We start from the raw sequence: 72089 nt of genomic DNA on the forward strand, positions 1-72089 counted from the left end.
ACTAATTAAGTTAGGTATACGTACAAGCATCTTGATGGAGACTTGTTCATATTTTTGGATTCTAGGCTAGTAAAACTACCCAGGAAAGATAAATAACTAGAAAAGCTAGTATCAGATAAAATGTTGAATGAATCCATGATCCTAGGTCTTTATACATTTCTTACCTCAATATATTTAGTTATTTAGTGTTGATTTTTAAACTTTGTCTTTGCTTAATTTTTCAATATTCGGTGAGCTTAAATAAGATTGATTCGTTCTATAATTTTAGTACTTAGTGAAACTTAGAAACAAATCCTTGTAGGAATAATAATCTAGAATTACTATCTATATTACTTGTTCGATACGTATACTTGCGTGTGAAAATTTGACAGCAGTGCAACCTTGAGTCTTTCAAGGCCACGGCATTGCTTGCCTATGCTGCCTTGGTGAGACACTATTGCAGTACCTCATCCTACAACCTAATTTTCTCCTACGTTAGGGAAAATTTGGGCAAAATGGTAAACATGAATGTTGTAGGTCTACCACATTGATTTTCTATATTCCGGTAATTCCATTGATTGAATCTCTATATCTTGAGTTATGTCGAAATTACCTCAACATGTTTAATGGAAATCTACACTTGGTATTCATTACATAGTTCATCACCATTTAACTTTATGCATTTGAAAACCTACAAAAACAAAGACAAAATCATTATTAGCTTACATTAGGACTTTCAACATGAAAATGAACTAGAATTACTTGAATTGAAATAAGTTAACCTACTTTAAACTAATTAACTAAAACCATAAAAACTATCTAAAATTAACCTAAAAGACAAGGACTTAGCTATTTTAACATCCAAAATGCATCTAAGTAACTCTATTTAATAGAGTTATCACACCCATAAACTTAACATTTTGCTAGTCCTCAAGAAAAATTAAAAAAAAATTGAGCTAACATAGTTGAAAACATCAAGCTAGGAAAATGCAACAATCATTAATCACCTTTAATTTCCTCATAAATTGTCTTGTTTTCCCAACTCACAGCAACAAATAAATCTTGTTTAAGTTTCCATTTCATTACAATGCAAGCATATGTTCGGATGAATTTTCTATGTGTGTGGGAAATCTCTTACAAAGAGTATCATGCAATTCAGATAAGTTTATGCTCATACAAAATTCAAACTAGCTGAGGATTTCATAAGTTTTCTTTTCTCCTATCTCTCCACTAATGTAGGCTAACACTTAACTATGGATCTTTAGGACTTTATTCAGCTTGTAATATATGGCTAGGGTGAGGCTTTGATATAGGATATAATAAAGCTCAAATTACTCGAAGCATATAAGTATTCTAAGACCTACATAGCCTTACTTCTCTTCACCACGTACACCTTTATTTTTCCCTTCACTATTCATTCATCAAGCATTTTTTTTATATTTTCAAATCCACACCCTAAAACTTAATTCTTTCAATGAAATGGGATGAACGCTTTACATTGAATTTAGAATTTAGCTCCACTTCATCTTTTCCATCTATTCATTGAATAATTCAACATATATTTCCCAAAAACAATGTGTATGCTTAAAAGTGAGGGTTGTAGGATTGGAAAATTATTTAAAAGCTAGGCTAACTTATATGGTTGACAAAGAAAAATGGAATTTTTCTTTGCTTTTGGCTTAAAAGGGGTTTACTAAGGATAACATTTAATTAGGTTAGCTCAAAAGGCTTAATTGATCTTAAGGTGGCTTAAGTCATTTTCCTAACTAAGTGTAGCTTAGGATTTCACCTTAAGAAAAGATTAAACAAATTGTAAAACTCCAAACATAGCTTAAAAATTTGCATTCACTTAATTGTTCTCTAAATGTATACAATGACTTAATATAAGAGATATAATGCTCAATAGTGCAACTTTCATCCTACAATAATGCTACACATCAAAATTCTACATGCTACTTCAACTATATTTATGTTTTGCCAGAAGTGACAAGAATACTGGACAACTAGGTTGCATCATTGGATAGGTAAATCAATTTCACAGTGCATTAACACTACCTTCAATTTTGAACACACTCCTAACTTAACTTGCAAACTGACTAGCTTAAAATATAAATTCAATATACTAAAAAGAAGCATAAAAATTACCCCCTTTCAAACTTACAGTGAACATTATTCCTAATGTTCCTTAAAGTAAAGAAAGAGAATACTCCCCTAGGCTTGCAGACGACATCACACATCATCCTCCTCCTCCTCATCATCATGGTCATCTAGTGTGGGATCAATTGGCAATGTGAGGAAGGTAGCCATGTCCATGCTAATGTTCTCAACATCTATCATCATCATCTCTTCAATGGCTTGAAAACATGCTGCTTGATGGTCCATGCAGCGCTTAAGTCGTTCCATTCATTTAGACATTGAAAGATTTTGGTTACGTAACTGGGGCTGAGGTGCAGCGGATGAACTTCCTCCAATGGTAGTTTGCTCTCACATGCGAAACCGGTGAATGATTCCATCATCAAATGGAATTTTTGGATGTTACAACTCCTCATTGGGTGACCAAACAACTCTCGGTTGACAACACAAGGCAATGATCAATGAGGGGTACCACAGTCTATCACGTGGTGAATGGGCTAATATGATAATATTGTTGAAGATCAATTGCCCAATATCAATGGATTTTCCTATCACAAGTGCGTACAGCAGGACTACTCGATCCTTTGTCGCGTCACTTAAATGTTTCACTAGGAGCTTTTTTACAGCTAATAAATGATACTAAACCTTGCAATCGCTATCCATGGTATCAGCTTTAAAAGATATTAGAACACTTTTGTGCAATTTTCATTCTATACCCACGATGCTAATTGATCCAAGAACCTTATCCAGATTGATATCACCTATCACGACCCAAACTCGAGGCCATGACTAATGCAAGGGTATCAATGGGAGTTGTTCCCTTAACCCATACAAGCCTAAAATGAACAAATAAATCAAATATTTAGAATTACCTCATGGGACTCATCATCATGGAACAATACATCAAACATGCTTGAACATATTATATCACATAAGACTATGTCATATTAGTTTGCATGTTCACGTGCTCAATACACGGAAGCAACATATAGCAAAATATCATATATAGGCCATCTTGTGGCATTTACAAAGTGTAGCCATCTCGTGGCACATCTTAACATACATGTCATTTAATATGAGACATAGCAAAATATTATCCATGACAGTCAACATAAATGACCTAACCCAATAAGACTAGCGATATATGACTTGAAATAAAAGGACTGACGCCTACTGGATGCCATACGTTCACTTACCCGAGATTGACTAAAGTATTGGCTCTCCCCAAGGACAGCGAGCCAAGCAACTACTAATATGCAAAACAAGTGCATCTTATATGTGTGAGTTATAAATAACTTCATGAGTAGATACGGGGAGGGGAAACAAGCTAAATGGGAGAGTGTTTGTCATAAATACTTTTAAAATAAATGCATGCAATCCATTTTAAACAGTATCAAAGTTTCCCCTTCAAACATATCAATATTCAAAGTGCTTGGGAATTCAATCCTTGAACAAGATCAAACATCACCAAGTGCAACTTATGTGACAAGCATAAGCAAGTATTAAAAAAGAATTCAATACCATCGTCTTGACGGGTACAAACTCATTTAAACGGATTTTATAAGTTTTTGTTGAAAACCCATTTTAAACCTTTGAAATAAAAATCATGGTTTGTAAAACATTCAAGTATTTCGAAGAAAACAATTTATAAGTATTAGGTTTAAAAGTTTTTCTAAAATATGTTAAGGGAAATCAAAGGTTTATTTTCAAAAAGAGATAATGTCATTTCCTTTAAAAAACCCTTGAAGAAAACTAACAGATATGAAAATATTATAATTCATAGTAAATTAAATATGCCAAGTTGAAATACAAAGTTTAGGGCAAGTATCCAATCCAAAAATCAAGATCTAGACAAATATCAAATCCAAACGTCAACATTAACCAAATACGAAACTCAAGCACCAAGGTCGAAACCAATGTTAAAACAAAGATCGGAGTCTAATCAAATAACAAATCCAAAGTCCAATGCTCAAAATAAATATCAAGTTGCAATTTCATAGTGTCACATATAATTTCAAATAGATCGTGGAGAGCTAAAAAGCATGCACAATAAAATTAGAGTGTGCTTAGCACCAGAGTGGTCGGATACATGATAGTCATTGACCGTATATCAGATAAGGTAGGGTTGTATCAACTACCAATTGAAACCAAATTAGAGGGGTAGAACTCTATTAACTACCCAATTAGAACTAAGCATTGAGCACAATGGGTAGTGTCTACTGTCACTCGCTACAAGTCCATAACTCAAGTAAGCTCTACTAAAACATTTTTGTGTCATGTTCTAAATATCCATTTCCAAATGAAAAGGTGATTCCATTCACCATCCAAGAGTAAAGGTTTCAAAACAGGTTGAAGTCATTGTTTAACATCCATTTCTAAACAAATGATGAATTTAAACATCAATACAATTGAAGTTCAAAGTAAAGACTAAATCAAAGTCATTAGTCTCAAAGTCGAATTGACTCGATGCTAGGGTCTATGCAAAACTAATCATTTTTCATTCCAAATTCTCAAATCATCAATCAAGTAATTATCCATAAACAAATATCAATTTTGAGGCATCAAACAATTGAAAAACTTGTTTCCTATGCTCACCCTAAATACATACTAGCATATTTTCATAGTATATATAGATTTCATAAAAAAAGCTTGAAACTGTTGTTCACATCACAAAGTTCATCAAAACACATTTTAATGTGGGTTGTGGAATAGGTATGCTTAATTATATTAAAATAATTAAAAAAATATTGTATCTACCCACCTCTTGAAGTGTGCCTTGTCCTTTTAGCACACTTCGTCGAAAACTTGACTTCTCCAACAACTCAAACTACTCTAATAGCACCTATAAATGATATTCAATGATGAATACTCTCAAACTCCCTATAAAATGATATTTAATCATCAATATTCTCAAAAACTCCTAATAATTTTGGAATACTTGAATACCCATTTCAAACCTTATTTAATCTTCCCTTATTTCCAATTATTTCGGCAAAACTTTCATCCAAACCTCATACCCATTATGTAAACAACTTATTTTACCTACCTTTTGTCTTTGGTGAGCTTCAAATGAAAGATCTAGCCAAATCTTGAAAACCTAGAAAAATTCCTAGCTTTTAGAGAAGGAAAACAAAAATCACTAAAACTAAGTTTTTGGAAGTAAAAATCCTTACTTTTATCACTTAAAATCCAAGATTTTCTTATGGAGTTTGATGGTTTTGAAAGGTATGAAATTTGAGAGAAAAATGAGCTAATTTTGAGTTTTAAGGCTTTTAACCCCGTTTTAGGCTGAATAGGCAGTCTAGGACCAACTATAGAGGGTCTAGAGTAGACATCGGACCCGAAGGTTTTGCGTTTCACCCATTTTCCCTTCACAAGATCGACTATAAAGGGCCTATAGTCAATCTTAGACTAGAATGTCCACTTTTTCACTCATTTTTCCTTCATAGGATCGACTATATAGGATCTATAGTAAATCAAGGACCAGAATGCCTATATTTCTTTCATTCTCCCTTGATAAAATCTATTATAGAGGGCCTGTAGTCGATCTTGGACCAAAATGCATGACTTCTTTTTCTTTTTACTTCATAAGATCAACCCTTTATGCACTAGGGTTGACTTCTTAGGTCTAAATTTGTAGAAATTGTTCCTTTTAAGGCTTAATCCCATTCTAAATCCCTTCCACAACTTCCAAAACTCTTAGTTGTGAATTCTCAAGGATGAAATTAAGGTTTTCAAGTTAGTAAAAGCATTTCCTAAGCTCACCAAGTTAATTGTCTAATCTATCCAAGTAACAAAAACTATGGGTGTCACATTCTTCCCCGTTAAGAAAAATTCATCCTTGAATTTAAATCAAGAGTTATAAACCTTAGTTTTGAAATAGGTGGGGGTACTTTATGTGCATCTTGTCCTTGGCTTCCTAAGTCACCTCCTCTAAAGAGTTGTTATGCCAAAGGTCTTTCACCAAAGCTATTTCCCTAGTGCGTGACCATTTTACTTATCTATCCAAAATCTCCACTAGCACCTCCTTATATGACAAGTCATCACCCAAGTGGGTTTCCTCATAATGAATCACATGAGACTGGTCGAGGTTCTACTTGTGAAGCATAGACACATGATACACTAGAGGAATACTAGAGAGATCCGAGGGTAGCTCTAATCTATAAGCTTCTACACTAATCCTTTATAGGATCTCAAAGGGTCTAATATATCTCTAGCTCAACTTGCCCTTCTTGCCGAACCCCATGATCCCTTTAGTAGGTGAAACCTTCAAGAATACATGTTCACCCACCTCAAACTCTAAGTCTCGATGTCTATGATCGGCGTATGATTTTTATTGATTGTGAGCTGTGAACAACCTATCTCGAAATAATCAAATCTTGTCGGTGGCTTCTTGAACTATCACCATTCCAAGTAGCTTCCTTTCACGAACCTAAAACCAAGCGATAGGTGATCTACATTTACACTTGTATAATGCCTCATAAGGCATCGTCTCAATACTAGCCTGGTAACTATTGTTGTAGACGTATTCTATCAAAGGCAAATGCTGATCCCAAGTAACTTCAAAATCAACAACCCAAGCTTGTAACATATCTTCCAAGGTCTGTATTGTCACAGCCCAATTTCTGGGCCATGATCGGCGTAAGGGCCTAATGGGCTCAGCCCACTAAGCCCAAGCAAGCCTACTTAATTGATCTAATACATTAATCCCTATTCCTTTAGAATCCAAAGCTCGAAATGTTCAAATACCATTTCTTTGAAAACGATTCATAAAACCCAATCATACATTCATAATGGCATCATCCACCAATATATTTCTAAATAGATTAACAAATGATTCTTAATGTTTCACATTAAATATTCATATGCACATAATTAGACCTTGACCATCAGCGGAGTGACTCTAGGCACGATTGATAACACTTATTGTCACGTTAAACCTACCGAGAATTGTATAAGGTGGAGCACCTCGTCCTAGGATCCAATCACCTTTAACTTAGGAAACCTAAAACATGAATTTTAAAAATGTGAGAACAAACTCAGTGAGTGAACATAGGAAGGGAACAAGCATCAACACAGGAAGTTTTAAAAAAACATGATGCACTTATGTTGAAAACAATGCAATTTAGCTCAATTTCTTGTCACAAAGAAAATCCGTTTTTGCTGCAATGAAAATCAGGTGGAAAAATCGATGCAACCACAATATAATTTCCAAAACCTCTATATATACATAAAATATATAAACATACATACGATCTCCGGCCTCACCCCAACTCTTTCTCAGCTTATGTGCACTCCCACACCGCACATAGCTAGGTCATCATCAGCTCATGTGCACTCCCAACTCGCACATAGCTAGGTCATCATCATCTCATGTGTACTCCTCCACACATGGCTGGGTCATCATCAGCTCATGTGCACTCTTACACCGCACATGACTGGGTCATAATTATCACACAAAAGTATCATTTAATGTATAATATACACATTAACATAATGTAAAAGCTCATGAATTCATCACATTCATATTTCACAATATCAAAACATTTCATCAAGGGCTTGTTCCCATGCAATTTTTAAAGAAAAACCAATAAAATATTTCAAGTGGCTCAATCAAGCATATAATCATTTTTTCCAAAACATTTTAATGCAAGTTCAGTTACCTAGCAACAACGAGATATTAAATCGCTATTTGTTCAGAGGTGTCTCTAACTATTTTCACTGGCTGGTCACTCGTTATTTACTCCGGCACGCCACCACAGTACTCTAACCGTATCTTTGCACTTCCTAGCAATAATACAAACTCAATATATTTAATTACATATGTATACGGGCAGCACTTCAATCAATTAATCCTTACTCAAATTTATATTTTTCATCCTATCATGAAACCATCTTCAATTAACTCTTAATACATTTTGACTAAAATTACTTATATCCATTGCTTACATAATTCCTTAGATTATATCACTGGCAACTTATTTATGATGTCACGTGCCTACTTCAACCTTTCTAAATAATTTCCGCCCAAATCCATCTTATATTTCCACACATAATCCACATATATGGCAGCAATAATCATTCTCACTTTCACTCGATTATTTCCTAGTTTACATGCATCGTTATCTATCTAACTTTCAATACTTTGTTTCTCAATCCTCTATCCACATTATTCCTTTTCATTTCTTTCAAACAACATGCCATACAATCTTAATAATTTTCAACTAGCTTAGGCAAATAGATCCTTTCAACAATCGTAATTCCTCACAATATTCAATTATCCGTAGGCTTTAAAACATAGTGTTAAGCTTACCGTTTTCTTTTTCCACTTTGAGTCCTTCATGTACCCATGGGTTTATTGGCTTACATGTTACCAATTTTTCTCCAATCAAGCCAATCTTTGCTGCCACAAGACATTTCTCTAAGTCACTAACTCATTTTCAAAGACTACTTAAGCCAAAAATAAGAATTCTTACCGTTCCTTGCTTGAATCACCAAAACTAAACTTTTTCTTCCTTTCTCTCTTTTTCTTTCTTCTCCTCCTAGGGTTTAAATGTGCTAGAAATTGGGGTTAAAGGCTGTAAATTTAGTGCTCAAGAAGTTTGGAGAATAAAGGAAAAGAAAACATGGAAAGGAAAATGAAGAAAACTTGGTTTCATGGTGGACAAAGAGAAAATGGCATGGAAGTTTCAAGAATGGTATGGAGCATGAAGGAGAAGAGGAAAAAATCTTGCTGAAGGAGATAAGAACGGTTTTGGGCTGAAAAAAATCAAAGTCAAAGCTTCCCTTGGAAGCTTTGACCAAGCTTCACATAAAATTACCGTTTTACCCTTTTTGTTTCTTTCCATTTTAATTTAGTCCTCCCAACACTCATTTATCTCCAACTTTCTTCTATTATCTTCTTCCACACATGTACAAACAAAGTACGAAGTTTGTACTCCAACGCTGTGTCCCCGTAATATTTAAAATATTTATTTACTCTCGTTATATTTACTTAATAAAAACACGCGGTCCCATTAACATCATTTTTTCTCCAAAATTTTCTCATTCTTCTTCTCCCCCACTTAGATTGACCATATACTTCTCCTTCATGAAAAATTCTGACACTGAATAAAATATTAATATTTTAATATTATTTTATTTCAAAAATTTCCTCTTGTCTCCTTTTGTCTCCTTGGTACCCAAAATACCTTATTATGCCTCAATTCACTTCCGAATCACATTTTACTTAGTAAATTTTTTTTCGATAAAATATTATTATTTTATTATTATTTCCTCGCATGCGAAATATTTTATTCCAACTGTTCCTTTCATCTTTCATCACTTTTAAACATTATAATTAACCTCAATTGTCATCCAATAAGCTTTATTAGTCACCACATCAAGTACAAGGTATTACATGTATAGTCTTCTCAGATTGTCCATTGGTCTGATGATGAAAGACAATGTTGAAATTTAGCTTGGTTCCCATAACCTTTTGAAATTTAACCAAAAAATCGACTAGTGAATTGGGTACCTCTATGTGGACTATGGTAACTGGAATCTCGTGCAATCGCACTAGCTCCTTAATATACAGCCTCGCATATTAGGCCATCTCATAGCTAACCTTCACCGGTAGGAATTGTGCAAACCTAGTCAATCCATCTATGATGACCCAAATGGAATCATACCAATTACTAGTGCAAGGTAACCCCATCACAAAATCCATAGATATGTTCTCCCACTTTCACTCAAGAATGGGTAAGGCCTACAGCAAACTTGTGGGCTTTTAATGCTTCGCGTTAACCTACTGTCATACTAAACACTTAGCCACAAACTCAGCTAAATCTTTCTTCATACCTTCCCACTAGTATACCTCTCTTAAAATCATGATACATCTTAGTGGATCTAGGATGTACTATACAAGCCAACAAATGTGCCTTCTCTAGAATCTACCTCTTGAGACCATTCAAATTCAGCATATGCAGTCTTGTTCCATAGCGAAGTAATTTGTTGGTATTTTTGACTAAATGTTGCCTTTTACTCCTTTGGGCACCATTTAAGGCCTTTGCCACCCACTCATCCTTAACTTAGGCTTCCTTAGTACAATCAAGTATCATAAGCCTAACTTGAAAATGTGCTAATGTAGCATCGGTATCACTATCTTCAAGATGTACTCCTATGTCTCCCAAACCATGGACGTCTCTCACCAAGGGTCTCTTAGCAATGGTGACATAGGCTAAACTCCCAATGGACTTTCGACTCTAAGCATTGACCACCACATTGGCCTTGTTGAAATGGTATAGGATAGTGCAATCATAGTCCTTAAACAACTCCATCCATCGACGTTGCCTAAGATTGATATCCTTCTACTTAAAGATGTATTTGAGACTTTATGATCTGTGTAGATCTCACATGTTTCTCCATAAAGGTAATGTATCCAAATTTTAGGTGTAAACACAATGGCGACCATCTCTAAGTCATGAGTAGGATAGTTTTGCTCATGTTTTTTCAACTATATAGAGGCATAAGCTATGACCTTGCCATGTTGCATCAACACACATCCTAAACCAACACGTGAGGAATCATAACAAACCATATATCCAGCTACTCCCTATGGTAGGCTAAGTACGAGAGTTGAAGTAAGATAACTCTTGAGCTTTCCAAAGCTCTCCTTACAAACATCATTCCATTGGAACTTCACATTCTATAGAGTCAATTTGGTCATTGGTACTATAAGTTTAGAGAAATCCTTGACAAACTGTCTGTATTATCCCACCAAACCTAAAAAGCTACTAATCTTCATCCTAAAGGTTGGCCTTTGTCATTTCTCCACCATCTTTATTTTTTTTAGGTCTACCATAACTCTTTCTTTTGAAATCACATAACCTAAGAAATTAACATTATTTAGCCAAAACTCGCGCTTGGAGAACTTGGGATATAATTGATGATCTCTCAACATCTAAAGCATAATCCTAAGATGTTTTTCGTGTTCTTGCTTATTCATTGAGTGTACCAAAATGTCATCAATGAATACCATCACGAAATTGTCCAAAGATGGTTTAAACACCTGATTCATCATGTCCATAAAAATTGTGGGGGCATTCGTAAGACCAATGGACATAACCAAAAACTCATAATGTCCATACCTAGTACGAAATGTAGTCTTAGGTACATCCTTTTGCATAATTTTGAGTTGGTGGTAACCAAAACGAAGATCAATCTTGGAGAAACATTATGCTCTTTGCAATTGATCAAACAAATCATCAATTTAAGGAAGTGGATAATTGATGGATAGCCTCAATGATCGAGCCTTCTTCCTTATAAATAATACTGCTGCATCGCATGCTAACACACTAGGACATACAAAACCCATATCCAACAACTCTTCCAACTAATCCTTGAGTTCTTTAAGTTTTAGTGGTGCCATTCTGTATGGTGGAATGGATATTGGTCTCGTATCATTAATTAAATCCATACAAAACCCAAATGTAGTACCTTGTATTTTGATACGGTAGCTAATAAAGTTTACAGATGCCAATTGAGGTTTATTTCTAAGTTAAAAGGGTAATCCATAAGTGAACTTGTGAAATATCAGTCTCCATAGGCACATAACTAGAAATAGACGCGATAATGCAAACTAGGGGAAATTTCGTAGTTTCTCTTAGTGAGCTCCTAAGGTGGGTTTTTTTATGCAATTAAGGTCTAAATAGGCCTAAGGAATGAATGAATGATGTTTATGATGGTAAATAAATGAGGAAGATAAAAATAATGATAATTTTCATGGTAGGGGCAAAATGGTCATTTTGCATCTAGAGTCTAAATTTTTAAGTTTCGTGAACTTGAGTACCTTTAGACTATTATGGACTTTGTTTCAGTGTCAAAAGAGCAAAAAGGTTGCACAGAGGATGGGAGGGAGACAAAGCCACCATGTTAAGGGTATTTTTGTAATTTCGGTGGAAATTTGGATTAACTTGAAGCATAAATATCTGAGCTCCAGCAGCTTCTCCTCTTTCTTCTTCCTCCCATTTCACGTTCCTTTTATCCTCCATGGAAGCTTCCTTTGCAACTTCCATAACTCTTTCTCTCTAGCTCTAATTTTTATGCTTTTGTGCACTTTTTCATAAAACCTTTGTGCTCTTTCACTCTCTCTCACTTTAAAACCCTTGAAAAGTCTTACTTCCATACTTCATCTCACTAGCTGAAAGTTTAGAGAGAGAAAAAGGGATTTTCCATGATAACTTGCGTATTCTTGAGAAAGAATTCAACTACAAATCCACCAAGGTGAGTAATGAATGAGGATTGATTTTAGGCTATTGATAATGGCTAGTAATTGGAGTTGTGAGTTGTTTTATTGTTGAGGTTTGTTTATTTATTTCTAGTGATACTAGAGTAGAGAGAATAGATAGCTAATCAAAAGGTAATTAGAAGCTAGTTATGAATAACAAGTAGAGCTTGATTTAAGAAATAACTTTTAGAAATGTATTTATGCAAATTGGGTTGGTAGTGATGTTGTGTGTGTGTGATAGGTTCCAACAAGGCCTCACATGTCTGTTTGAAGTAACAATCGAAGTTAGAATCAATTAAAGAATCAACAAGACCGGTGAGTGAACTTGCATTTCAAAATTGTTTTGGGAATGTGAATGTATTTACACAAAACATTTGAATGATTTTAACCAACTTTTCTTTAAAAATGTGTGCCGGGGAACAAGCCCTTGATAAAATGTTTTGATGTTGCTAAAATGTGAAATGTACAAAAAGATGAATCCACGTGCTCCTATATTATGTTGGTATGTATATATATATATATATATGAATATATGTTTCGCATTGATGAATAATATTGTGTGATGATATTGACCCGGCTATGTGCGAGTAGGGAGTGCGCATAAGCTAATGATGATGATGACCCAACTATGTGCGAGTAGGGAGTACGCATAAGCCGATGATGATTATGACCTGGCTGTGACGATGAATGCAGTGGGTTGGTTTACTTGTTGATATATGTTTATATATGTATATGTGATAGCAAGTTTATGATTATAATATGTGATTGTTTTGAATGTTGATAACTTGATTATTGTCAATGTGTTCACTTTGATGTGTAATATGGTAGGGATGGATTTTGTGGCATGTGAAAACCCCTTATTTGTCATTTGCCCTGAATCTCGTTGTAGCGAGAATGCATTGTTGCTGCAGCGAGAAACTCTCGGGTGGTGGGAGCATAAGCCAGCCTTGTTTCTTGCTGTAGCGAGAAAATCTCGGGTTCTAATGCAGTGCTTTCACTTTGATGAAGATGTTGACCATCTTCCCCATCCAAACTGGGAAAAGTAGTAAAAATCAAAGTTGTATCCCTCCTCTTAGCTTTCTAATGGTCCAAAAATCAAGTCAATTTGACTTTTGTAATGGGAGATATGCTAGAAAATTGAAACATATGCAAACTAACACTCTTTCTCGTTGTAGCGAGAAACTTTCTGTTTTGGCCACTTGAATCTTGCTGCAGTGAGAATGAACTTCGCTGCAGCGAGAAACTTGCTGCCATGCTTGCTACCTTGCTTGATTTTGACATATTTTTCACCCATTTAACTTCATGGATTGATCTTGGGTTTTTGCAACACTATGAGGTTATTAATCAAAGTTTGAAATGAGCGGTTTTTAGTAAGAAACCAAATCAATTGCATTGTTTTTGAAACAAGCACATCATGATTTCCAAATTCTTCCTATTGATTGTTTGTTCCCTTCTTATGTTCACCCACTGAGCTTTATACTCATGTTTTTAAATTTCATGTTTTCAGATTTGGAGACAGTTGGGACCTAGATTGAGTCACACACATATGCTCGCCTTCTTAGTAGGTACTATGGCATCTCAGTAGCTGTACCCTCACCCACGGTCAGTTCGCTGAAAAAATAGTCGTATGCTTGTGTATACATATAAGTAATGTAGACCACTCAGATTCATGTTAGAAAAATCAAATATGTATATTTGATTACTGATACCATTATAGGCTGGCAAATGAGTAACATTATTTTAACATAATGCGAATGTGAATATTGGGTTGCTATAAAAGGCTACTGAAATGATTATAGTGGAGAATTACAATATGTGGTTTTAGAAATGATGGTTGTGAATGATGATCGAAATTGCATAAAGAGGCTTGCTTGGACTTAGTGGGTTATGCCCATTAGGCCCAAGCACTTGTCATGGCCCGAAATTTGGGCTGTGACAAATGTTGGTATCAGGGCTCTTGGTTTAGTGGAGTTTTAGGAATCCTTATGTCAATTAGCGGAGTTATCGGAGTTAATGTAGAGTCTTGTATATGGCTTGTGACTGCAGCACAAGTTATAGACAAGAGACTATATAAACTCCTATACTTAGTAACCTACTCTTTTGCTAACATGATATAAAGGTCATAAGTGGTGTCGTAGTCCAGGTTTGATATGTTACCCGAGACATGAGCTGTTGTTGGAAGATTTTAAGTAAACGTTCCTAATAAAGGGTTGGTGTGATGGTATGTCCCTCGATTAAGGATGGAGGGAAGTGGAGTTGGATTAATAGGTCTATAATAACTTGTTCATTTAGTGGGGTTAAAAGTTGAGCCTAAAATTGTCAACGGAAAGAAAATTTGATGACTATGAATTGTATTTGAGCTCAATATAAAAGAGCACGTGTGACAATGGTAACAAGGGGCGTACTTTGATTGGAATGAATAGTGATGGTTGTAATTCACTTGAAGTGTATAAATTTAAGCATTTGGGATAAGAGTAAACCAATATTTGTGTGCACGGATGTAAGTGCACTATGTTAAGTGAGCTTGTTATGCAATATATAAATGGTGTTGGGCTTCCGAAATAATTTATATGCAAATATGTGTGTAGTAGCCTAGATGGAGTTGGTTTTGATTCTAATTAAGTAACTGCAATATTCCAAGGCTTGAATTGAATTATTGTGGTTTATGGTTATAATTGTATGAATTAGCTTAAGGGTGAAAATCACTGATTATTATAACTGATGTATGGTTATGAAGTAAAAGGTTAGTAAATGATCTACTCTAAGGATGAGCTTGAATTTTGCTATGCTTAGTGTGAAGCCAAAGGATTAAAGGACTAGATGTGGATTTAGCAGTTTGAAATTAAATGACATGGAAATGACAAATTTAGTCTAAGTGCCATGTAGAGTTCTATATGAAGATCGATATATGAATTGCTTTAAAGGTCAATTTAAAAATATGTTTGGTTCAATATACAACCTATGATGTAAATGATTAGTCTTGAATTTGACTTCTCCAAAGGTAAGGGACTCAAAACATGTAGATTTTCGGATATGCTCTAAGAGGAAGCTTCTGCATCCTAAGCTTAAGAAATTTTGATCTTATGACTACAAAAGCAAGATACAAAAATTTAGTGAATTGTCTATCTTATGGATGAATTGGTTAAGAATTGATGAGTAAAGTCAAGATCTCAACGCTAAGTGGTGTACAATTTGATATATGTGTATCTAAGAGTAAATTTGGAGATCATTGCTTAATCAATTTGCACTGAATGTTATGGTAAAGGTATGTGAATGCTAGTAGTGAAGTATGCCCAAAGTGAGATATGTTGAGACTAATGTTTCGATCGCAAACTTGTGATAGAAAGCTAGTTTTGCAAATTGTGGTTTTTATGACCATGAAATATATGGAGGTTACCAATATGTAAGCATACACTCGAAGTTGTAAATCTTGTAATTCGCATTCATCGTACGGAAGGAGATATTTCATAGAAGGATTTGGCCTAATTGGTGATTAAATGACTATAAGCTTGGTATGAGATTGAGAATGCCTTAACATGTATGAGAAGTGTGTTGCAAAAGGTTGAAAGTCATTAAGACGAATGATGGGTGAAACATAGATGTTGTTATAACGAGCATAAAAAGCTCAAGGATAATCAATGCAATTATATTAAGTTAGTTTGGTTCGGTCCGAAATAAGAGTAAGGACATCTTGAAAGATCTTAAGATAATGTTCAGTGGGGTTAATGAGCTAAATGTTATCGAATATATATTAAATTGTTAAAGTTATGCGTGGCTTTGAAGATAAGCCTTTGATTGTCTGAGTCCTCAACAAAATTCTATTAAAGGATGTGTTTAAGCATTTTGGAAGTTTATTGGAAAACATAAGAATAATATAGTAGTTGGACTTGCTATAAGAGGTTCAATTTGGCTGGCCATGAGTGGCTTGTGAACAATCAAGCAGTGTAAAGTATGTGCTCATAAAGGGAGCTAGATTGGTAGATAAAGGTGGAACTCTAAAATTTCATTGTCATAGTTATTAGATTATATTTTGTATTATATGATATAGCATAAAACATCAATGATGAGATTGTGTTCAATGCTTTAGGCCTTGATCTATAAGTTATGGACATGTATCCACCTTGTGAATACCTTAATGAGATAAATTCGAAAGATTTTTCACAATGAGAAAACATTAAAGCTCAAAGAGCAAATGGCTATATAGTCAAGTTGGGTTTGTGACTGATACGTCACATAAGTATAAAGATATGATACAAGAATAGGTATACTTGAAAATGCTGGTTTGAGGCAATGATTACCTATCCTTTTATGGACCCGATGAGGTTCTGGTCTCGACATAATTGTAGACGCAAGGCATAAATTGTGAAATGTGCTTCCCCCACAAGTTCCAAATTATTTTGAGTAATTATCAAGGTAAAGTACCTGATAGAGATAGGAAGAGGTTGAATTATGCTTCAAATGTTTAAAGAAAGAGGGTGACATGGTGTGATTAAATGATACTACCCTTGGTAAGGGAATAAAAATACGTTACAAAAATTGTAGAAATCTACTTGGAAAATAGATGATGATTTGAGTATTTATATATGAGTAAAGACTTTGGTAATGAGCTATGACCTAGAAGCATGATATTAGAATATGAATTTTGGCTAAGAAAAATCTTTTTTTAAGACACGTGGTGCTTTGGGGATAGTGCCAATTAGTGGTCAATTCTAGTATGAGAATAGAATATTGGGATTAACTTTGTGTATTCACCACAAATGATGAGCATGATCTAACCAACTATAAGAAGAATTGATTCTAAATTTGATTGTTGTTATTTGGTTTTACAGATGGCTTATTGTGCTTGATATGCCTAAGGCTACCCGAAGTTAAAATTTTTGGAAATATATATATATGGATTTATATGTTGCATATTGGTATAAAAGCTCATGCGGAGTTAGTTATAATTTGATTCGATGATGATATTCTATCAATGGTTATAGTGCTAGACAATGATTAAGATAATTTATCGCTGATTTTGGCAGTGAACAAGTGGATTATAATGCTGTTAGCTTAAAAGTAAATGTTTATACTTTTGGTATGAGTTCATCAAATTCTATTATATCGTGATAAAACTTGGTGTTTTGATATAACCTGAGAGGCTTGGCATATGAACTAGCTTAACTATGAGCTAGAAATTGTTAGGTTATTATGAAGTACACAAATGGAGAAGTATGACACGAATTTAATATCTTAAGGGGCAATGGATAATGATGTATCAGTTTTGGTATAGCTTCAATATATATAGTTTTGATATATAAAGATGTGGGGAAAAGTTTATAGATTATGCGTCAAGGTGTGCAATTGAATTTGTATAATTAAAAGTGTAAAATCTGCCTTGATTGGTATAAAGCTCATGATTCAAAATGAATGATTATGGATTTAATTTTCTAAGGTAAAAAGGACTAAAAGAAGTTAATATCAGAAAGGTCTTAATAAATGATTTTAAAATTTTAAAGTGCACTTAAGGAGAGATAAATGTTTAATTTGATATTCAAATTGATAAACTAATGAGGCCATCAGATCTGATGTTTGGAGTAAATTTAAGAAATATCAAGTTAGATATGTTGTAGGTGATTGATGACGAGCAAATTAACTATGACATTGGAAATATAGAAATGATTAGTAATCAAAATGAGACTTGGAAAGGAACTTTATGTTAGTATAAGCCCTACAGGCCAATCTATGGTTAAATGGGAATTGCAATTTTGAGATATTGATGTATGACATTTTGTTATTCATAATAACATTGAGGTAGTTCTTTATCCATAGGTTTGTAATTTAATTACTTTTTTGTACTTATGTAGATAAAGCCCATGGAACTATATATGTCTTGCAAAGGAATTGTATTGAGATACAATTATGAGATCCTTATGCATTAAAGCATTGTTCCTAAAAGTTCATGATCATTGTATTATTGAGACAGGGCATTAATAATGCTCAAAGATTGGCACATGTTATGTTCCTTACTTGTGAAGTAAGCAAACATTCTCATAGGTTGAAGTATAAAGATACTTCGAACTAGCATGTGGGTGCTTGGCATGGGAGAATGAGTTCACTGAACATGACCCGCCATGAGAAGTGCATTTGGTATTTCACTCAAATGTCTATGTAATACTTCTCATGTGTCAGTTGTGTAAATACTCCCTAGACTTGAGACACCAGGTTGTCTTATGTGTGGAGTGCTATGCTTTGATTTCATCCCTATGGGTGTTTAACCAAGGATGCCAAAACAGGATGCTTTTGGGTATAGCATGAAGCATGTGAAGGCAGATGAGTGGTCAAGATAGGAATCATCACCCCAAGTGATTCAAGGGGAAATATCTCATTAGTTCTTGGTTGATATTAGCTTAATCAAATCCTTGGCCAAGGTGATTAGGAGATTATGAAATGAGTTTCATAAGTCTCCATAAAGCTAATGATCTAACTGCAAGAACAAATATGGAGATCAATAAGAGTAGGCACTGCACCAAGCTTTTATCATCTTCAGGATATATGATGAGGGAATGAATTACACTGAAAGACTGTACACTGAAAGGTTGTCAAAGAATCCTTTGACTCTCCTAACAATTGGGTGGCCATGATGCATTGCTAGATGCCAATCATGGTTTATGGAATTGAATTAGTTTATTTAAAATTGAATATGATTCATTTAAATTAATTAATTAATAATATTTAATTAAATTCCATTGCCAACATGTTAGGAACCTAATGGGTCACACACAAAGGTTGCAATTTGGATTAAATTGAGAGTGTGATGATTTAAGTTAGACTTAAATCAAATTCTAGGTTTTAACTATGAAGGACCTAATTAAAAGAGTTTAATTAGGTATTGGTTAAATATTATAATTGTTATAATATTAAGGACTTATTTTGCAAATTTTAATAAGTTAAACCTAGATATAAATATCATATTATAGCCACTCTTTTTTTTTTGTGGAGAAGGATTTTTCTCTTGAGTGCTGCCACTCTTGAGACGTTTATTTTCTTTTGAAAACTTCTCCTTTGATTCTTTGCTTGAAATCAAAGAAGAAAAGAGGACAAATCGTTGTCCACTTGCTAGCACAAGCCCGTGGCATAAAGCTCTCTCCTTGAGAAGGATCCATTGCAATCGTGTGTGCATCATTGGAGGCCAAGCGATTGAGTGGCTGGGATTCTTTCACACCAAAGGTGTTCATGTTTTGTCACCAAAAGGAATCCATTTGATTACAATATCACTTGGAAAGGTACATTCTTTTTCTGATTTTATGTGGTACATAACTTTGCATTAAACAACCAAGGTGATCCAAAGGTAAGACGCATGGTTTTATTTTTATTTCAACCCTTTTTTATTTCGCTGCATTGATGCTCTAATCATGCTGTTCCTAGCAGTGGTATCAGAGCCTCCCTTGGCTCGTTTTATTGCAAAGGTATCTTTTGTTATTGTTAATTTCAATTCTGATTGGATGTGAGGGATTGGGAAGAGAGCAAGTAAGTGTTAAATTTCGATTATGTTTTAAAGTAGTTTATCACATATTCGAGTTTTGATTTTTAATACTTATTTGTTTCAGCAACTAATCTTGTTTAACTGTCTCAATTTTGCAGAACAATATGTGCATGAGATGCACAAAAGAGTTTAGCAAGAAAAGGATTCGAATTCATGGGAAACAAGATGCGGTTTGGTGATAGAATTCGATTCTGTCCAGATTTGCATGTCGTTTGATTTTCAGTTTTTAACAGGGGTCTAAAAGCCTCCGAAAATTCTGAAAAATTTTGGAACTAATCTACATTGAAATTGTTTCAATATGATTAATTACCAGCTGAAAATGGTGAAGGAAAGGCAGTGAAATCATAGCTGAAACCATTACTCCCAGCAGTAGTTTCAGGTCATGATTTTGCTGAGAAAGTCATCTTCAAAGAGTCCAAAAATTGTGCAATTGTTGTACCTTTCTGGATAAATTTTGAAGTTTGAATATGTTCAAAAGATGCCTGGAAAGATCATTAAAATTAAGGGATTTAATCCCTTGATTTATGCCATCATAATGCCACATATGAAACCCAAAAACTGCAGCTATGTACAGGATACATAGGCTGCGTTTTTATGGGGTTTTGACCAGCTAAATCAAATCTAAAAATTATGAAATTTTAATATGGAAAGGTTCCATATGTTAGCTGACCATGGTTAAAATTTGGGAATGAAATTCCCTGATTTAATGCCGCATCAACCCATAAAACTGTGACTGGTACACTGCTGCCAGAATTTTGTAAAGTCCTGGTTTTTGGGATTTTAGTGTCCATATTTGCAGCCTAAATTGGTGCAATTAAAAACTCTAATTTACTAAACAATAACTTATGGAAAAGTTCCAGAAAGATAAATTTTGATATATTTAAATTAGGGAATTTGATTCCTTAAAATAAAGATATCAGGATTTAATTAATCACATCCATAAATTTAGGAATTTGATTTCTACAAATATGGGAGTGTGATAAATATGGACAAGATAAATATCATGAATTAATTTCCTTCTTTTAAGAAGTGAAATTCGAATAGGACACTTAAATATAATTAAAGATAATGTTGTCTTAAAAATTATATTTAAATATCTAATGAGATTAGATAATTGAAGACACATAATCTTTAATTTAAAAGGATTAGTAAAAGTTACTTAAAACGTTTAAAGATTACAAATTAAAAATGTTTTAATTTGTAATAATATTTTAATTCTAATCCTAATGAGATTAGGAATCGATAATATTACTAATACTGATTAGTAAAGACTTTCCATACATGGAAGACTGTTTCCATACACGAAATTAAAAATGAACTCAAAATTAGTTGTACATAAATTTCAGATGCCTCATATGATTAACAATTAGAATAAGACATGGTTTTAATTTTATGTTCATGTGGATGGATGTATGTGGATGATTATGAACTAAGCCCAATATGATTGTGGATGTATGGTTAAATTGTATCATGGTACTTATTTATTAAATGGGGTCTGTGCACCCTGCCTTTCTCTTGATTTTCAAAGATTGTAAAATTCTTTCCTCACCTAACTCCCCTCGAGTGTACCACGAGGTTTCTTTACTAAAATGTAATTAGTTACATATAAGTGTAGAATTAGGATTAGTTTAGGAGTTATTTTACAATTCGAAGATGAAAACCTAAAGGCATCATGCAGATACAAGGAGGAAGATTACGACATGTTGTATGTTATCCCCTAGGTTTGACCAAGCTAATTTCCTTCGATGGCTCAAGGAAATTAGTATAGATAATGTCAAGCCCAACTCTATAAAGTATTTGCCATGTCATTCATGTGACTGACAATATGCTTGCATACTTGGAAAGCCCCGAAAAATCATCAAAAAACGATAGTGTACTAAATGGTACAACTAAGTTGAATTAAGCCTCCAACTAGACCAAATAAAGATTTTAAGATGAAAATTTAGAATTTTAAATTTCCATAATGATTTAATATGGTGATTCAGAGTTCAAGAATCGATTTGGAGTCAAAATGGAATTTTCATGACCTAGGGGTAAAATGGTCATTTTACCACTCGATGGTAAATTTGTAATTTTACACCACCCAACACTTGTCATACTCATAGATTTCATCCCTTAACATTTTATATGGTGAAAAATTGAAATATTTTATATGGTGGAGAAAGAAAGCTTAATTGTTAAGTGTAAAATGTGGACCAATGGTATGGTGACAAGTGGCAAGCTTTCATTTCTTTATGACTTACATTAACAATCAGCACATTACTCTCCCATTTCACTCCCATATGTTCAGCCTCACCAAGAACGAAGAGAAAAAAGAAGAGAACAAAACCCTAGCTAGAAAATTCAAGAGAAAATTGTGAAATTTCAAGGAATAGAGTGACAAAAGGTAAGATTTTTCAATTTTAGCTTGTGATCTACCTCTCCTATGCATCCTTTTTCATTTTCCATGATTGAGAATCAAGTTTGCATGAAGATACCTTTGCTGGCCGAACATGGGGGGAGGGGTTTTGATCTTGAATTTAGCTAGATTTCAATATATTCTAGTGTTTTCAATTAGTTAGTGATGTGTAGCATGAAAAGCAAACAAGAAAAAATCATTTTCTTCCATCACCCTCCATTGGCCGAATCTTCCTTATGGTGTGTTGATGGTGGACTTGACTTTATTTCAAGTGATTTGGTTATGAATTAATGATTTATGGTGTAAAAATCAAGTGGGAAAAACCATAGTGTTCATGCACCCACCATGGCCGAAATTCCCAAGAAGAAATGTGAAGATGATCTTGCTAAATTTTATGTTACTTCACTTGAGTTTGATGATTTGGAGTATTGGGAGAGAAATGGAGTTATTTGGAGTTAAATTGGACATATTGGCCAATTAATCGGGTGATAGATTGAATTAGGCCAATACCGTTTTATTTATGTACACAATTGAATTTATGTAGAACACCGTGTTTAGACGATGATCCGAACAATTCACATTCCATTTCATGCATTCATATAGAGCCTAGATTAGTTTTATAATGGTTTAGCACCAATGTGGTAAATTGCTTGATTATGCATTATGTCTAGGTGGTGAATCCTCCGGTAAGGGCAAAGAAGTTGTACCCGAAGATCAATAGTCAGAATACTCCAAAAATTCGAACTCCTGACATTGTGAGTAACCTTATTATCGTCTTAATTATCTAAAGTACTTTTTATTCCTTTTTGTGATTTTATAGAAAAATGAGTTTAAATGGTAAATCTTTATGTTTTATAAGCAAAATGTGATTAAACGAAATGATTTTATAAAATTGTCTTGAAATTGAATGATGGCTTGGAAAATGGAGTAATTGGAGACTATTTGCTGTGTTATAAATCATGGTTTGAATTGAATGGATTATGATAATGTGGGCATGAGTGGCTGGATTGGTAATTGTGCTAAACATATATGAACTGTTGTTTTGCTTTGACATGTTGTGTTGTAAAATAATTGCCACGTCATGCTTTTGGAATTTTATTAATTTGGTGGGATATCGATTAGTTTACTGCAGTGGGTGGGTTTCCGTGGACTAGCCTATTAGAGGGGCACGGTAAACTCCGCTATATTTACCTTAATATGAAAGGCGTGAAGGTTATCTCCTAAGGTAAAGCTTTAAAGTTCACTACACGCTAAACCACCACGTGAGGGTGAACTCAGCCAACGCCAAGGAACAGCTATGCTTTTAAACGTAAAAAAATATGTTTTATGCGTATATGAACTTTTCTTTAATAGCCTTGGCGGACTTGGTTGGATGCCTCGGCCAAGATATCCCTAAGAATAAGTTTTGGCACTAGCCAAGTTTTTAAGAAATTCATAAGCCATGTTGATTATTTGAGTGAAATGAATTTATTTTGCTTAGTTGAAATGAGTTTGAAATGTTATGAATCATAGTACAATGAACTATTTTAAGTTTTCTCGATTTACTCGGCTTTAGATATTTTAGATGATCTTTGTTTACTCACTAAGTTTATATAAACTCACCACCCTCATTTCCACCCATTTCAGGCTCAGGATTGTTTGTAGATAGCTGATATCGTCAAAGGCTACAGTTGGCTTTACTTCTTCAAAAATCGTAGGTTCACAGCTTTCGTTCACTTTTATCATTTGGGGGCTCACGTGTCATTGTAAATTAAATTACATACCTTGACTATCTGTATTACTGTATATATGAATTTATTTTGCTTTTACGCTACAAAAATTTCTTACAGATAACTCTATAAATATTGTTTTATAAGAAAATAGAATATTTTATTTAATATTTTTATTTTATTTCTAATAGCTATCATATCACTTTAAATGAATATTTTAGACATCTAAACTTACTTTTTGTTATGAAATATGTGTTTTGCACTCACATACTACATTATTAGTTGGTTTCAAAATTTCGAGAAAAAATGACCAAAATACTCCTGAGAGACGAAAATTATTTTTTTTATTATTTTGGTTTGAAAATAGCTTATAATCTTTTAAAATATGACATTAGCAACTGTTACTTACAAGGGAGGTGAGAAAACTGATATTAAAGCCTTGCGAGGTTTCGATTGGCAATCCGGGTAATGAATGTCTATCGGGACATCGCGACGGTTGTCATGGGCTCGAGGAAAGTACCGGGTCATGACAATTATATTGGTATCAGAGCTTTTGATTTTAAAGCTATTTTAAAATTTACTGTGTCAATGTGGCCCCAAGTTAAGTTAAGTTAAGTTAAGTTAAGTCAGGTTAGGTTGAATAAATTGCATGTGTCTACATATAGAGCCTGAGGTTGCCTAAACTTGCTTGTTTCCTCTTATAGATTATCATGCCTCCTCAACGTGAACACCCACCTCTTACTAGATCGGCTGGGAGGGGAAGAGGTCGTTCCCAACATCATCAGCTAGATCCTATGGAAGAGGAATCGACTGCGTCCACCATTCGGGCAACACTTACTACTGAGCAGGCCGAGACTCCTCCACATCCTCCACCTCCTCCGCCACCTACTGGTATTCCTGTCATGCCTCCTGAGGCGGCTTAAGCATCGGTAGTCTTCTTTACCGCTATTCTTAGCCATGCTTAAGCTGGTCAAGCTCCTCCTGCAGTTCTTCTAGCTACTCCTTTAGTACCACCGCCTCCACCTTCTGTTCCACCACCAGTGCTGGATGTCTCTATTTCTAAGAAGCTTAAGAAGGCTAGGCAACTTGGTTACGTTTCTTTTATCGGTGAGTTGGATACAACCGTAGCTAAAGATTGGATTAATCAGGTTTCAGAGACACTTTCGGATATGAGGTTGGATGATGACATGAAGTTGATTGTGGCCACGAGATTATTGGAGAAGAGGGCCTACACATGGTGGAATTTAGTGAAATCTCGTTCTATCGTTCATCTGACTTGGTCAGACTTTTTAAAAGAATTTGATGGTTAGTATTTCACTTATTTCCATCAAAAAGAAAAGAAAAGAGAATTTTTGAGTTTGAAATAGGGGAACTTACCTGTAGAGGAGTATGAGGCTCGTTTTAATGAGCTAATGTTATATGTACCGGATTTGGTGATAACTGAGCAGGATCAGACCAGTTATTTAAAGGAAGGGCTCCGTAATGAGATTAGAGAGTGGATGATAGTGACAGGCAAAGAGCCGCATAAAGAGGTGGTATAGATGGCTTTGAGGACTGAGAAGCTCGCGAATGAAAATAAGAGAGTGAGAGCTGTTGCCAAAAAGAGAAATCTGAGTGTATCTTCTAATCAGCCACCAAAAAAGGGCAAAGATTCATCTGCTTTAGGGAGTACTACGTCTATTTCAGTGACATCTCCCCGACCTCTACTTTCACAACACAGCAGAGGCCTCTGAGATTTAGTAGGTCTGCAATGACTATTTTTGGGAAGAGTTTCAGAGGTTCTGATAGATGCAAAATTTATGGGAGAAATCATGTTGGGCTGTGTAGGGAGCCCGTACGATGTTTTCATTGTGGTCAGCTTGGTCATATTAAGAGTACTTGCCCACAGTTCGAACGAGCTACTGTAGCTGCTCCATCTCCACCAGCTTGCACGGATATGCAGAAAAGAGATTCTTTTGGGTTACCACCGAGATAGGGAGTAGCCATACAGTTCAGTGTTGAGAGTAATTCCCCGACACATCCACCCTCTAGACCACAGACTCGTTTTTCGATAAGAGTTTTTACCGTAACGAAAGATGAGGCACGAGTCCGACCTGGAGCAGTGACAGATATTATGATTTTATTTGATAAAGATGCATGTTTCTTAATAGATTCTAGCTCAGATAGGTCTTATGTGAGTATGGCATTTGCATCAATTTATGATAGAAACCTGTCACCATTAGAGGAAGAAATTGTAGTTCAAACCCCTCTAGGAGGACAGCTGATTATAAATACTTGTTATAGAGACTATGGGGTAAGGGTTGGTGAGGAAGAATTTAGAGGAGACTCGATTCCTTTAGAGATCCAGGACTTTGATTTGATATTAGGTATGGACTGGTTAATTGCACATCGAGCTAACGTGGATTGTTTCAGGAAAAAAGTTGTTTTTCAAATTTCGGAGGGAGCAAAGATTGTTCTTCAGGGGAACGTCGAGTATTACCAGTCTGTGTAATCTCGGCCATCAAAGCTTTGAAACTAGTACAAAAAGGGTATCAGACTTATTTGGCACACGTGATCGATACTTCAAAGGGGGAGCCTAAGTTAGAAGATGTCCAAATAGCAAGTGAGTTTTCTAATGTATTCCTTGATGAGTTACCGGGACTAACTCCTGATCGAGAGCTCAAGTTTCCTATTGAATTACTTTCGGGTACCGCACCTATTTTTATCCCTCCGTATCGAATGGCTCCGATGGAGTTGAAAGAACTGAAAGTCTAATTGCAAGATTTGGTGGATAAAGGTTTCATTCGCCCTAGCACTTCTCCTTAGGAGCACCAGTCCTATTTGTAAAGAAGAAAGATGACACTCTTCGGTTATGTTTCGATTACCGTCAGCTGAACCGAGTGACCATGAAGAATAAATACCCTCTAACCCGGATCGATGATCTTTTCGATCAATTACGAGGTGCTATGGTGTTTTCTAAGATTGATTTGAGGTTTGGGTATTATCAATTGAAGATTAAGGAGCAAGATGTACCCAAGACTACTTTCAGGATGTGTTATGGGCATTATGAGTTTTTGGTTATGTCGTTTAGTCTGACTAATGCCCCAACAGCTTTTATGGATCTTATGAACAGGGTGTTTCATCCATACTTAGATAAGTTCGTGATAGTATTCATAGATGACATCCTGGTTTATTCGAAGAATGATGATGAACATGTTGCAAACTTTGCGCGAGAGGCAACTCTATGCCAAGTTCTCTAAATGTGAGTTCTAGTTGAAGGAAGTGGTTTTCTTGGGACATGTTGTGTCTGGAGATGGAATTCATGTCTATCCCAAGAAGATTGAGGCAATTTTACAGTGGGAGCAACCGAAACCAGTAACCGAGATTCGTAGTTTTCTTGGCTTAGCCGGTTACTATCAGAGGTTTGTTCAAGGATTCTCATTGATAGCTGCTCCTCTGACTCGTTTAACTCATAAAGGAGTTAAGTTTGAGTGGGATGATATTGTGAGAGTCGATTTTAGGAGCTGAAGAACCGATTGACCTCCTCTCCTGTTTTGACACTTCCTGTTAATGGGAAAGAATTTGTGGTATATTGTTATGCCTCTAAATTGGGATTAGGGTGTGTGTTGATATAAAATGAGAAAGTGATAGCTTATGCTTCCCAACAGTTGAAGAAGCATGAGACGAATTACCTTACCCATGATTTGGAGTTAGCAGCAGTAGTCTTCGCATTGAAGATTTAAAGGCATTATTTATATGGTGAGCGTTGTCGAATTTTTACTGACCATAAGAGTTTGAAATACTTCCTCACCCAGAAAGAGTTTAACTTGAGACAGAGATGGTGGTTAGAGTTGATTAAGGATTACGACTTAGTGATTGATTATCACCCTAGAAAGGCAAATGTTGTAGCAAATGCTTTAAGTCGTAAATCCTCATCTTCATTAGCAGCACTTCAGAGTTCTTATTTTTCGATGTTACGTAAGATGAAATCTCTAGGGATCTAGTTGAATAATGGCAAGGATGGAACCCTACTTGCTAGTTTAGTTATGAGACCTTCATTGTTGAATCAAATTAGAGAATTGTAAAAATCCGATGATAACTTGAATAAGGAAGTTCAAAAGCTCCAAGATGGAGAAACTAGTGAGTTTAGACTCAGTGATGATGATACTTTGATGCTTAGAGACCGAATTTGTATCCCTAAGGATAACTAGTTGAGACAAGCGATCTTAGAAGAAGCTCATTCTTCCGCCTATGCTTTACATCCCGAAAGCACCAAGATGTTTTCGACTATCAAGGAAAGTTATTGGTGGTCAAGTATGAAACGAGACATAACAGAGTTTGTAGCGAAATGTCTCACATGCCAACAAATTAAGGTAGAACATCAGAAACCATCAAGTACTCTTCAACCTTTACTTATTCCGGAATGAAAGTGGGAACACGTGGCCATGGACTTTGTATTGGGTTTACCGCGAACACAGAGTGGGAAGGATACTATTGGGGTGATTGTAGATAGATTGACTAAGTTCACCCATTTCTTGGCTATCCATAGCACGTATTCTATTGAGAAACTGGCTAGACTTTATATCAATGAGGTTGTGAGATTACATGGAGTTCCAGTTTCTATTGTGTCAGATCGAGACCCCCAGTTTACTTCTTGATTTTGGTAGAAATTCTAGGAAGTTCTCGGAACTAATTTGAGATTTAGCACTGCCTTTCATCCGCAAACTGATGGTCAATCTGAAAGGACCATTCAGACTCTAGAAGATATGCTACTAGCTTGTGTCATTGACTTCATTGGAAGTTGGGACAAACACTTGCCGTTGGTGGAGTTCACGTATAATAATAGTTTTCAGTCTAGTATTGGGATGGCACCGTACGAGGCTCTATATGGGAGAAAATGCCGAACTCCACTCTGTTGGGATGAAGTGGGTGAAAGGAAATTGATTAATGTAGAATTGATTGACTTGACTAATGACAAGATCAAGATTATCCGAGAGCAATTAAAGACAGCTGAAGATACGCAAAAGAGATATTCTAATAGACGGAGGAAAGATTTGGAATTTGAAGTCAATGATAGAGTTTTTCTTAAGGTTTCTCCTTAAAAAGGTAATAATTTGAAAATTTTAAGTATTAAATCTTATTTGATTACACGAGTATGATAATTTGTGGTATTTATTGGATAATGAAAGGTGTGATTCGATTTGAGAAGCGGGGAAAGCTCAATCTAAGATATATTGGACCCTTTCGTATCATTGAAAGGATTAGGCCGGTGGCTTATAGACTCTAATTACCCTCGGAGTTAGATCGAATTCACAATGTTTTCCACGTCTCGATGTTGAAGAAGTATGTACCTGATCCGTCCCATCTTCTAGAGACACCTCCAATTGAGTTGCATGAAGATTTGAAGTTCGAGGTGCAACCTATACGCATTCTAGATTGAAAGGATTGAGTGTTGAGGAACAAGAGCATTTCAATGGTTAAAGTGTTGTGGAAGAATGCTCGAATTGAGGAGATGACGTGGGAAGTCGAACATCAAATGAGAAACCAATACCCACACTTTTTCTTCTAATCCGATAAGTGAAATTTTCAGGTCAAAATTTTATTTTAAAGGGGGGTAATGCTATCAAGCCCAACTCTACAAAGTATTTGCCATGTCATTCATGTGATTGACAATATGCTTGCATACTTGGAAAGCCCCAAAAAATTGTCAAAAGACGGTAGTGTACTGAATGGTACAACTAAGTTGAATTAAGCCTCGAACTAGACCAAATAAAGATTTTAAGATGAAATTTAAAATTTAAAATTCCCATAATGATTTAATATGGTGATTCGGAGTTCAAGAATCAATTTGGAGTAAAAATGGAATTTTCATGACCTAGGGGTAAAATGGTCATTTTACCACTCGAGGGTAAAATTGTAATTTTACACCACCCAACACTTGTCATACTCATAGATTTCATCCCTTAACATTTTATATGGTGAATAATTAAAATATTTTATGTGGTGGAGAAAGAAAGCTTAATTGTTAAGTGTAAAATGTGGACCAATGGTATGGTGACAAGTCGCAAGCTTTCATTTCTTTATGACTTACATTAAAAATTAGCACATGACTCTCCCATTTCACTCCCATATGTTTGGCCTCACCAAGAACAAAGAGAAAAAAGAAGAGAACAAAACCCTAAGTAGAAAATTCAAGAGAAAATTGTGGAATTTCAAGGAATCAAGTGACAAAAGGTAAGATTTTTTAATTTTAGCTTGTGATCTACCTTTCCTATGCATCCTTTTTCGTTTTCCATGGTTGAGAATTAAGTTTGCATGAAGATACCTTTGCTGGCCGGACATGGGGGGAGGGGTTTTGATCTTTGAATTTAGCTAGATTTCAATATATTCTAGTGTTTTTAGTTATTTAGCGATGTGTAGCATGAAAAGCAAACAAGAAAAATTCATTTTCTTCCATCATCCTCCATTGGCTGATCTTCCCTATGGTGTGTTGATGGTGGACTTTACTTTACTTCAAGTGATTTGGTTTGGAATTAATGATTTATGGTGCAAAAATCAAGTGGGAAAAACCATAGTGTTCATGCACCCACCATGCCCGAAATTCCCAAGAAGAAATGTGAAGATGATCTTGCTAAATTTTATGTTATTTGATATGAGTTTCATGATTTGGAGTATTGGGAGAGAAATGGAGTTATTTGGAGTTAAATTAGACATATTGGCCAATTAATCGGGTGATAGATCGAATTAGGCCAATACCGTTTTATTTATGTACATAATTGAATTTACGTAGAACACCGTGTTTAGACGATGATCCGAACAATTCGCATTCCATTTCATACACTCATATAGAGCCTAGATTAGTTTTATAATGGTTTAGCACCAATATGGTAAATTGCTTGATTATGCATTATGTTTAGGTGGTGAATCCTTCGGTAAGGGCAAAGAAGTTGTACCCGAAGATCAATATTCGGAATACTCAAAAAATTGAAACTCCTGACATTGTGAGTAACCTTATTATCATCTTAATTATCTAAAGTAGTTTTTATTCATTTTTGTGATTTTATATAAAAATGAGTTTAAATGGTAAATCTTTATGTTTTATAAGCAACATGTGATTAAATGAAATGATTTTATAAAATTGTCTTGAAATTGAATGATGGTTTGGAAAATGGAGTAATTGGAGACTATTTACTGTGTTATAAATCATGGTTTGAATTGAATGGCTCATGATAATGTGGGCAGGAGTGGCTGGATTGGTAATTGTGCTAAATGTATATGAATTGTTGTTTTGCCTTGACATGCTGTGTTGTAAAATAATTGCCACGTCATGCTGTTGGAATTTTATTAATTTGGTGGGATATCGATTAGCTTACTGCAGTGGGCGGGTTTTCGTGGACCAGCCAATTAAAGGGGCATGGTAAACCCCGTTATATGTACCTTAATACGAGAGGCGCAGAGGGTATCTCCTCAGGTAAAGGTTTAGAGTTCACTACACGCTAAACCACCACGTGAGGGTGAACTTAGCCAACGCCAAGGAACGACTATGCTTTTAAACGTAAAAAAATGCGTATATGAACTTTTCTTTAATAGCCTTGGCGGACTCGGTTGGATGCCTGGGCCAAGATATCCTCGAGAATAAGTTTTGGCACCAGCCAAGTTTTTAAGAAATTCATAAGCCATGTTAATTATTTGAGTGAAATGAATTTATTTTGTATAGTTGCAATGAGTTTGAAATGTTATGAATCATAGTACAATGAACTATTTTAAGTTATCTCCATTTACTCGGCTTTAGATAGTTTAGATGATATTTGTTTACTCACTGAGTTTATATAAACTCACCACCCTCCTTTTCACCCATTTCAGGCTCAGGATAGTTTGTAGATAGCTGATATCGTCGAAGGCTACAGTTGGCTTTACTTCCTCAAAAATCGTAGGTTCACAGCTTTCGTTCACTTTTGTCATTTGGGGGCCCACGTGTCATTATAAATTAAATTACATACCTTGACTATCTGTATTACAATATGTATGAATTTATTTCGCTTTTACGCTACAAAAATTTCTTACAGATAACTCTATAAATATTGTTTTATAAGAAAATGGAATATTTTATTTAATATTTTTATTTTATTCTAATAGCTATCATTTCACTTTAAATGAATGTTTTAGACATCTAAACTTATTTTTGGTTATAAAATATATGTTTTGCACTCGCATAGTAGATTATTAGCTAGTTTTGAAATTTTGGGAAAAATGACCAAAATACCCCCGAGAGACGAAAATTATTTTTTTTATTGTTTTGGTTTGGAAATAGCTTATAATCTTTTAAAATATGATATTAGCAACTGTTGCTAGCAAGGGAGGTGAGAAAACTGATATCAAAGCCTTGCGAGCTTTCGATTGGCATTTCGGGTAATGAATGTCTATCGGGTCATCGAGGCGGTTGTCACGAGCTCGATGAGAGTACCAGGTCGTGACAGATAAAGTCCATAATCATCCAAAATAGTATGCATGAGATAGATTTATTTATGCAATTAATAAATTGTCATGACCCAATACTCCTTTCGAACCCGTGACATTCGTCGCGTTGTCTCGATAGACATTCATTACCCGGAATGTCAACCGAAACCTCGCAAGGCTCTCGCATCAATTTTTCATCTCTCCTATGAGCAATAGTTACTAAATATCATGTTTTAAGGGAATATAAACTACTTTTAAATCAAAATAAACAAAAAGTAATTTCTGCCACACAGGGGTATTTTGGTCATTTTTATCCAAAAATTTTAAAAACTGGTGAAAATACAGCATACGATTGAAAAATATACATTTCTTATCTAAAAATAATTTTAGTAATCTAAATCATCCATTTAAAATAAAATTTTTAGCTAATCAAACTAAATAAAAATATTCCATTTTCTTATAAAACAATATTTATAGAACTCTGTGTAAATAATTTTTATAGTGTAAAAGCAAAATAAATTCATACATACAGTGGCACACGCAGCCAAGTATACAAAATATTCTACAATGACATGTGGGCCCCTATATAACTGAAAATATGCAAGACTATAGACCTTCGATTTCTAAGGATGCAGATCCAAAGGCAATCCTCGACAAAATCGACTGTCTACAGATTGACCTGAGTCTGAAATGGGTGAAAAGAAGGGGTGAGTTTTTATAAACCCAATGAGTAAGCAAATTTCATCTAAAACATCTAAACCCGAGTAAATGGAGACAATTTAAATCATCCTATCACAATATAATTCATAACATTCAAAACTCATTTCAATTCATATAAAACAATTACATTTCATCAAAAATAATCAGTAAGGCTTATGACTCTCTTAAAACTTAGCTCGTGCCAAAACTCGTACTCGAATACACCTTGGCCTGGGCATCCAACCGAGTCTGCCAAGGCTGTTAAAACGATATATACACTTAAAACATGTTTTTACTTTTAGAAACGTAGCCGTTCCTTGGCATTGGCTGAGTTTCACCCTCACGTGGTGGTTCGGCGTGAAGTGAACTCTAAATATACCTTAGGAGATACCCGCCGCACCTCTCATACTAAGGTAAAATATAACGGGGTTTACCGTGCCCCTCTAATAGGCTGGTCCACAGAAACCCACCCACTGTAGTAAGCTAAATACATAACCCACAAAATCAATAAAATTTCGGCAGCATAACATGGCTAATATAATATTACCAGCCTATCAAGGCAAAGCAAAATAGTTCATATATTCCACACAAAACACAAATCTAGCCATTCATGCCATCACATTCTCATAAGCCACCAATTCAACCCATATATCAAAACACGAGTATATAGTCTCCACTTACTCAATTTCCAAAACCAGTATTCAATTTCAAAACAAGTTATAAAACCCATTTCATTTAACCAACAATTCAATTTTAAAACATAATAATTTACCATTTAAACTCATTATTCTTTAAAACATAAAAACGAGTAGAAAAAACTTTAGATAGTTAAGATGAAAGTCTGTTACTCACAATAGCGGGAGTTTGGAGTACTCCTATTCTTGGTCCTCGAGTACAATATCTTTACCCTTATCAAAGGGCTCACCACCTATACATAATACACAACACGTAATTCAATATATTTGTGCCAAACTGTTATATAACTATTTTAGGCTCTATATGAATCCATGAAATTGAATGAGAATTGTTCGAATGATCACTTAAAGACAGTGTTCTACGTGGCTTCAATTATGATCGAATTGAATTTGTATTCGACCTAACTTGAACTATACACTGTTGAATTAATCAAAACATCTGATTCAACTTCAAATATATTCATTTCACTTCCAAAATTCCAAATACACCTAAGTACCTCAATGAGATTAATTGTGACCTAATTCACCATAACCGAAATTCATTCTGATTTTGATATCCAACATCGTAATTCATCAATTCCTAGCTAAATAACTTGAAATACAACAAAATCCATCATCAACAAGTCACCCATAAATTCGGCCAAAGAGGGTTGTTGAAGGGCATGTAATTTTCTTGATTGTTTTTCATGACAAACATCATCAAACAACTAAAAACACTTAGATATCATGAAATCTAGCAAAATCCACCATCAAAACCTCTCTCCCTAAGTTCGGCCAGCATGTAATCCCTCATGAAAACTTGTGTTTCATCCAAGAAAATGAAAAAGAAAGCATGGGTAAGGTAAATCTTAAGCTAAAATTGAAAAATCTTAGCTTTAATTGTTTTGTTCCTTTAAATTCAACAAATTTCTCTTGGATTTTCTTCTCTAAGGTTTGCTCTTATTCTTTTCTCTTTGTTCTTAGCTTTGGCTGGGCATGAAGAGTGAAATGGGAGGAGTGTGTGTTGGTTTTTAAATGGAATTATAAAAGGATTAAAATTTGCCATGTGTCACCATGTAATTGGTGCATGCTTAATACTGAACAATTAAGCATTCTCTAACCTCTACAAAATTATTCATGGGCCAAAATGATGATGGGTGAAGTTCATGGGCTGGACAAGTGTCATGGTGGTGAAAACTTCCAAAAATTTCAATTACGTCCCTGAGGACACATAAAATGACCATTTTGCCCCTATAATCAGAAAAATGTCGAAATTGAAATTTGTCACTTCTCAAATTCAAATAATGCTCTAATTAATCAAATTTAGTCAAAATATCATCCAACATTCCAATTTTGCCCTTGGGTGGCAAAATGACCATTTTGCCCTTACGTTATGAAAATTCTCGAATTAACTTCAAATCAATCCTCGAACTTCGAATCACCATATTAAAACATTCTAAGGTTCAATAACTCTCAAATACATCCTAAAATCTCTATTCAAACTAGTTCAAGGTTTTAATCTACTTAATTGTACAACTAGGTGCGATACCGATTTTTAACGATTCTCCAAGTCATCCAAGTATGCAGACATGCTATCAAGTACATGAATGACATGGCAAGTATATAATAAAGCTAGGCTTGACAGCACTACCCCCCTTAAAAAAAAATTTTGACCTCAATTTCACTTACCAAACTCGGAGAAAAGTTGTGGATATTTGTTTCTCATATGGTGCAACGAGATTCTTTATAGCAAAATTCAGCTGACGAAACAGAGAGTTTCTCACTGTAGCAAGATTCCTTTTTGCTGCAGCGAGAAGCTACAGTGACTATCTCGCTGCAGCGAGAACCTGTTCTGGTGAAGGCTCTCAAACCCGAGAGTTTTTCGCTGCAGCGAGATATAGGGCACCAATGTAAAATTTCCCTTTCTCCTAAAGAAAAACCACCCTGCTAAAATATCCAAACCAACATGAAACGCATAACAATTTTTCACAGTTTAACATGTCAAGTTTCACATGCATTACAACCATATACCATTACTCATTAATTTCCTATATCACACATATTTACATATGTATATATGTATACGTATACGCATCATCATCATGCACACCATCCCATCATCATCATCACCAGCTCATGCGTACTCCCTACTCACACATGGTTGGGTCATCGCCGGGTTATGAGCACTCCCTACTCGCACATAACCGGGTCATCCTTAGCTTATGCTCACTCTCTACTCGCACATAGCCGAGTCAATGTCATTACACAACAATATATTCATATATATATATCAACACAATTTGGTAGTGCATAAATCAATAATAGTGACATGTCACAACATAAACCATTTCTCAAGAGCTTGTTCCCAAGGCACTCATTTTTAAGAAAAGTTGTATAAAGTCATTCAAACACTTTGTACAAAACAGTTACATTCCCAAAATAGTTTTGATAGGCAATCCACTCATCGATTTATTACTGAGCCTTTAGCTGACTCTATTTCCCTTAATGATCCAATTGGAAGGATGAGACTTCATTAGAACCTAGGTTCACATTAGCATAAGCAATAGGTTAATTCACACACTATGAACCCTAAAAGCTATCTCTTAGCTAGCTTTCAATTGCCACATTAAATGGCTATCTATGTTCATTATCTTAATCACTAAAAAGTAATGAACATGCTTAACAATAAAACAACTCATATTCCCAATTACTAGCCATTATTCACAGCTAAAAACCAAGCTTAATTCATCACTTACCCTAAGGTTCCTTTGTAGTTTAATTCTCTTCCAATAGCTTCCACACAAATGGGCTAATTCTCTTTTTCTCTCTTTAGAACGCCCAACTAGTGAGAGAAAATCATGCAAGCTCCATATCAAGCTTCCATGGAGGTTGGAAGCAATGTTAAAAAGAAAAAGAAGAAGAAGACAAGCTACTAGAATATAGAAGAAGAAGCTGCTGGAAGAAAGTATTTATAGCCAATCTTATCCATTCCACTTAAATTATCAAAATGCCCCTCCACCAATTTGCTTATTCTCCTTCAATCTTTTATGCAATATTTTTGCTCTTTTGACACTGGGACAAGGTCCATATGGTCTAGACATGTTCAGGTTTACAAAACTTTTAAAAGTTTTGACTTTGGTGTAAAATGGCCATTTTGCCCCTATGATGAAAATTATTGTCATTTCTAGTTTTCTTCATGTTTTCATCATTACACGTCATTTATGCAGTATTCTGCCTATTTAGACCTTAAAATATCATAAAACTTTCTTTTAGGAGCTTATTAGAGAAAATGATGAAACTACCCCTAGCTCATATTATTACATCTATGCTTAGTTACAAGCCTATAGAGGTTAGGGTCTCACAGTATTACTCCCCACACCGGACTTCATCACTACACCCTGTCTCGGTTGTGACCTAGAAGAATCTCTCCTCTGAATATCTATGCGAGCCCAGGGAGATGAAACAGCTGCAGTAGCTCGTCCTAATTGCGGACAAGCACTCATCATGTGACCTTGCTAACCACACTGAAAACACCGTGCAGGCTCCTCACACTGCCCGATATGAAATCTTTCATAATTTTGGCATCAGTTAGAACTCTCAAAACTCTTCCCAAGAGCAGTTGTGTGAGACCCTGTCAAGCTCGATTAAAAGACGATATTGTATCGAGTGGTACAACTAAGTTAAATCGAGCCTTGAACTAGTTCAAATAGAAATTCTAAGAGGAATTTGAAAATTTTAAAACCAACAGGATGGCTTAGAATAGTGATTTGGAGTTCAAGGTCCAGTTTGGAGTCCATCAGAAAATTGACCGATTAGGGACAAAACGGTCATTTTACCATTTGATGATAAAATGGAGATTTTTAGCCAAGATTTGATCACATTTGACCAAGAATAATTATATGAAATATAATTATGATTATTGGAGTATAAAATGATGTTTAGCAGTGAAAAATTTTGATTCCCAGTATTTATAGAGCACAAGGGCAAAATGGTAATCTTACCACTAGAGGACTAAACGGAAATTTTTTTTAAGTAATTTTTACCCCATTTGGTTAATATTGATCAATATTAGTGTTATTTTAGGTTGAAAAGTAGAAACAATGAGATTTCGGTACATTTTCTGAGTATAGGGGCAAAATCGTAATTTTTCCGTCTCGGGGGCAAATCGGTAAATTTTTCACCCCAGCACTTGTCAAGACCAAGGGATTTTAATTGGGGTAGGATTGGATAAATACCAGAATATTTGTGGTGGAAAATTAAGAAGAAAAAGTCAAAAAGTTAAAAATTGGGCAAATAAGCATGTGACACATGGCATGCTTGATTATTTTATTATTTTCTATAGAAATCAGCCCATTAAATCCCCAATTCCCTCACCATATTCGGCCTAGACATTCAGCAACAAGAAAAAAGGAAGAACAAAAGGAAAAACAAGAAAACCTAGGTGGAAATTCAAAGAAAAAGTGAAGAAATCAAGGAAACAAGCTAGGTAAGTTAAAATTTATTTAATTCTCCTTGATACCTAGCTTAACCATGCTTTTGTTCTTGATTTCCATGGTTGAATATTGAGTTATCATGATGAATTCAATTCTGAAAAATGGGTATGGAAGAGGAATTGTTGTTAGAATAATTTGATTTTAGACTATGTTAGTGTTTAGGGATAGTTAAGCATGGTTATGAACAAAAACACAAATGAAATATTCAATTTCTCTAGGGTTTCTTATTGGCCGAACCATGAGGGCTGAATATCAATGGGGGATTGTTTTTATTTCTAGGAAAATGGCATGGAAAATGATGAATTAAGGTGAAACGGTTATGTAGAAAAAAATTCGATGTTAGTGCACCAAATGACCAAATTTTTCTATAAGGAATTGTGAGGGTTCTAAGGCTGAATTTGGCTTTATTTAAATGTATGTGGTAAATTAAGGTATTAGAGGAGAAATGAATTAATTTGGAGGTTATTTGGACACAATCGCCGATTAATCGGGTGATCGATCGAATTTAATCGATACCGTGATTAAGCGGTAATCGGGTATATTTGTGCATTTACATATCAAGCATTAGTAGTTTAAATTAATTTATATCAATTTAGGGACAATATAGTAAATTCCTCAACTTTGTTATTTGTCAAGGTGGTGAGACATCCGGAAAAGGCAAAGGAATTGCGCTTGAGGACTATTAGTCAGAGTTCACCCGAAATCCGGATTTTTCGACACCTGTGAGTGGACTGCCTATCAAAATTGTTTTGGGAATATGACTGTTTTGAACAAAGTGTTTGAACGATTTTATGCAATTTTTCATGAAAATGAATGCCTTGGGAACAAGCTTTTGAGAAAAGGTTTATGTTATGAAATGTGGTTATTATGGATTTCTATGTGGCTGCATTATGTTGATATACATATATGCTTGAATATAATGTTGTGTAATTATGTTGACTCAGCTATGTGCGAGTAGGGAGTGTGCATAAGCCGAGGATGACCCGGTTATGTGCGAGTAGGGAGTGCGCATAATCCGGTGATGACTCAGCCATGTGCGAGTAGGGAGTGCGCATGAGCTGGTGATGATGATGATGAGCTGGTGATGATGATGATGGGTTGGTGAGATGATGATGATGGGTATATACGTATATATATATATATATATATATATACATATGTAAATGTGTGTGATATAGCAAATTGATGGACAATGATTTATGGTTGTAATGTACGTAAAATTTGACACATTATACTTTGATAATTTTCATGAATGTTAGGTTGATTTTATTAGTTTAGCAGGATGGCTTTTGTTGAGTGAGGAAAAATGTTTCTCTTGTTGCTTTGTTTTCACTGCATCGAAATTCATGCTCGCTGTAGCGAACAACTCTGGGGTTTGGAGGGGTTTTAATAGGAATGAACTAAATTGCATTGTTTGGAACAAGTGCATCATGATTTTAAATATTTCCTAATTGTTGCTTGTTCCCTTCCTTGTTCACTCACTGGGTTTATACTCACCATTTTCAAATTCATGTTTTCAGATCACGAGGTAGCCGATAATTAGGATGAGGTGTCCTTGTAGATCTGTGTACATCTTCTGGTAGGTGTCTCGGCATTCGGTAGCTGTATATCCATCCGAGTCACTCCGCTGGAGGTCGAGTATTATTTTGTTATGTATAGATGAACTTAATGTAAATTTTAAAAGAGTAATGCTAGTACGAGTTGGCAATGTATATCACTATTTTGACTCAAAGTCATGAAATAGGACTTAGTGATAATAAATAGAATCATAAGTAAGATAAATAATAGGCTTGCCTGGGTTTAGTGGATTACGTCCATTGGACCCATGCGTCGGCCATGACCCGAAATTTGGGTCGTGACAAGTGTAGCTAATCTATTGAATCTAGAAGACTTTTGCTACAACTGTTAAGATGGGGGTTGAGTAGATGCTACTGAAGCAGTCGTAGCACTCCTTGAAGCAAATAAATCCTTGCCCTTTTTCGATGGTTGACTAGATGATGTATTCGGATTCCTCCTCTTAGCAAACTTGGCCTGAATCTTCCTATTCTCAATCGCGAGCTTCTCAGCCCAAAGAGCCATCTGCACAACCTCTTTATACGGCTCCTTACCCGTTACTGTCATACGATCTCTAATTTCATTTTGGAGCCCTTCCTCAAAGTAATTAGCTTGATCTTGCTCAGTCTTCACCAGATCGAGCACATAAGACATTAGCTCATTAAAACGAGCCTCATACTCCTCTATTGTGAAACTCCCCTATTTCATGCTCAAGAATTCCCTCTTCTTTTTCTTTTGATGAAAATGAGTATATTACTGGCCGTCAAACTCTCGTAAAAAGTTCGACCAGGTCAAAGGAGTAGTAGAACGAGATTTCACTGAGTTACACCAAGTACGGGCCCTCTTATCAAGCAATCTAGTGGCCACCGTCAATTTCATATCATCCTCTAGTCTCATATCATTAAGTGTTTTCAATACTTGAATGATCCAGTCCTTAGCTATGGTTGCGTTCAGATCACCCGTAAAAGAAATGCAACCGAGTTACCTAGCCTTCTTAAGTTTCTTATAAATGGAGACATCAAGTACTTGTGGTGGAACAGGAGGTGGTGGTGGTGGTGGCACTGAAGGTGTAGTTGGAGGAACAGCAGGAGGAGCTTGACCAGCCTGAGCCTTGCTAGTAATAGCAGTTAAGAAAGCTGCCAATGCCTAAACTACCTCAAGAGACATGGCAGGAATACAAGTAGGTGGTGGAAGAGGTGGAGGATGTGAAGGAGTCTCAGTTTGTTCGGCAGCAGGTGTTGCCTGAAAGGTAGACGTAGTCGATTCCCCCTCTACAGGATCTGGCTAACTATGTCGAGAACGGCCTCTTCCCCACCCTACTGATCTAGAGAGAGGTGGGCGTCCATGTAGAGGAGGCATAATGATCTATAAGAAGAGACAAAACAAATTTAGACAACTTTAGGTTTTATATGCAATTGTATGTATTCAACTCAATCTAATCTAACTTGGGGCCACATTAACATTGTAGTTTTTAAAATAACTTTAAAACCAAATGCTCTGATACCAATCGAAATGTCACGACCCGGTACTCCCTTCGAGCCCGTGACATCCGCCTCGATGTCTCGATAGACATTCATTACCCAGAATGTCAACCAAAACCTCGCAAGGCTCTCGCATCAATTTTTCATCTCCCCTGTGAGCAATAGTTACTAAATATCATGTTTTAAGGGAATATAAACTATTTTTAAATTAAAACAAACAAAAAGTAATTTTTGCCACATAGGGGTATTTTGGTCATTTTTACCCAAAAATTTTAAAAATTGGTGAAAATACAACATACGATCGAAAAATATACATTTCTTATCTAAAAATAATTTTAGCAATCTAAATCATCCATTTAAAATAAAATTTTTGGCTAATCAAACTAAATAAAATTATTAAATAAAATATTCTATTTTCTTATAAAACAATATTTATAGAACTCTACGTAAATAATTTTTGTAGCATAAAAGCAAAATAAATTCATACATACAGTGGCACATGCAGTCAGGCATACATAATATTCTACAATGACATGTGGGCCCCGATATAACCGAAAATTTGCTAAACTGTAGACTTTCGATTTCTAAGGATGCAGATCCAAAGGCAATCCTCGACAAAATCACTTGTCTACAGACTGACCTAAGCCTAAAATGGGTGAAAAGAAGGGGTGACTTTTTATAAACCCAGTGAGTAAGCAAATTTAATCTAACACATATAAAGCTGAGTAAATAAAGACAATTTAAATCATCCCATCATAATATAATTCATAACATTCAAAACTCATTTCAATTCATATAAAACAATTACATTTCATCAAAAATAATCAGTAAGGCTTATGACTCTCTTAAAACTTGTCTCGTACCAAAACTCGTACTCGGAGACACCTTGGCCCGAGCGTCCAATCGAGTCCGCCAAGGCTGTTAAAACGATATATACACATAAAACATGTTTTTACTTTTAAAAACATAACCCGCCCACTATAGTAAGCTAAATACATAACCCACGAAATCAATAAAATTTCGGCAGCATAACATGGCTAATATAATATTACCAGCCTATCAAGGCAAAGCAAAACAGTTCATATATTCCACACAAAACACAAATCTAGCCATTCATGCCATCACATTGTCATAAGCCACCAATTCAACCCATATATCAAAACACGAGTATATAGTCTCCACTTACTCAATTTCAAAAATGAGTATTCAATTTCAAAACAAGTTACAAAACTCATTTCATTTAACCAACAATTCAATTTTAAAACATAATAATTTACTGTTTAAACTCATTATTCTTTAAAACATAAAAACGAGTAGAAACAACTTTAGATAGTTAAGATGAAAGTCTGTTACTCACAATAGCGGGAGTTTCGAGTACTCCTATTGGTCCTCGGGTACAATATCTTTTCCCTTATCAGATGGCTCACCACCTATACATAATACATGACACGTAATTCAATATATTTGTGCCAAACTGTTACAAAACTATTTCAAGCTCTATATGAATGCATGAAATTGAATGAGAATTGTTCGAATGATCACTTAAAGATGATGTTTTACATGGGTTTAATTATGATCGGACTGAATTTGTATTCAACCTAACTCTAACTATACACTGTTGAATTAATCAAAACATCTGATTAAATTTCAAATATATTCATTTCACTTCCAAATTCCAAATACACTTAAGTACCTCAATGAGCTTAATTGTGACCTAATTCACCATAACCGAAATTCATTTCGATTTCGATATCCAACATCATAATTCATCAATTTCTAGCTAAATAACTTGAAATACAACAAAATCCATCATCAACAAGTCACCCATAAAATTCGGCCAAAGAGGGTTGTTGAAGGGCATGTAATTTTCTTGCTTGTTTTTCATGCCAAACATCTCCAAACAACTAAAAACACTTAGATATCATGAAATCTAGCAAAATCCACCATCAAAACCTCTCTCCTTAAGTTCGGCTAGCATGTAATCCCTCATGGAAACTTGTGTTTCATCCATACAAAATGAAAAAGAGAGCATCGGTAAGGTAAATCTTAAGCTAAAATTGAAAAATCTTACCTTTAATTGTTTTGTTCCTTTAAATTCAACAAATTTCTCTTGGATTTTCTTCTCTAGGGTTTGCTCTTATTCTTTTCTCTTTGTTCTTAGCTTTGGCCGACCATGAAGAGTTAAATGGGAGGAGTGTGTGCTGGTTTTTAAAGGGAATTATAAAAGGATTAAAATTTGCCACGTGTCACCATGTAATTGGTGCATGCTTAATACTTAACAATTAAGCATTCTCTCACCACCACAAATTTATGCATGGGCTGAAATGATGATGGGTGAAGTTCATGGGCTGGACAAGTGTCATGGTGGTGCAAAATTCCAAAAATTTCAATTACGTCCCTATGGACACGTAAAATAACTGTTTTGACCCTATGTTCAGAAAAATGTCGAAATTGAAATTTTTCACTTCTCAAATTCAAATAATGCTCTAATTAATCAAATTTAGTCAAAATATTATCCAACATTCCAATGTTGCCCTTGGGTGGTAAAATGACCATTTTTCCCCTAGGTTATGAAAATTCCTGAATTAACTCCAAATCAATTCTCGAACTCCGAATCACCATATTAAAACATTCTAAGGTTCAATAACTCTCAAATACATCTTAAAATCTCTATTCAAACTAGTTCAAGGTTTTAATCGACTTAATTGTACCACTAGGTATGATACCGATTTTTAATGCTTCTCCGAGTCATCCAAGTATGCAAACATGCTATCCAGTACATGAATGACATGGCAAGTATATAATAGAGCTGGGCTTGACATAAATGCTATGCATGCAAAGATAAGACCTTAACTAAGTTAAAAAAAAAGAAAAGAAAATCCCTTAGTAAATTTTGAGTCACATGCCACACATGATTAAGTTGCCTTCCACCATATAGCAAGATAACCTGACTACTCTTTTAATCAGAGACTTGTTGAGCACACTCAAGGTCACACTTTTACATGAGTATGTTTGAGCTATTGGTGGGTCTTACTCAACTAGTTTTATAAAATTTGGATGCTTGGAAACTTGATTATTATGGAAACTAGAGGCAATGGCTAGGCAAAACATATATGATATATTTAGGCAATGTGTTGTCACCTAGCTGATCTAGGAGTTGTATAGAGATACAATTGGTAAGCTCAGTTACCTACCTAATCCAGCTATCATGGCTTATTGAGCACACTCAAGGCCATGACTAGATGGATGGGATCCTAGCCCACTAAGAGAATCCTAGTAGAGATCTCTCGAGGTGATATGGAGGGTTATCATCTTGAAGAAAATAGTGGGAACAATCAATTTAAGATTTAGTATCTCATCTTAATTGATTATAATTCATGATTACTCATAAACGTTCTTTAAATGTCTAGATTGTTAGAATGCGAATACATATTACTTTACGCGGCGTACTTGATGTCATCAAGAAATTTGAGCCAAAATGTTTGGATTGGTATATCAAGTTGAGAAATGTTCTCAAATATCTATTTAGAATATATGTCATTGAGGAAGATATCCTTGCCTTCTTAACAAGGTCAAAGAATGAGAAACTTGTAGAAGTTTCATCTTTGACCATGTATATGATTGAAGTAAATTTGTCTACTATTGATCTGTCATCAAGGGTATTAGATACTAGATGTGGGTCACACTTATTTAATGACATGAAGGTGCTGGAAATGAGTAAAAGATTAACGAAGGGAGAGGTGGTCCTAAAAGTAGGTAATGGAGTAAAGGGTGTTGCATTGGCTGTAGGGATAGTTACCATACCTTTACCTTCTAGGTTGATATTGGAATTAAGAGACTGTTACTATGTTCCTTCCATAACTTGAAATATCATATCTGTGTCATACTTGGCATTATATGATGATATGGAATTCTGCATTAAGGGCAATTGTTGTTCTTTCTCAAAGGGAGAGATGCATTATGGTGAAGGGACACATTCAAATAGTCTTTATATTCTTGATCCTAAGAGACCCATACTTAATATAGAGGTCAAGAAAGCAAAGAAAGATGATCCAAAACTATCCTACATCTGGCACTGTAGGCTTGGACACATCAATGAGACTCGTTTAACCAAGTTACACAAACAAGGTTACATCGATCCATTTAATTATGAATCTTATGGAACATGTGAATGTTGTCTCTTTGCCAAGATGACCAAGTCGCCTTTCACTAAAAAGAGTGAACGAGCTAGGGTGTTACTAGGACTTATACATTCAGATGTATGTGGTCCTATGAATACTAGTGCTAGAGGAGGATACTCCTACTTTATCACCTTCACAGATGACCATTCTCGCTATGGAACTTTGTAAATAGATGGAACTTTGTCAACCCTAGTCATAAATATCTCATTTTTCCAGCACATTCTCCTCACTTCCAGTAGCTGCTTCTTCTTTTTCCCATTTTTCCTCCCCATTTCCAGCTTTCCATCTTCCATGGAAGCCACCCTTGAAACCTCCATAACTTTCTCAAAGTAACTCCAATTTTCATGCTTTTGTACACTTTTTCATAGGACTCTTTGTGCTCTTTCACTTTTTCACCTCAAAGATCCTCAATTGTCTTTCCTCAGCACTTTCTCTCACTAGTTGAACATTTTAGAGAGAGAAAGACTTTCCGTAATAGCTTGAAAAACTCTTGAAAAGGAATTCAACTACAAGTTCACCAAGGTGAGCAATGAGTTAGGTTTGATTTTTAAGTTGTTGATGAAGGGTCAATAATTAGAATTATGGATTGTTTTATTATTGAAGGTTATTTATTTGTTTCTAGTGTGACTAAAGTAGTGCAAATTAATGAATAGTCAAATGGTAATTAAAAACTAGTTAAGAATAACTAGCAAAGTTTGATCTAGGAAACAACTTTTGGAATAATATACATGTAAATTGAGTTGGTTGTGATGCTATTGTGTGTGATAGGTTCCAACGAGACCCCACATCTCCACTTAGAGCATTAGTGGAAGTTGGAGTCGATTAAAGAATCAACAAGGACATGTGAGTGAACTTGCACTAAAATGTTTTGGGATAAATGCATATATGTTTGATTGAATCAGTTGAAATATTTTATTGGTCGTTTCTTTAAAAAAATATGCATGGGAACAAGCTCTTGATGAAACGTGTTTATGTTGTGAAAGGTGTAATGTAATGAATTCATGTGTTCCTATATTATGATGATATGTATGTTATGCCTTGAACGATAATGTTGTGTCATAATTGCAACCGAGCGTGTGCGGTGTGGGAGTTCACATGCTGTGATGATTGGTGTGGGAGTGTACATGATGATATTGCCTTGTGCAGTGTGGGAGTGCACATGATGATTTCAGCTATGTGCGGTGTAAGAGTGCACATGAGCTGGTGAGCCGGTAATTGTATACATGTTTACACATACCATAGAGAAGTTAGGGAAAATATTATGTGATTGCATTGAATGTTCAATGTTGAGATTGTCAAATGCTTCCAAATTGATTTTCAATGCAGCAAGAATGGATTTTCGATGTAACAAGAATCTTTCAAACTTCATTGCCCTGTTTCTCACTGAAGGGAAATAGCATTCTCGCTGCAGCAAGAAACTCTCGGGTGCTTCAGGGATTGACCTAGCCCTGGTTTTCATTGCAGCAAGAATGGATTCTCGTTGCAGCGAGAAACTCTCTGGTGGATAGCTTAAATACTTGCCCTGGTTTTCGCTACAATGAAATTACATTTTCGCTGTAGTGAGAAACTCACTGTTTTGCTTGGATTTCTACTGTAGTTTTTTACTCTTCAACTACATTGTTAATCATGGAGCCTTCAACACTAAGGGGTTAAATGAATTGAGGGCTTTTGCAAAAAATTAAACTAAATTGCATTGTTTTTAGCATAAGTGCATTATGATTTCTAAATCCTCCTTATCGTTTGCTTGTTCCCTTCTTATGTTCACTCCTTGGGTTTATACTCATTCTTTTCAACTTCATGTTTTTCAGATTTAGAAGTAGTTGGGACGTAGATTGGGGCATCCATTCACACTCACCTTTTGGTAGGTACCATGGCATTTAGTAGTTGTACCTTCACCCAAAGTCACTCCGCTGGTAGTCAAGAGTCTTTTGCCTATGTATACGTATACATGATGTAAATTACTAAGATTCATGCTATAAACAATAAGTATATATTTTGATTGATGATGCCACTATGAGTTGGCAATGGGTGACATTATTTTGGGTTCATATAAATGCAAGTATTTAATTATCATAGCACATTATTAAAGTACTTATAGTTGAGTATTACGAAATATGACTTTAGGATTGATAGATGAAATGATGGACAGGACTACATAAAGAGGCTTGCTTGGGCTTAGTGGGCTGTGCGAAGAATGCGTAGATCCAAGATCAAATAAAACTTGTGCTCCATAAAGAAGAAGGATACTTGAAACGACAACACTGAACGTCTAAGCATCTTGAGGTGTTAAAGTAAAAACTCTGACCTGTCCCTTGCCAGTTACACCCTAGTGTACAAATTTAGATGCTTTACCTTGAGAAGAGCTACCCATACCCCATACCTTTACCTTTGATAACTACTCGACTAGGTTCAAATGTAATAAAAGTTAATGGTAATGTAGCCTAGGAAGTGAGGTGTGAGCTCTTTTAAGACTGTTGTGCCATAGGACAATCCTTCCTTATCTGTCCTATCTACCTACACTTAAAACAAAGTCCTATTGCCTGACAGCACACCGTTCCATGAACTTTTCCACAAGTGGGACAAAGTGAGGCTAATTGAGTGTTAAACCTTGAGGTTTGCTACTTAGATGTAATATGTGATTTGTTGTCCCATTAAAACCCTGAAGTGATTGTGCTACTTCCTGATTGGGAGCCATGTGACTAAGAAACTCTATGCTAGCCCTGATGGCCTATGGATGTTCCATGTCTAGTGCTAACACCTCATTGACCTTGATGGCCCTTAGTCTTAGCATTTTTGGCTATATCTTGAGTCACTTGACTCTCCGTGATCTTCGACTTAATCCTTTGTACACAATCAATTATGGAGGCATAGGTACCAAACGCTTGTGATGCCATAGCTTTAAATAATGGTTCTATCAACCTATCCGCAAATCATCTAATCCATATATCCTTAGTAGTTACAAGGTATGGTGCATATTGAGATAACTGTGTGAACCAAATGTCATACTCAGAAACCGTCATGCCAGTTGTTTAGACTAATGTCTCAAACTCATGTGCCTTAATGACTTGTACATTATCTACTAGAAATCAACTCAAAAAGGTCGTCATAAATTTGTCCAAAGTCAATAGGTTAGCGCCAGCTAGTCTACCTCTACGAAAAGATTGATACCATTGATAAGCCACATCATTAAGCTTAAAACTAGCTAACTCCATTGATTGCACCGTAAAACATCCTAAAGCCCATCCAAGAAAATCAGAGGGTCCTCTGTTCCAACGAAACTAGAAAATAAAGGTGGTTTATGCTAGGATTCAACCTCATGTTCCAATTAGAAAATAATCAAGAAATTAAAAATATAACACAATGGAAAATAAACTAGTATTTAATCAGAGAAATGGTCGAATCCTACAAGATCAATGTTTGTGTTTTTCATCTAATTTTTAATTTAATTATGAACACTCATAAGTTTAATAGTTACATACCTTACTCTAGATATCATAATCAAAAGCCAATTAAATCCAAAAGGCTTGTGATGGAACAAAAACTCGAAAAGAGAATAAGACGATCTAAAATATTGCAACCGAAATCTTTGCTTTTTCACCTTTAAGATTTGTCAAATCTTTAGCCACCCAAGTGTTTGGCATCTAACGGTAATCCACACAGTTACTGAATAAGACCTTCTCAAAGATAAGAGTTTTTTTTGTTTACTTGTGTTAACAAGTTTTGTTTCTAAAACAAAAAGACCAAAAGTTCTTGCTGAATCTTATTTTTATCAAACAGAGAAAATTATTTTCTTTTCTTATTTTATGAAATGGCTGGGAAGTAGTTGAAGGCTTAGAGTTTTAGTTTGCTAACATAACATATTTATATAGACAAACTAAGTTGTAACTCTGAATACAACAGTTGTATTTTAATTTAATTAAGTCTCTGTGAACTTAATTAATTTTTCACTTTATTTTGGTCTATTCTAATTAAGTCCAACTTAATTAATTATCCTTATTTAATCTCAATCATGTTACTTAATGTGTGTGACCCATTAGGCTTCTAACATGTTGGCAATAAATATAAATCCTAATCAAATATCAATTTAATGATTGATTTATATTTATAGATCATGAATGGCATCTAGCAGTACATCATGACCACCCAAATGTTAGAGAGTTAATTAAAGAAATTGACAAAGCCCTTTAGTGGTAAGCCTTTTAGTGTAATACGATCCTTTCATCAAGTATCTTGGATATGTCATAAAGAATGGCTCAGTGTCCACTTATAACATTTCATATTAGTTCTCGTAATTCATGACTAACTTTATGAATTTAGGAAACTAACTTTCCTCAAATTCATCATGCTTTGTCCAAAGACTTTATACAAGTTTATCAAAAATTGAGAACAAGTGAGATACATCCCCTCATATCACTTTGGGTGATGAATTCTCTCCTAACCACTTATTCAGCTTTGCACGCTTCATGGCATACCCAAAAACATCGTATTTAGGCATCTTATCATGTCCAAACCCATAGGTGAAATGAAAGTATGTCATTCCCTATACAAGATGACCTAGTGTCTCAAGTTTGAGGACTAGTTGCACGACTATCACATGAGAACATATCCATAGACACTTGAGTGAAAACCAAATGGAGTTTTCATAGCGGGTCATGTTCAGTGAACTTGTTTTTTAACAAGGACCCACATGTTATCTTCAAGTATCCCATATACGTTAATCTATGAGATCGATTGCTTACTTTCTAAGTAAGGAAGCTTAACATGTACCAATCTTTGAGCATTGTCAATGCCTTATCTTGATAATACAATGACCATGAACAATTTTAATAGCATGGCTTTGATCCATAGTGATCTCATAATTGTAACAACTTTACAATTGTCTTGTAAGGCTTTTATGTTCGATGGGCTTTATCCAATTAGTACTTAATAACTCCTTATTATTGAACTAACATGAAGGAAAACCTCTATCAAATATAATTATGCGATTAAATATGCATTAAATGATAATATATATTCCTTGACCAATCTAGTTGGCTCAAGGGCATATACCAACAGTTTAATCTTAAGGAAATTTGGTGGTGAAACCTCAATGGTTTTTCTAGTAGACTTTGACTGTTGTCAATCATCTTGACCCTTAGAGCTGCAAGTAGCACGCACTGGCCATCAACCATCGACTCACCTCTAAAGGTCATTTAAACTAGTGGTCATCCTCTCTATGACCCTATTAACCCCTCGCAGAATCGCTACTATATAAACCAAAGTCAGCTCTTCAGTGGGCATTTTGTCTCTCACCTCTAGAGATTGAGCATCAACAGGTTCCTCCATAGGTGCCTCATTACTAGCCATTACAAGTGGCTTATCATGAACCAACCTAATGGTCCAGGCCTAACTGCCACACCTCCTAACAGTGGAAGCCTATCGTCTTGTAGATGCATAAACGGGAGCACCTTCCTTTACCATATCCCTAGTCATAGCTCGTGTCCAAGTGGCATCCTAACCTAGACAAGAGCAAATGCTAAACTCAATATGGTGAAAAAAAAGATAGATTCTAAGCAAACATGGAAATCCATGAAGTCTCTTTTTCACGGGTTATGCAATAGTTCACAAATCGAGAACAAGACAAGACACAGAAACCTAACTGCACTCACTCAAAAAAAATGCCTAGGACTTAGACAAACTAAGGGCTCTAATACCAATTTTGTCCCAATCAAACCTCGGTGCCATGACTGGCACAAGGGTATCGATGGGAGTTACCCTTTTAACCTTTGCAAGCCTAAAAAGAACAAATAAATTAAATACTCAAAATTACCTTATGGGACTCATTGCCATGGAACCATACATCAAACATGCATGAACATATTATATCACATAAGACTATGTCATATTAGTTTGCATGTTCATGTGCTCAAAACGCGAAAGTAATGCATAATAAAATATCATATATAGGCCATCTTGTGGCATTTACACAATGTAGCCATCCCATGGCATATTTCAACATAAATGTCATTTAATATGAGACATAGCAAAATATTATATATGATAGTCAACATAAATGACCCAAACGTAATAGGATCAATGGAGTATGACTTTAAACAAAAAGGCTGACGCCTACTGGATGCCATATGTTCACTTACCCAAGATCGACTAAAGTATTGGCTCTCCCCAAGGATAACGAGCTAAGCAACTATTGATATACAAAATAACTGCATGCTATATGTGTGAGTTATAAATAACTCCATGAGCAGATACGGGGAAAGGGAACAAGCTAAATGGGAGAGTGTTTGTCATAAATACTTTTAAAATAAATGTAAGGAATCCATTTCAAGCGATATCAAAGTTTGCCTTTCAAACATATCAATATTCAAAGAGGTTGGGAATTCAATCCCTGAATAAAATCAAACACCCTCAAGTGCAAGTTATCTATAAAGTATAAACAAGTATCAAACAAGACTTTAATACCTTCATCTCAACAAGTACAAATTCATTTAAAAGGATTTTATAAGGTTTTGTTGAAAACCCATTCTTAAACCTTTGAAATAAAAAACATGGTTTGTAAAACATTCAAGTATTTCCAAGAAAACAATTTAGAAGTATTGGGTTTAAAAGTTTTTAAATTATGTTAAGGAAAATCAAAGGTTTAGTTTCAAAATGAAATAATGTCATTTCCTTTAGAAAACCCTTGAAGAAAACTAATGGAAAACAAAATATCATAATTCAAAGTATATTAAATATGTCAAGTTAAAATAGGGTAAGTATTCAATCCAAAAATCAAGATCGAGATGAATATCAAATCCAAATGTCAACATTAACCAAATAGAAACTCAAGCACTAAGGTTAAAACAAATGTCAAGATGAAGACCACAATATAATCAAATACCAAATCCAAAGTCCAATGCTCAAAACAAATATCAAGTTCCAATTCCATAGTGTCACATATCATTTCAAGTATATCGTGGAACTCTAGATAGCACGGAGAATCAAGTTAAAGTGTGTCATAACACTAGAGTGGTAGGATAAATGATAGTCATCGACCGTACATTAAAGGTAGGATCATATCAACTACCAATCGAAACTAAATAAAAGGGGTAAGACTTTTTCGACTACCAAATCAGAACTGAGCATTGTGCACAATGGCTAGTGTCTATTATCACTAGCTACAGGTCCATAACTCAAGTAAGCTCCACTAAAACATTTTTGTGTCATGTTCTTAATATCTATTTCCAAATGAAAAGGTGATTGATTCCATTCACCATCCAAGATCAAAAGGTTTAAAACAAGTTGAAATTGATGTTCAAGGTCCATTTCCAAACAAATGATAAATTTAAACATCAATAAAATCAAAGTTCGAAGGAAAGATTGAATTAAAGTCATTAGTCATGCAGTTAAAATGACCTGATGCTAGGGTCTATGCAAAACTAATCATTTTTCATTCCAAATTCTCAAATCATTAATCAAGCAATTATCCATAGATAAGCATCAATTTTGAGGTATCAAATAACTGAAAAGCTTGCTTTCTATGCTCAAAACTAAACACTTGCTAACATATTTACATAGCATATATAGGTTTCATAATACAAGCTTGAAACCGTTGTTCACACCGTAAAGTTCGTCAAAATACATTTTAATGCGAGGTTGTGGAATAGGCATGTTTAATTATATTAAAATAATGACAAATGTCATATCTACCCACCTCTTGAAGCATGCCTTTTCCTCTTATCACCTTTCGTCAAAAGCTTGACTTCTTCAACGACTCAATATACTCCAATAGTAGCTAAAAATGATATTCAATCATCAATACTCTCAAAGTCCCAATAAATTGATATTTATTCATCAATATTCTCAAGAATCCATTTTGATTACCCATTTCTAACCTTATTTAATCTTCACTTATTTCCAATTATTTTCACCAAATTTCATCCAAATCTCATACCCATTTAGTCAACAATTTATTTTAGGTACCTTTCCTCCTTGTGAGCTTCAAACGAAGGATTTAGTCAAACTTTGAAAACCTAGAAATATTCCTTGCTTATAGAGAGAGAAAACAAAAATCACTAAAACTAAGTTTTTGGGAGTGAAAAACCTTACCTTTAGCATTTAGAATCCAAGATTTGTTGATGGAGTTTGAAGGTTTCGAAAGGTATGCAATTTAAGAGAAACTAGGTGGAGGAATAAAGAGATAGGAGAAAAATGAGTTAATTTTGGGTTTTAGGGCTTTTAAGCCCATTTTAGGCTGACTGGATAGTCTAAGATCGACTATGGAGGCTTTATAGTCGATCTTGGACTAGAAGGTTTATGTTTCACCCATTTGCCCTTCACAGAATCGACTATAGAGAGTCTATAGTCAATCTTGAACCAAAATGTGCACTTTTGACTCATTTTTCCTTCACAAGATCAACTATATAGGGTCTATAGTTAATCTTGGACTATAATGTCTATATTTCTTCCACTTTGCCTTCATAGGATCAACTATAGAAGGCATATAGTTAATCTTGGACCAGAATGCATGACTTCCCTTACTTTTTACTTCACAGGATTGGCCCTTTATGCACTAGGGTCAATTTCTTAATTCTAAATTTGCAAAAATTGTTCCTTTTAAGACATAATCCCATTCTAAATCCATTCCACAACCTCCTAAACTCTTATTTGTCAATTCTCAAGGATGAAATTAAGGTTTTCAAGTCAACAAAAGCATTTCCTAAGCTCACCAAGTTAATTTTCTAATCTATCCATGTCACGACCCGTTACTCTCCACGAGCCCGTGACAACCGCCGCGATGTCTCGATAGACATTCGTTACCCTGAATGTCAACTGAAACCTCGCAAAGCTTAATATCAGTTTTCGCACCTCCCCTGTGAGCAATAATTACTAAATATCATATTTTAAAATATTATAAACTATTTCCAAATCAAAACAATAATAAAAAAATATTTTCTATATCACAAGGGCATTTTGGTCATTTTCTCCAAAAATTATGAAACCTGCTTAAAATATAATATATAGGGGAAAATACACATTTCATAATTAAAAACAAGTTTTTATGTCTAAAACATTCATTTAGGGTGAAATTGTAGCTAATAGAACAAAATAAAAATATTAAATGAAATATTCCATTTTCTTATAAAACAATATTTATAGAACTCTGCGTAAATAATTTTTGTAGCGTAAAAGCAAAATAAATCCATACATACAGTAACACAGATAACCAGAGTATGTAATTTAATTTATAATGATGTGTGGGCCCCTGAATGACCAAAGGTAACAAAGGCTGTGGACCTGCAATTTCTGAGGAGGTGAGTCCAATAATAACCCTGGACGTAATCAGCTATTTACGAACTATCCTGATCCTGGAATGAGTGGAAAGGATGGTGGTGAGTTTATATAAACTCAGTGAGTAAACAAACATCATCTAAAATATCTAAAGTCGAGTAAATAGAGACAACTTAAAATAGTTCATCGTACTATGATTCATAACGTTTCAAACTCATTTCAACTAAATAAAATAATTTCATTTCACTTAAAAAATCAACGTGGCTTATGAATTTCTTAAAAATTTGGCTCATGCCAAAACTCATTCTCGGGGATACCTTGACCGGGGCATCCAACCGAGTTCGCCAAGGTTGTTAAAGAAAAGTTCATATATGCATAAAACACAGTTTTACGTTTAAAAGCATAGCTTTTCCTTGGCGTTGGTTGAGTTCACCCTCACGTGGTGGTTTAGCGTGTAGTGAACTCTAATGCTTTACCTCAGGAGATACCCTCCGCGCCTCTCGTATGAGGAAGAATATAATTGGGTTTACCGTGCCCCATTCTAATAGGCTGGTCAACGGAAACTCGCCACTGGAGTGACTAATCAATATCCCACCAAATCAATAAAAGTTTTGACAGCATAACATGGCAATTATATTACTACCTAGCCTGTTAAGGCAAAACAACAGTTCATACAATTTCAACACAATTTCCAATTCAGCCATTCATGCCAATATCACCGTAAGCCATTCAATTCAAACCATAAATTTACAACACAATCAAACAATCTCCAATTACTCAATTTCTAAAATCATCATTCAATTTCCAAATGATTTATAAAACTCATTTCATTTAATCACATTTTACTTATAAAACATAAGGATTTACCATTTAAACTCATTTTTTTATAAAATCACAAAAACGAATAAAAACTACTTTAGATAATTAAGACGATAATAAGATTACTCACAAAATCGGGAGTCAAAATACTCTTAGTCCTGGTTTTCGGGTACAATCTCCTTACCCTTATCGAAAGTTTCACCACCTAAACATAATGCACAACAAGCAATTTACTATATTTGTATTAAACCGTTATAAAACTAATTTAGGCTCTATATGAATGCATGAAATGGGATGCGAAATTTTTGGATTATTATCTAAATATGTTGTTCTACGTAGGTTCAATTATTTATCGAAATAAAATGGTATTGGCATAATTCGATCTATACACCGGTTAATTGGCCAATACATTCAATTCAACTCCAATTAACTTGATTCCACTTCCAACACTCCAAGTCATCAATTACAAGTTAAATAATATGTAATATCACAAAAATCCATCATCAATATCTTCCTTGAAAAATTCGACAATTGAAGGTTTAGTGTAGAATATGTAATTTTCATGCTTGATTTTTACACCTTACATCATAAAACTGCTAAAAACACCTAAATAGCATGAAATTCATCAAAGTCCATTATCCATTTTCTCTCTTAAAAATTTCAGCCAAGGAGTGTGGGTGAAGGGCATGAAATTTCTTGCTCGTTTTTCATGCTAAACATCACCAAACAACTAAAAACACTAAGATACCTTGAAATCTAACCAAATAAATCATCAAATCTTCTCTCCCTAAATTCGGTCAGCCATGAATCCTTCAGGAGATCTTGAATTTTAACCATGGTAATTGAAAAAGAATGCATAGGAAAGGTAGATCACAAGCTAGAATTAAGAAATTTTACCTTTACTTGCTTAATTCCTTGAAATCCAATGAATTTTCTCTTGATTTTCTTCTCCAGGGTTTGTTCTATGCTTTTTCTCATTTGTTCTTGCCTTGGTTGGCCAAGAGAAATGAGATGGGAGAGTTTTAGTTGTGTTTATAAAGGAAAATATAATAATATTAAAGCTTGACACTTGTCACCATGTGATTGGTCCATACATAAAACTTAATAATTAAGCATTTCTGCTCCACCACATAAAATCCCTCAATTATCCTAAGTATAAAATGAATTTCATGGGTTTGACAAGTGTCAAGGTGGTGTAAAATTCCAAAAATTCTAATTACGTCTTTGTGGACACGTGAAATGACCTTTTTACCCTTATGTTTGAAAAATTGTCAGAATTAAAATTTTTTACTTCTCAAGCTCAAATTATGTTCCAAATAGTCAAACTTGATCAAAAGTTCATCCACCATCCCAAATTTGCCCTCGGGTGAAAAAATGACCATTTTACCCCTACGTTATGAAAATTCCAATTTAACTTCAAATCAATCCCCGAACTCCGAATCACCATATTAAGTCATTCTAAGATTCAATAACTCTCAATTGCATCTTAAAATCTTTATTTGAACTACTTCGAGGCTTAAATCAACTTAGTTGTACCACTAGGTACACTACCCACTTTTGACTATTTTTTTGAGGTATTCAAGTATGCAAGCATGTTGTGAAATACATGAATGACATGGCAAGTATATTATAGGGCTGGGCTTGACAATCCAAGTAATGGAAACTATGGGTTTCACATCACCATTCAAGAATTAGTCGTACTCATCGTTCTCAATGTCAAGTGTGTTATAAAATTGATTATTAGTGATGTTATCGAAAGATACTTGACATCTTCAATTGAACATTTGCCTGTCCACATTTTCAGTGGTGTTGGCATAAAATTCATGAACAACTAGCATTATCGTTGCCTTTGGATAGGCATAGAATTTCTCCCACTGTCGTGCTTGAATCATGTTGTATATGTTAGGATAAAGTCCTCTCTGAACATTAATGACACATTCTAGTATTGGGAATTTTTACGAAAGGAACTAAGCATGGCGCTTCTCAACCTCAGCTGAAACAAATTTACTTCGATCAAAATTGCTTCTACTTCCATTAGGACGTGACCTTTCTTTGGTTTCATGGTGATTATCTTAACACAAACCACAATCAATAGCAACTTTCAACTAGAACTAGTTTGTATACACAAGAATTTAATGATTAATATGCACAAAATAATTTATACTAACTATTTAACATCATAATAATTTGAATAACACTAATATTACGATAGAACAAAAAATAAAATGTAATTGTAGAAAATTAGACTTATTCATAACACCCACTTTTCCAAATTCCAAATAAACTCAAAACACTTAAAAATTCATGAAACCCACATACTACATTATCAAAATTAGCGTTCCTTGGGTAGCACTACAGTACTCCAACCGTAGGTTCCACTATGGAACCCAAATAATGCACCAATGCTATGGCTTGCCGCGGTCAATGTTGTGGCATTGGCTCTGGTTTCCTTTTGTTTTTATTAAGAAAAGAGAATCATAAAAAACAACCAACAACAAAAACAAAAAAGATAATAAATTAGTAAACAATAATTAAAATATAGCAAAAACCAAAAATAAAAGTTCACTAAAAAAATTCGATTACGCAAGAATTATCTAAGTGTAGAGAACTAGGGTTACCTCCCAAGCAACACTTTTTTTAACTTAGCTAGACTCTCTTTTTAGCTCAAATGGGGTTAGAAAGACTGACAGAGGAGTGTTGGAGATCAATGTCACCCCTCCGCCAATAATGCTTTAGCACTTCCCATTTACCTTAAACTTTTTAGTAGTTGTGCCATCAACAAGTACAACTACACCATATGGAAACACTCTTAAAACATAAAATGGTCCTAACCCTCTTGACTTTAACTTTCTTAGAAAAATTTTTAAACAAGAATTGAATAACACATGTTGACCTGGCTCAAAATAATGCTTAATAATTTTTTCATCATGTCATTTTTTTGTTTTTTCTTTATAAATCCTGGCATTCTCATTAAGCATCTAACCTGATCTCATCCATCTCATTTAATTGAATAAAGTGCTTCTCACCAGTAGCTTCTAAATGAAAGTTTAACCTTTTGGTCACCCAAAAGGCACTATGCTCCAATTCAACGAGCAAGTGACATGCTTTTCCAAAAACTAAACGGTAAAGAGACATACCAATAGAAGTTTTATATGCTGTCCTATATGCCCATAGTGCATCGTCTAGGTAATTTTGTCATTTCTCATGGTGAGCTCTTGGAAGTAGCTATCAAATGTTATTAAGGTGTAAATAAACCTAAGGAATAAATGAATGATGGTAAAATAAATGAAGAAGATAGAAATACTGATAATTTTCATGGTAGGGGCAAAACGATCATTTTGCATCTCGAGTTGAAATTTTTAAGTTTTCATGAACTCGAGTATATCTAGACTATTATGAACGTTGTCTTAATGTCAAAGAAGTAAAAAGATTGTACAAAGGTAAGGGGGAGACAAAGTGACCTTGGTAAGGGCATTTTGGTAATTTTGTGAGAAAGTGGATAAACATTAGGCATAAATATCTAAGTTTCTAGCAATTTCTTCTAATTTCTAGCAACTTCTTCTTTTTCTTCTTCCTTTTCACGTTTTCTCACCTTCCATGGAAGCTTGCTTTGAAACTTCCATAAATTTTCTCAAGTTAACCCCAATTTTCATGTTTTTGTGCACCTTTTTACAAAGTCCTTTATGCTCATTTACTATTTCACCTTAAAACCCTAGAAGGCCTTTCCTTAATACTTTTTCTCACTAGTTTGACATTCTAGAGAGAGAAAGAAAGATTTTTCTTAATAGTTTGAAAAGGAATTGAATTACAAAGTTACCAAGGTGAGTAATGGAATTTAGTTGATTTTTAAGTTGTTGAGAATGGCTAGTGGTTAGATTTGTGAGTGTTTTGTAGTTGAGATGGTTTATTCATTTTGGTGTGACTATAATAGTGAAAATAGATAGCTACTTAATGGTAGTTGGGAGCTAGCTAGGAAAAACAAGTTGAACATGATTCAGGAGATAGCTTTTAGAATTATGGTTACGTGAATTGAGTTGATTTGTGATGCTATTATGTGTGATAGGTTCCAACGAGACCCCACATCTCCATTCGGACCACTAGTGGTGTGAGACCTCGACCTCTACAAGCTCAAAACTAGGCATAGACGCAATAATACGAGTTAAGGGTAGTTTTGTTATTTTCGTAGTAAGCCCCTAAAAGTAAGTTTTTAAACAATATTAAGGCCTAAGTAGGCCTAAGGCATAAATAAATGATGAATAAGGGGAAAATGACAAAAGAAATAAAAATGATGATGATTTCCAAGGTAGGGGCAAAATGGTCATTTTTTATCTCGAGTTAAAATTTTTAAGTTTTGCAAACTCGAGCATTTCTAGACCATTATGGACTTTGTTTCAGTGTCAAAAGAGTAAAAAGATTGCATAAAGGATTGGAGGAGAACAAGCTAACTTGTTTAGGGCATTTTGGTAATTTAAGTGGAGTGGATAAGCTTGAGTTATAAATATCATCTTCTAGTAGCTTCTTCTCCCATTTTCTAGCAGCTTCTTCTTCTTCTTCCTTTTTCTCTTTCACATTGCTTTCATCCTTCATGGAAGCTTGATATGAAACCTCTATAACCTCTCTCAAAATAGCTTTAATTTTCAAGCTTTTGTGCACCCTTTCGTAGAATCTTTATGCTCTTTCACTCTTTCACTTAAAAACCCTTAAAAAATCTTACTTCCATACTTTCTCTCACTAGCTAGGTGTTTAGAGAGAGAAAGAGGGAGCTTTACAACAGTTTGGAGAATTAGTGGAAAGAATTTCAAATTTACAAAGCTACCAAGGTGAGTAGTGAATTAGAATTGATTTTTTAGTGTTGAAAATGATTAGTGTTTAGACTTGTGGGTGTTTTGGTAGTTGAGGTTGTTCATTCACTTTAGAGTGATTAGGATAGTGAACATAGATAGCCACTTAAAGGGCAATTGGAAGCTAGCTAAGAGAAAGCTTTTAGAATTTATAAGTATGTGAATTGACTTAATTGGGATGCCAATGTGATGATAGGTTCTAACAAAGCCCCACCGCCCCATTTGGACTAATAGAGGAAGTCGGAGTTGAGTAAGGATTTAACGAATACCGGTGAGTGAACTTGCATTTCAAAATTTGTTTTGGGAATATGTATGTGTTTGCACAAAACATTTGAATGATTTTATCCAATTTTTCTTTAAAAATCTACCTAGGGAACAAGCATTTGGTGAATGTTTTTATCTTGTGAAGATGTGCCATATAAATGGTTCATGTGTTATAACAATATGTTGATATGTATAATATGCATTGGATGTTCCTTTTGTGTGATGATATTGACCCGGCTATGTGCGAGTGGGAGTGCGCATAAGTCGATGCTGACCCGACTATGTGCAAGTGGGAGTGTGCATAAGTTGATGCTGAGACCCGACTATGTGCAAGTGGGAGTGTGCATAAGTTGATGCTGAGCTAGCCATGTGCTAGTGGGGAGTGCATATGAGTTGATGATGATGGGAGGGTGTGGATGATGATGGATATATATATATATACATACATAGATATGTGTGTTATAGAAAGTTAATGAGTATTGTATATGGTTTTGTACATGTGAATCTTGCATGTTGATCTTTAGAAAATTTCTAAAACATGTTCAAGTTGATTTTGTCTTTACAGCTAAATGGCCTTCTCTTGAGGGAATGAAAACTTGTTGTTGATGTCCTGTTTCTCGCTACAGCGAGAAAGTTGCGGAAGCTTCTTGCTACAGCGAGAAACTTTCTATTTTATGGTGTGAGTTTTGCTGCAGCGAGAAACTTTTTGTCTTCCTTATTATCTTATTCGATTGCTGCCTTATTTTCCACTTCTTTGCTACCATAGTTGAGCATGGACTTCCAACATTAAGGAATTAATGAATTAAATTTGAAATTAGGAGATTTGGTGAAAAACCCTCGACCAGTTAAGAAACCCTCGGCCAGTTGATAATTGGAGCCTAATATCGCTACAGCGAGGACCCGTCGTTTACTTGACTTGATTTGCTTGAATGTCTTTAAAGTTTTCACTCTTCAAATCCTTTATTGAGCATGGACTCTTTATCATCAAGTGATTTACTCATTTGGGGGTTTAAATAAGGGGATTTAATAAGAACCAAACTAAATTGCATTATTTTAAAGATAAATGCATCATGATTTCGTTAAATCTTCCTTATAGTATGCTTGTTCCCTTCCTTGTTCACTCACTTGGTTTATACTCACCATTTTCAACTTCATATTTTAAGATCAAGAGGTAGTCGGTAACTAGGTCGAGGTGTCCTTGTAGATTAGTATCCTTGGTAGGTATCTTGGCATTTTCATAGCTGCACCTTCACCTTGGTCACTCCGCTGGAAGCCTAGAGTCATTTTTGTTGTAAATATGTATATGGGATGTAAAGTACTAATATATATGTTTTAGACAATTTATGTATATTTGATTGGTAATGCCACTATGAAATGGCAATGGTTAGCATTATTTTGAGTTGTAATTATGAAATAGAACCTTAGAAAATTTTGATGGAATGATGAATGGATCATATAGACAGGCTTGCTTGGGCCTAGTGGGCTATGTCCATTAGGTCCATGCGCCGGTCATGGCCTTAAATTTGGGTCTTGACAAGTCGAAGTTGGAGTCAATTTAAGAATTAACGAGGACCGGTGAGTGAACTTGCATTAAAATCTTTTGGAATAAGTGATTTATATGCTTGATTGAGCTACTTGAAATATTTGTTGGTTTTTCTTTAAAAGTTGCATGGGAACAAGCCCTTGATGAAATGTTTGTATGTGGTAAATATGTGACATAATGACACAATATGTTCCTATATTATGTGGATATGTATGTTATGCTTTAAATGGTAATGTTATATAATAACTATAACCGTGGATGCGCGTTGTGGGAGTGCACGTGACGATGCTGGTGGTGTGCAGTGTGGGAGTGCACATGCCAGAAATAATGTGGGCGGGGATGTGTATGGTGATACTGAGATGTGCGAGCAGGGAGTGCACAAGATGATGTTGAAATGTGCGAGTAGGGAGTGCACATGATGATATTGAAATGTACGTGTAAGGAATGTACATGAGCTGAGTGAAGCAGCGGGGGTGTACATGTATATGTATATATATGCTATAGACAAGTTATGAAAATAAAAAATGTGATTGCACTATATGTTATAGAATGTCTTTTCGCTGCAACGAGAAACCCTCTATTTTGCTTGTCTTGTTTGCATATTTGCTGTAGTTTTCACTCTTTTCAATTCCCTTATGGATTATGAATCCTTCACCTTAAGGGATTAAGTAATCAGGGATTAAAATAAGGGGATTAAACAAGAAATTAAATTGAATCGCATTGTTTTCAAAATAAGTGCATCATGTTTTCTAAACTTTTCGTACTGCTTGCTTGTTCCCTTCCTATGTTCACTCACTAGGTTTATACTCACGTTTTTAAACTTCATGTTTTAGGTTTCTAAGTAAAAGCTGACTGGATCCAAGGATGAGGTGATATTCCCTATCCATTGTTCTGTAGGTTTTCCATGATACTAAGTCTTAGAACCCACGCCCAAAGTCACTCCGCTGACAGTCAGAGTCTTTGAATGTGTACATGTAAACTGGATATAATTTGCTAAAAATCGTTTGGTAAACTATTTATGTATATTATGCTTGATGAATACCATTATGAGAATAAGCTTGGATTCTATGAATTGATTTCAATGAAGTTATTATTTGAACATTATGAGTTATAGATCTTAAAAGGAAATATGGATGAAAAATGGGCTAATGTACAGGTTTATATAGGAAGGCTTGCTAAGGCCTAGTGGGCTATGCTTATGGGCCTTTGCGCCAGTCATGGCTCGAAAATTGGGCTATGACAAATCTTTTCGTGATGGAGCTACAACCTTTTCCAAGATTTGTTTAATCTAGCGATTAAATACTTCAGCTTGCCCATTTGTTTTGGGATGGTATGTAGTTGCCACTTTGTGAGTCACTTCATACATTGTAAGTAAGGCAACAAAGAGTTTATTACAGAAGTGGTTGCCTTCACCTCTTATTATTGCTCTTGGTGTGCCAAATCTTGAAAAAGTACTCTTTTTAAGAATTTTAAGACAACTTTTGCATCATCCATAGCGATTGTGGAACGATAAGATGAAGAGTTAAATGAAATTGATCCCCTAAACATCAAATAGTTTCACTTCCAAAATATTAATGAGCAGCATCTTATGATGTCTTATGATATTCCCCACATGTTGACACCTATCACAATGTAAGACAAAATTATGAGGGTCTTTAAAAAGTGTAGGCCAAAACAAACTTGATTGAAGGACTTTTATGGTTGATCTTTCCCATCTAAAATGTCCTTTATATGCCAAAGAATGACAGTGCTTCAAAATGCTTTCAACCTCTTCTTTTAGAATGCACCTTCTCAACATTTTATCTACACATCACTTAAAGGGTTCATCCCATACAAAAAATTTGACATTCTGAAGAAACTTCTTCTTTTGATGAAAATTTAAGTTAGGAGGAAGAAATTTACTTACAATGTAGTTGAAGTAATCTGTAACACCCTAATTTTTTATGTAAATTAAGTTAAATGAGAAATGATGAATTAACCCTATGGTTTGAGGTTTTGATTTATATTTGATATGATAAAGGATGATCTATTATGTGTGCATTGAGTTTGAGAATGATTTCAAATTACAAAAAAGTTTAGAATGAGTTTAAGCATGGTAAAGTGCCATTTTTTTTACAAATTTGGACTTGAAAAGTCAAGTATGTTGGTCTAAGACCAAATATAGGCTCTTTATAGTCGATCTTAAGAAGGACAAATGGGAGAAATGCAAGCACACTGGTCTAAGATCGACTATAGGGCTGCCATGGTCTATCCTATGAAGACAAGTCAAGAGGAACTAGACATTTTGGTCTAGGATTGACTATAGGTCCTATATAGTCGATCTTGGGAAAGGAAATGGGAGAAATCTATTAGTCAAGGTTGACTACAGACTTCCATAGTCGACCCTAAGCTACCAAATTTGCTTATATCGGACTTAAAAGCCCCAAAACTAAACCTTTCTCATTTTATGTCTTTTTTCTTCATTCCTCCATAAATTTGCCGTAAACTTTATACCCTTCAAACCCATTAAAATCCAACAATCAATCTTGGATTCTAAGTGTTGGAGGTAGGTGATTTCACTTCTAAAAGGTTGTTCATGTGATTTTTTACTTTCTCTATTGAAACCCTGAAACCTAACTCCTAATAATGATTTTTGAACTACTTGGAGTTGTTTGGAGTAAATTTAAAGCTTGGTAAATGCTTCTAGAGGTAAGATTAAATGTTTGTACCAATTGATTTCCAATTTCATGGGTGAATAACTTAGATCTTGCTTTGGTGAAATTGGCCTTCTTGAGTTGATTGAGGATTTAAGGTAAAAAGTAGCACAATCCAACTTTTAAGTTATGGGTTTAACTCATTGTAGAAGGATTTAAGCTTATGTGTTGGATTACTAAAGATTTTATTCTTTTTAGAAAAGCTAACATTTTTCGAAAACCAAGATTTAACTGGCTTTGTGATGCTTTGATCCGCTTAAGGGAAAATTATGCAATTTGGGTACATTTGTGAGCCGAAATATAGTTGGAGGATAAGAGTCGACATTTGGCTGTGGAGTATCTCCAATTTGTCACTGTGAGTGGGTTAATTAAATGCATGTGATGCATAACCCATGGAAAAATGCTCTGCACTAGTACTTGTTAGTATAAGCCAAACAAGCCAATCTGTGGTTGTATGGGAATTACAATTTTAAGATATTCATGTATGACATTTTGGTATTCATAATAACATTCAGGTAGTTTTTTGTCCATTAGTTTGTGATTTATCTACTTTTTGTACTTATGTAGATAAAGCCCATGGAACTATATATGCCTTGCAAAGGAATTGTATTGGGTTACAATTATGAGATCCTTATGCATTAAAGCATTGTTCCTAAAAGTTCCTGATCATTGTATTATTGAGATAGGGCATTAATAATGCTCAAAGATTGGCAAACGTTATGTTCCTTACTTGTGAAGTAAGCGATCACTTTCATAGGTTGAAGTATAGAGATACTTGGAACTAGCATGTGGGTGCTTGCCATGGGAAAGCGAGTTCACTAAACATGACCTACCATGAGAAGTGCATTTGGTACCTCACTCAAGTGTTTATGCAATACTTCTCATGTGTTAGTTGTTAAACTACTCCTTAAGCTTGAGACGCCAAGTTGTTTTATATGTGGCGTACTATGCTTTGATTTCATCCTTATGGGTGCCCAATCAAGGATGCCAAAACAAGATGTTTTTTAGTATAGTATAAAAGCATATGAAGGCAAATGAGTGGTCAAGATAGGAATAATCACCCTAAGTGATTCACGGGGAAATATCTCATTAGTCTTGGTTGACATTAGCTTAATCAAATCCTTGGCCAAGGTGATTAAGAGATTATGAATTGAGTTTCATAAGTCTTCATAAAGTTAATGATCTAACTACAAGAACAAATAGAGATCAATAAGAGTAGGCACTACACCAAGCTCTTATCATCTTCAGGATATATAATGAGGGAATGAATTACACTAAAAAACTATACGCTGAAAGGTTGTCAAAGAATCCTTTGACTTTCCTAACAATTCGGTGGCCATGATGCATTGCTAGATGCCAATCATGGTCTATGGAATTGAATTAGTTAATTTAAATTGAATATGATTCATTGAAATTAATTAATTAATAATATTATAATTCAATTCCATTGCCAACATGTTAGGAACCTCATGGGTCACACACAAAGGTTGCAATTTGGATTAAATTGAGAGTGTGATGATTTAAGTTAGACTTAAATCAAATTCTAGGTTTTAACTACTAAGGACCTAATTAAAAGAGTTTAATTAGGTATTAGTTAAATATTATAATTTTTATAACATTAAGGACTTATTTTGCAAATTTTAATATGTTAAACCTAGATATAAATATCACATTATAGCCACTCTTTTTTTAAAGGGAATAAAACAAAAAAAGGGGATTTTTCTCTTGCGTGTTGCCACTCTTGAGAAGTTTATTTTCTTTTTTTTTTGAAAATTTCTCCTTTGATTCTTTGCTGAAAATCAAAGAAGAAAAGAGGACAAATCGTTGTCCACTTGCTAGCACAAGCTTGTGGCATAAAGCTCTTTCCTTGATATAGATCCGTTGCAATCGTGTGTGCATCATTGAGGCTAAGCGATTGAGTGGCTGGGATTCTTTCAAAAAAAAGGTGTTCACATTTTGTTACCAAATAGAATCCATTTGATTACGATATCACTTGGAAAGATAAAACTTTTTTTTATTTTATGTGGTGCTTAACTTTGCATTAAACAACCAAGGTGATCCAAAGGTAAGAGGCATGGTTTTCTATTTTATTTCAATTTTGTCTATTCCATTGCATTGATACTCTAATCATGCAATTCCTAGCAGTGGTATCGAGCCTCCCTTGGCTCGTTTTAATGCAAAGGTATGTCTTGTTGTTATTAACACTATGTTCGACATAGATGTGAAAATTCGGGTATCAAATGGGGAGTTCAAGTTTACATAATTCTGTTTTGAAATTGTTTGATATTTCTAAACAGTTTTATTTTGTAAAATTTTATATTCTTATTAATGGACATTAAACATGTTTTAATGTTAATAATTTGTTGGTCCCAATAATATGTGCTAGAGGGGGGGTGAATAGCACAAATCGACTCTTGACAAGATGAGGAACTAATTTTCAGAATAAAGAATGTAAAAACAGAGTAGACAATGCACAACAATTTATAGTGGCTCGATCCAAGACCTATATCCACTACCTTGATTATCCAACCAAGAACTTTCTCAACAAATCCACTAAGATTCGATGAAATTCACAAGGCTTCACCAAGCTTTACAATGGCTTTTACAAGGCTCAGCCAAAACCTTTTACACTAGTTTTTCACAAGCTAAACTAAAACCCAAAGTGGTTTTTCCAAGGCTCAGCCACAACCTGCAACAATCAAGCTGTCCCAAGCTTGAATAACCCCTTAGAGTGACTTTCTCACTCTTAAGAATATAAGAAAAGTAGTAAAAGAAAGTACCTATGATCACTGGTTGATCTGAGTGGTACAAGATTGAATGCAAATTACAAATTCAAAGAATATACGTTTAAGTGCAGACAAGTGCAGTGAAGATTTTCTAGTTTTTCAACTTTCTATAGCTCAAATCTCATTCAAGGCTTCTAAAACTTGTTTCTAACCTTTGGAATATCCTTTTATACTTGAAGAAACATCTCTGATGACAGTTTGACAGTTTTCTTATAATACCCCGTACTTTGATATGGTGACTAATAAAGCTTATTAGATGCCAATTGAGGGTAATTATAATGTTTAGAAATAATGAAAGATGAAAGGAATAATTTGGGATAAAATATTTTGCACACGAGCAAATAATAATAAAATAATGATATTTTTATCAGAGAAGAATTTGTGAGAAAAAAAGTGATTCGGAAGTCAATTGAAGCATGATAAGGAATTTTGGGTACCAAGGGGACAAGAGAAGACAAGAGGAAATTTTTGAAATAAAATAATATTTTATTAATAAAATAATATTAAACTTTTCATTAAGAAGGAGCATATGGTCAATCTAAGTGGAGGAGAAGAAGAATGAGAGAAATTTCAGAGAAAAATTACGTTAGTGGGGCCCGCGCATCTTTATTCATTAAAGATAGCGCAGGGTAAATAAAATTTTAAATATTATGGGAACACCGCGTTGGGGTACAAACTTTATATTTCATTTGTACATATGTAAAAGAAGATAATAGGAGGAAATTAGAGATTTAAAGTGTGAGACCTCAACCCCTATACGCTCATAACTATGCATAGATGCAACAATACGAGCTAGGGGTAGTTTCGCCATTTTCTCTAAAAAGGTCCCAGAAGAAGGTTTTATGATATTTTAAGGTCTAAATATGCATAAGACCGAATAAATAATGTGTAATGATGAAAACACGAAGAAAACTAGAAGTTTCAATAATTTTCACCACAATGCCAAAATGGTCATTTTTCACCTCGAGTAAAAATTTTTAAGTTTCGTAAACTCGAGCATGTCTAGACCATTATGGACTTGTTTTAATATCAAAAGAGTAAAAATATTGCACCAAGGATTGAAGGAGAACAAGTTAATGTGCTAAGGGCATTTTCGTAATTTTAAGTGGAATGGATAAGTTTAAGCTATAAATATCTTTTTCTTCCAGCAGCTTCTTCATTCTCTAGCAGCTTCTTCTCCTTCTTCTTCTTCCATCTCACGTTGCTTCCATCCTCCATGGAAGCTTGATATGAACCTTTCACAACTTTCTCTCTCTAGCTCTAATTTTCATACCTTTGTGCCCTTTTGACTAGAACCCTTGTGCTCTTTCACTCTCTCACTTTAAAACCCTCAAAAAGTCCTTGTTCAACACTTTCTCTCACTAGTTGGAGGTTTAGAGAGAGAAAAAGAGATTTTCCATAATTGTTTGTAAGCTATTGGAAGAGAATTCAACTACAAAGAAACCCTAAGGTGAGTGATGAACTAGGCTTGGTTTTAAGTTGTTGATAATGGTTAGTAATTGGGATTATAAGTTGTTTATTGTTGAATTGTTTATTCATTTTTACTGTGATTAGAGTAGTGCAAGGAATAGCCATTTGATATAGTTGGAAGCCAATTAGGAATGACTAGAAGAATTTGAATTAGTAGCTTTTGGAGTGATATTAATGTAAATTGAATTTGAACCATTAGTGGAGGTTAGAGTCGATTAGAGGTTCAGCAATACCGGTGAGTGAACTGCATTTCAAAATCGTTTTGGGAATGTGACTGTTTTGTACAAAGCATTTGAATGATTTTATACAACTTTTTCTTGAAACAAGTGCCTTGGGAAAAAGCTTTTGCTAAATGATTTTATATTGTGATATGTGGTTGTTATGGATTCATGCACTATTGCATTATGATGATATATATACATATATATGTTGTGCACGATAGTTGATATTTTGTATGATGATTAGGATCGTTTGTGTGCACGATGTGGGGGGATGCACATGCTAGTGATGATGGTGGTGTGGGAGATGGATGATGATAGTGCCCGTGTGCAAGATGTAGGGGGATGTACACGATGGCACTGATTATGCATGATGTGGGGGGATGCACACGATGGCCCCGGCTATGTGCACGATGTGGGGGGATGCACATGAGCGGGGTGTGATTATGATGATATTAATGTTTATCTATGTATTTATGCATATTTATGCTTATGAAATGAAAGTTCATAAATATGATATATGATTGAAATGCATGTGAAATTTGGCATGATGAATCTTGAAAAAGTCCCATTTTCTTGCAAATTGATCTTTATTACAGCACCAAATGGATTTTTTGTGCAAAAGAGGTCCCTTTTCACTTAGGTGCCCTGCTTCTTGCTGCAGCGAGAAACATTCCGTTTTGGCAGTAGAAAACTCACTGCAGCGAAAATAAATCTTGCTGCAGTGAGAAACTCTCGAGTTCTAGTGCAGTGCTTTCACTTTGATGAAGAATTTGACCATGTTCCCGTCTGAACTGGGAAAAGTGGTAAACATAAAAGTTGTATCCCTGACTCTTAGATTTCTAATGGTCCAAAATCAGGTCAATTGGACTTCTATAAAGGAAGATATACTAGAAAAACAGAAACACATGCAAGCTAATACTGTTTCTCGCTGCAGCGAGAAACATTCTATCCTACGTGCTACCCTATTCGATTTTTGACATATTTTTCACCCATTTAACTTCATGGATTGATCATGGGTTGTTGCAACACTATGAGGTTATTAATCAAAGTTTTAAATGAGGGGTTTTTAGTAAGAAATTAAATCAATTGCATTGTTTTTGAAACAAGTGCCTAATGATTTCCAAATTCTTCCTATTGATTGCTTGTTCCCTTCTTATGTTCACTCACTGAGTTTCATGCTCACGTTTTTAAAATTCATGTTTTAAGATTTGGAGGCAGTGGGACCTAGATTGAGTCGCACACATATGCTCGTCTTCTTGGTAGATACTATGGCATCTCAGTAGCTGTATCTTCACCTAGAGTCACTCCGCTGATACTCTCGAGTCTATTACTTGTGACTATGTATATGTAATGTAAACTACTAAGAGTCATGTTATAAATGAAGTATGTATATGTTGGATTGATGATGACAGTACTTTGATATAATATAAATATGAATATTCAGTTATAAAATATTATTGGAACAATTTACTTTTGAGAGTTACAGCACTTCATCTTAAAGATGATGGATGGGAATGTTAATTGGAATAGCATAAAGAGGCTTGCTTGGGCATAGTGGGCTATGCCTATTGGGCCCATGCACCGGTCATGGTGTGGGAAATTGGGCCGTGACATAAAGATTTTGGGAGGACTTAATTAAAAGGATGAGAACCTTGAAGGGTAAAATAGTAATTTTGTTACAAAGCTTGGTCAAAGCTTCCAAAGAAAGCTTTGACTCTTCTTTTTGTTCCTCATGGCCGGCCATCCATGTAAGAATTGTTGAAAATGTAAGGCTTATGTAAAAAGAAAGGAAAAGACAAAGAAAATGAGGAGAAAAGATGAGACAATAGTGAAATGGGGAGGAAAAGTAAAGTAAAGTGGCTTTAAAGGTTCCAAGCAATTGTTGACTTGCATTCTAACCACATGGCCAGTCAAGGAAGACAATAAAAGAAGAAGGAATGATGGTATGGGCGGTCACATGTGAAAGAAAAAAAAAGAAATGGAGAATTTACAAGCAAGCTTGTCATTGTCGACCCCATTTGCAAACCAAATCAAACAAATTTTTATCAATTTCTTTTGTTACCAATAAGTTATGGAGACCGGTTATGGAGACAAAAGAGAGAGTCAAGCTATTAGTATTTTATTTAAAATCATGTGTGAAAGTAAAGGGGGGTTGGCCATTGAGATGAAGGTCATATAAAAGAAAGAAATGAATGAAAAATGAAAGATAGAAAAGAAAAGTTAAGTTTGTTAAGTGAAGAAGAAAAAGGAAAAAGATAAGTCGGTTGTGAGTGAGAGTAAAAGAAAAGCAAAAGAACAAAGGACAGAAAAAATAGAGAAACAGTCGAGGGAGAGAAAAAGAAAGAAGAGAAAAGTCGAATGGTGAGGAAGAAAAAAAAAAAGAAAGAAAAGGAATGGTGAATAAGCTGAGTTGAGGAGGCGATTTTACTGCCATTTAGGGAGAAAAAGAGTAACTGTGGCTGTTTATTTTTGGAGGAAGAATAGAGCAGCTTAGCTGCTAATTTTTAGGAAGAATAAAGTAGCTTGGCTGCTAATTTTGAGGTGGATATGAGCAGCTTTGGCTACTAAAAATTTTTGGTTGAAAGAAGCAAGAACTTGTTGCTGGCGATGAGAGGGAGAGAGAGAAGGAAATTGTGGCCGGCTTGTGCATGTAAGA

General features: G+C 34.9%; 1 long non-coding RNA gene across 1 annotated transcript; it reads left to right on the forward strand.

Annotated features, from left to right (window-relative positions):
- The first annotated feature begins 38222 nt into the window (after nt 1–38222).
- Nucleotides 38223–39952, forward strand: LOC148761228 (uncharacterized). Its single transcript, XR_016027845.1, has 3 exons — nt 38223–38306; nt 38950–39035; nt 39834–39952. It is a non-coding gene; the product is annotated as an uncharacterized LOC148761228 (long non-coding RNA).
- The last annotated feature ends 32137 nt before the right edge of the window (nt 39953–72089 follow it).

Source organism: Theobroma cacao, chromosome 8 (genome assembly GCF_053813885.1).
Source record: "Theobroma cacao isolate CCN51 chromosome 8, ASM5381388v1, whole genome shotgun sequence".
In the NCBI taxonomy this organism is placed as follows: domain Eukaryota; kingdom Viridiplantae; phylum Streptophyta; class Magnoliopsida; order Malvales; family Malvaceae; genus Theobroma; species Theobroma cacao.